At 51.5% G+C, this 69620-nt stretch overlaps 3 protein-coding genes across 8 annotated transcripts in view; 1 reads left to right on the forward strand and 2 right to left on the reverse strand.

The window, feature by feature from the left end:
- Positions 1-5334, reverse strand: part of LOC136161587 (sialic acid-binding Ig-like lectin 14) — a 6760-nt gene extending 1426 nt beyond the window's left edge. The window contains exons 1-7 of the mRNA XM_065926581.1: positions 5247-5334; positions 3739-4542; positions 3263-3643; positions 2760-3032; positions 2546-2593; positions 865-1110; positions 9-144 (exon numbers count right to left, since the gene is read on the reverse strand). Coding sequence (XP_065782653.1) covers positions 9-144; positions 865-1110; positions 2546-2593; positions 2760-3032; positions 3263-3643; positions 3739-3907 — 1253 coding nt within the window. The 5' untranslated portion in view covers positions 3908-4542; positions 5247-5334. The remainder of the gene's footprint in view (positions 1-8; positions 145-864; positions 1111-2545; positions 2594-2759; positions 3033-3262; positions 3644-3738; positions 4543-5246) is intronic.
- A 19936-nt stretch (positions 5335-25270) lies between these two features.
- SPACA6 (sperm acrosome associated 6) lies at positions 25271-35975 on the forward strand. Of its 5 annotated transcripts, XM_065926600.1 has the most exons (10): positions 25271-26111; positions 26334-26411; positions 32658-32726; positions 33423-33446; positions 34182-34259; positions 34387-34493; positions 34573-34575; positions 34937-35093; positions 35167-35377; positions 35647-35975. In XM_065926600.1, exons 1-10 carry the CDS (start codon positions 25898-25900, stop codon positions 35678-35680), a joined length of 975 nt encoding a protein of 324 aa, XP_065782672.1. In that variant the 5' UTR covers positions 25271-25897; the 3' UTR covers positions 35681-35975. The 5 variants fall into 5 exon arrangements, 4 of the variants coding, with proteins under 4 accessions (XP_065782672.1, XP_065782669.1, XP_065782670.1 ...); XM_065926597.1 differs by lacking the exons at positions 34573-34575; positions 35647-35975 and having other exon boundaries at positions 25271-26411; positions 34387-34491; positions 35167-35295; XM_065926598.1 differs by lacking the exons at positions 34573-34575; positions 35647-35975 and having other exon boundaries at positions 25271-26411; positions 34387-34491; positions 34937-35304.
- A 2343-nt stretch (positions 35976-38318) lies between these two features.
- On the reverse strand, positions 38319-49800 carry HAS1 (hyaluronan synthase 1). 2 transcript variants are annotated; one of them, XM_065926569.1, is made up of 5 exons: positions 49737-49800; positions 45228-45932; positions 43542-43767; positions 42659-42791; positions 38319-39317 (listed from the first exon to the last, which is right to left on the reverse strand). In XM_065926569.1, exons 1-5 carry the CDS (start codon positions 49743-49745, stop codon positions 38642-38644), a joined length of 1749 nt encoding a protein of 582 aa, XP_065782641.1. In that variant the 5' UTR covers positions 49746-49800; the 3' UTR covers positions 38319-38641. The 2 variants fall into 2 exon arrangements, with proteins under 2 accessions (XP_065782641.1, XP_065782642.1); XM_065926570.1 differs by having other exon boundaries at positions 45228-46068; positions 49737-49779.
- Positions 49801-69620: the final 19820 nt, after the last annotated feature.

Below are 69620 nucleotides of genomic sequence, written 5' to 3' on the forward strand. Positions count from 1 at the left end.
GAGCTCACCTGGTGTAGTAGGTCCAGGTGAGGCCATAGGTGAGGAGGAAGCCAGCCCCCATGAGGGCCCCTCTGATCAGGGTGACGGCCAGGGGCCAGGAGCCCTGTGGCTCCTCAGTCTCACAGCTGCAGGAAGGGGGGCCTTCTGGGGAAGGGAGAGGGGGTGAAGCTCAGTCCCCAGACCCAGCCCTCCCAAAGGCACACACCTGCCCCGGCTGTTCGCCTCGAGCACCTGTCCTGCAACTCACTCTGCACAGAGAGGCTGAAGGAAACTTGCTGGGAGCCCAGCGGGTTCTGGGCTTGGCAGGTGACTTCTCCTACATTTCCAACCCCTACTTGGGGTATCTCCAAGACCCCTGTGCTGGAGATGGGGGCGGCCTCCAGGGCTGGGGAGCCCTGGAACCAGCTCAGCTGTGTGGGGGATGTTGCTGTCAGCGACACACAGCAGCTGCAGTACTGGGCCCTCTGAGATGAGAATGCATGAGGTGTTCTGCAGAATCTTCAGGGCTTTGGTGGAAAGCGCAGTGGGAGAGCTGGGGGAGGCTGAGGTCTCCTCCTCCTTCCTTCCCAGGATCTCCTGGCCTCTCTTTCTCCTCCCCTAGCCGGCCAGCTGGGTTCCCTGTGGTCCCAGGGCTAAACTTCCTACCCTAAGCAGGCTGACCCAATGTGTCTGGGCCTCATATCTTCAGGGGAGGCGTGGCGTGTCAATGGGACAGGCCTGGGCTGTTTGGTGGAAGGAAAACCGAGAGCCTCAAGGCTTGAGAAGTTGCTTCAGTGAAGGCAGCAGGAGATGGGACTAAGGAGGCTTTAGTAAGCAAAACCTGGGAACAGGCTGCCCACCCCCAGCACCTGTCCTGCCACTCACTCTGCACAGAGAGGCTGAAGGAAACTTGCTGGGAGCCCAGCGGGTGCTGAGCTCGGCAGGTGACTTCTCCTCCATCTCCGACCCCCACACGGGGTATCTCCAGGACCCCGGGGGCTGAGCGCTGGGAGGGGCTCAGGGGTTTCCCCTCCCAGAGCCAGCTCAGCCTGGCAGGGGGGTTGCTGTCGGCCACACAGACCAGGCGCAGGAACTGGCCCTCCAGGATGGGCAGTGACGTGCCATTCAGATCTGGGTGAGAGATGCACACATGAGTGGGTGGAGCCAAGGGCTGTCTCCCCCTCGCTCCACCCACTTCCTGATGCAGAAAGACGGCCCTGACACAAGGACCAAGGACGAGCTCCCTGGGGCCGATGAGCCAGCAGCCTGGTGGTCCTGTCAGCCTTCCGGAGAAATGGGAGCTGATCTGAGGATGGAAGGGAGAGAAGTGGGTGGGAAGCTCACGGGAAGATGTGCCAAGAGAGAAACAGCCCGGAAGATGGGGAGAAAGACAGTGTGTCTGCATCGCCGCAGAGAGGACCCGGAGCAACAGAGACAGGATCAGAGCGGGAGAGAGAAGGGAGGGGCAGATGTGCTGGACCCGACAGCAGCCCCGAGAGCGCTGGGCTTTGCTCCAAGGTGACGGGCGAGCAGTAGGAGCCTGTGAGGAGGGGAAGCTTCGGAGTCAGGCGCCGACTCTCACAGGACCCTGCTGGGGCCGAGTGGGGCCTGGACTGGAGATGAGACTGGAGGCCGGGAGGCTGAGGGAGGAGGCTGAGCAGTGGCCCAGGGTCCAGGACAAGCCTGCAGCTGGCTCTGGGGTCCAGGGCATGGAAAGGGGGAAGCGATTTGAGCAGTGAAGCTCTGCAGAGTCCCTGAGTCATGGGTGCAGCTGGTGAGAAAGGGAGCTGGGTAGAGGGCTGTCCAACCACAGCCCGGTTAAACGGGGCACAGGGTGCAGTTGACAGGCATCAGCGAGAGGTGGCTAAACATGCAGAACGTCTCTGGATGTGCAGAGTAGGGACAGGACAGGGTGGGTCAGGATGGGGCCACGACCACAAGTGGAGACTCTGGGTGGGAGGAGTCCACCCAGGAAGGTAAAGAGAGGTTGGAATCGGGTCCAGGGTGGAGTTGTGGGCAATGGGAACATGAGTCCCTCTGAAAGATGATGACATCAGAGTTGAAGGAGGGTTCCTATCATAGAAGGTGATGACAGACAGAAACTTTTTTTTTTTTTAAAGCGGAAGCTAGAATAGTCCAAATCACAGACACTAAAAGCAGAAAGCTGGTGGCCAGGGGCTGAAGGGGGGTGGCGGGGACACTGTGTCTGATGGGATTGGCATTTCAGTCCTGCCAATCGGGAAGAGCTCTGCGGATGGGTGGCACAAGACTGTCAGTGGACCTCACCCTACTGAGAGCTACCCTTAAAAGTAGTGAAGATGGTAACTTTGATCGCCTGTGTGTTTTCTCACAGTTAAAACTAAAATTTTAAACAGAATAAAAGGAGAGGGAGCAGGTAAAAGTAATAGTCCATGGATGCGAGACATTGGGGAGTGGGAAGAGAGGATAACAGGTCCAGAGCTTGGGGGCTGAGGAGTGAGGGACCGTCTCATCTCCAAGCCCTGAGCCCTGAGCTGGCAGAGACCTGCTCCCATCACAGCCCAAGAGGGGAGACCATCCTTCCTACCTGTGAGGCTTTCCTGATATATTCTCGTGATCCCCAACCTTGGAGCATCTGGGAGGAGAATGGGAGAGGCAGGGAGGCATCAGTGCTCCACCCTAGGAGCCGCCTGAGAGGACGGGGCTTTATTGCCCCAATCTAGTCTGGAAAGGGATGCGGGGACACCACCCGCCTCCTGCCAACACCGCCCCCGGGGACCCCGCCGCCCCTCCACACTCACAGGAGACGTTGAGCCGCACGGTTGTCTCCAGGGTCACCTGCGCTCCCTGGAGTGTCACCCGACAGGTGAGGTTGGAGCCGTGGTCCTGGGGCCTCGGGGTGAGAGTGAGCTCCGAGGAGTGGAGGGTCTCTGGGTCCATCGCGTCAAGGGCGTCCCCCGCCCAGGAGAACAGGAGAGGTTGTCGCCCAGCACAGGCTACTGACAGGTTGCAGGTCAGCTTTGTGGGGCGACCAGCCTCCAGAGGCTCCACAAACTGGATGTCATGTTTCTCTGCTGAGGTTGAGGAGGAGACAGAGGGAGATGCCTGGCTCCCGGGGTGTGGGGACCCAGAGCGGGACCCTCAGAGGGACCCGTGCTAAGGGCCACAGCTCACCCTCAGTCCTGAGTCTCTCCTGAACCCTAAAACCCCAAGACCTGGAGCAGGGAGTGGTCCTACGTCCTGTTCCTGTTCTAATAGGAAGGTCCCCACGTCCCAGAGTCCTCTCCTGGGCCCCCTGCCGTACCTGTCACCAGCAAATCCAGCTTCTTATTTCTGTAAGTATATTTCACATCAGGTCCTCTCTCCATTTGCAAGTAGTAGACCCCTGAGTCGCTCAGCCTGGCCCCTTTGATGCCCAGGGAGCAGTCGTTGTTGCTGGGGTCCCCGACGAGGAGGAATCGGCCCCGGCTCTCTGGCTTGTCTCGTCTTCTTGGGTCGTTGGTGGCCACAGGATCACTGTGTGGGCCGTCCCCTTCCCGGAACCAGTAGATGAAGGGCTCCACAGAGGGATACCAGGGATGCCAGAGGTAGGAGAAGTAGCAGGACACGCGGACGTCCATGCACGCCTGCACCGTCACGGATTCCTGCACTCGCAGCTCGAACCCTGGAAGCTCCTGCAGGGACCCTGGGGGCACAGAGGCTCAGCGGCAGCTCCAGCCCCTCCCCACGCGTGCGCCCCTCCCCCAGCCGTGCCCCCTCCCCCACCCCTCCCCCACTCACCCCCCCACAGCAGAGGCAGCAGCAGCAGGGGCACCATGTCGGCATCCGCCAGCACAGAGCCGCTTCTGGTCTCTGTTGGGGAGCGAAGCGCCCCGAATGTGGGGAGGGAACGAGGAAGCCCCAACAGGAAGCCACAAGGTGACGGAGAGAGAGAGCTCTTAAGATCCATGGAAGGGGAAGTTGGGTACCACAGACGGGGGGCGGGGGCTGTCTGAGAAATCTCATTTCCCCATCTCCCTCATTTGCACCTGCAAACTGTGAGCCTAAAACATGAGGCTGGAGACTCCCAGGGCCCCGCCGCTGCCCACGCTTTCCCCGTGTCCTGCGCTTTCTACACGGGTTGGGCTGGAGGGTCACCTGGCTAGCTCCCTGGGGATCAGAGCCCCTGAGACGTCCAGAGGCAAATTCATGGTCGGTTGTGGGGAGGAGCCCAGGCTGAGCAACCAGGAGACGGAGGGCTGCCCCCGACTCAGGAGAGACGCTGAGATCTCAGGGACAAGTGTGTCTAGATCCCCTGAGATACGGTCCCCGGCGCGAGCCTGGAGCCTCCTGACCCCTTGGAGTTCACACCATGGTTCGAACCACAATGGTTCGCACCATTCCCATCAGTGCCCTAGTCCCAGGCAGGCTCAAACTCTGGTCCTGCTGTTGGCAGTTAAAGCAGACCTGAGCAGCCCGGTGTTTGGAATGCAGAAGCTGAGGGCACAGAGTGTCCTGTTGGGAACCTAGACATCTGCCACTTCACCTGCCACCTGTTCAGCTTTCCCAGAATTCCTTCGCCACTTTGTGCCTCAGTTTGCGCAACTGAAAACCAGAGGCACTAGCAGAAATGCCGATTAAATGAGTTCATGTCTGTCACATGCTTAGGACAGAACCTGGCACTGGCACTTGTTCATTCAATTAAGGCTTTGGGGATACAGAGCTTCTGCATACTCCCAGGCTCTGTCTAGGGGACAGAGACCAGAGCAGGGCCAGCCCCACACCCCACCTCGCCCACCTTCGGGGTACCCGGTCATTAGCAAGGAGGGCAGAAGCATCGCTAGGCTGGAAGGTCAAGACCCTGCCCTTGAGACAGACTGGGACCCAGGGCCCTTTATGGCAGTGCTTGTACCTGGACAAATGTCTCCCAGAGGGACAAAATACAAAGAAACTATAAGGGACTGAAAATGACTCCACGCATCTGCAGTTGGTGCTAATTATGAGCAATAAGATACAAAAAGACCGAAACCCAACTGCCCCTTCTGCAGTGTAGGGAGCAAAAACAGGGTACTGGGCCTGATCCCTTCACACAGCACCCCTGCGGGCCTGGGCAGACCACCTAAACCATGCCTCTGGCCCCACCCACTGATCCACCCACCCCCATCCCATTTAAGGGACCAGTTCACCCCACCTCGGAGTCTCAATAAAGCCTGCCCTGAATTTCTTCTCTGGCCTCTCATCAATTTCTTTTGATTAGAGAGCCCAAGGACGCAGTTCCGTAGCACCCTGTGATTACGTCATTATCTTACCCCACGCTCTGATTCATCTGTCAGAGGCGGGAACACAGATAAGATCAGTTTTTATCTGGAAGGAAGTTGCATCTAGAAGCCACAACCTGTAGAAAGAAGGACCATGATTTTGAACAGAAAAGGAAATTTTCCTGTAACCTTGTTACTGAAAACAAGTTCGCCTGTCTGAGGAGCAGTCAAGTGTCGGAGTTTGAAGGGAAAAAGAGTTTACTGCAGGGCCATGGAAGGAGATAGGTGACTTGTGCTCAAAACCCCCGTGAAATCCACAAAGGGTTTCAGCAAAGCATTTTTAAAGGCCAAGTGAAGGAAGGTTGCCCGGGGTATGTGATCAGCTCGTGCACAATTCTCTGATCGGTTGAAGGTGATCAATACTTAGGTGTCAGAAGGTCTGGGGGTTACTTGCTCCTAATCTTCAAGTAGTTAATTTCTTCCCTTTGGTGGTGATTTTTAGCATCTGAAAAAACCCGGGAAGACACCGTGGAGGGGGAAATGGCAACCCAGTCCAGTAGCACCTGGAGAATCCCATGGACAGAGGAGCCTGGCGGGCTACAGTCCATCGGGTTGCCATGAGTTGGACGCGACGGAATGACTTAGCACTCAACACACGCATGGATGAGATCCTGCTGTCTGGGTACTTCAGAGATGGGCTAGAGCAGAGGGTGTGGGCGAGGGTCTCTCCCAGGAAGGCCCCACGGGGTGCTGCTCAGTCGCCAACATCTCTAGGGAAGGAAGAGTCTGGACTGGAGGTCCTCAGAGCTGAGTATGTGGGGGAGCCTGCCTGAGAACAAGGCCAGCAAAGCTACAGGGTTAAAAACTTTTTTTTAAAAACATATTATTTATTTCCCTATGCTCTTTAGGAAAAAAAAAAGATCTGTTTATTTGTTGGCCATGGTGGGTCTTCGTTGCTGCACAAGGACTTCCTCTAGTTGTGGCGAGCGCAGGGCCTCTTCACTGCGGTGTGCGGGCTTCTCATTGCCCTGGCTGGCACACGGGCTTAGTTGCTCCTCCTCATGTGGGATCTTCCCAGACCAGAGATCGAACCTGTGTGCCTTGCATTGCAAGGTGAATTCTTAACCACTGGACCACCACGGAAGCCCACTCCCCGTTATTATTATTTTTTTAAGGAGTTTGGTGACATTGACCAAGTTCCAAAGCCCCCATTGTCTGAAGCCATGGTGTGTGTGGGTGCATTTAGTCCCTTTGGTGCATATTCGACCCTTTGGACAATAGCCCCCCAGGCTCCTCTGTGCAGGGGATTTTTTAAACAAAAAACTATATTTACACCATGGAATACTACTCAGTCATGAAAAGGAAGGCATTTGAGTCAGTTCTTATGAGGTGGATGAACCTAGAGCCTGTGATACAGAGTGAAGTAAGTCAGACAGATGAAAAAATATATATATTAGCACATATATATGGAATCTAGTAGGATGGTACTGATGAATCCGTTCACAGAGCAGCACTGGAGATGCAGAAATAGAGAACAGATTGATGGATACAGACACATTTATGGAATTGGAGAGAGTGGCATGGATGCATATACACTAACATATGTAAAACAGATTGCCAATGGAAATTTTCTGCATGACTCAGGGAGCTCAAACTGGGGCTCTGTAACAACCTAGAGGGGTGGGAAGGGGTGGGAGGTGGGAGGGAGGTTCAAAAGGAGGGGACATATGTACACCTATGGCTAACTCATGTTGATGTATGGCAGAAATGAAACCAATAATGTAAAGCAATCATCCTTTAATTAAAAATAAATAAATTTCATTTATTTTAAATAGATTTTTAAAAGGAAGAAAAGAATACTCCAATGGGTTGCCACTTCCTTCTCCAGAGGATCTTCCTGACCCAGGGGTCAAACCTGAGTCTTCTGTGTCTCCTGCATTGCAGGTGGTTATCTTTACCCGCTGAGCCCTCAAGAAGCCCAAAGCCCGTATACTTCAGAGATCTTCAGGTTAAGTGAGTCAACACTCTGCTTTGTTTTGTTTTCCCCATCAGGTCAACTGGAGCTGGAATGATCTCGGATGTGCCTAACACAACCTTGCCCCTCACCACCAGGCCCACACACCCGCACCTACTCAGTCTTAGCACCCAAAACTGCCCCACACCTCCCCACAAGACTTGCCTTCAATGTCCCAGCTCACAACCCTTCCATGGACTTCTGGGAAACCTGCTGACATATGTTCATGCTTTTTGGCAAGTCCTTCTCTGATGCCCATTAACATACAATAAAAATGACCAAAATCTGCTGTAGAAAGAAATAAGGACCAGTGTCTTAGTCAGTTCAGGCTGCCATAATGAAATACCAAAGCTGGGAGGCTTAAACAAAAGGAATGTATTTCTCACAGTCCTGGGGGCTGAAAAGTCCAAGATCAAGGGGCTGGCTGATTCAGTTCCCTGGTGAGGAGGCGCTTCCTGGCTTGCAGACAGCCACCGTCTCACTGTGTCTTCCCATAGGGGATCAAGAGAGAGCACGCACAATGTTCCTTTCATTATTTGCTGTTGTTCAGTCACTAAGTCGTGCCCCACTCTTTGCGGCCCCATGGACTGCAGCACATCAGGCCTCCCTGTTTTTCACTGTCTTCCGCAGTTTTCTCAAACCCATATCCATTGAGTCAGTGATGCCATCCAACCATCTCATCCTCTGTCGCCTCCTTCTTCTCCTGCCCTGGCTCTTTCCCAGCATCAGGGTCTTTTCCAATGAGTCGGCTCTTTATATCAGGTGGCCAAGGTATTGGAGCTTTAGCTTCAGCATCAATCCTTCCAATGAATATTCAGGGCTGATTTCCTTTAGAATTGACTGGTTTGATCTCCTTGCAGTCCAAGGGACTCTCAAGAGCCTTCTCCAGCACCACTATTGGAAAGCATCAGTTCTTCAGTGCTCACTCTTCTTTATGGTCCAACTCTCACATCCATACATGACTACTGGAAAACCTATACCTTTGACTATTGGGACCTATGTCAGCAAAGTGATGTCTCTGCTTTTTAATATGATGCCTAGGTTTGTCATTGCTTTTCTTCCAAGGAGCAAGCATCTTTTAATTTCATGAGGATAAAAGCTCCACGATGAAATTAATGTCCTTTTTATGATAAATACTAAAACCAAATCCAGGTACCATTTGTCAGAACACGTCCCCATTGTCCTTCTTGCAAATTTCTACTTCACTCATTTACCATAATGCCTTATCCGTGTAGGGGATTAAGCAGGGAGGCCCTGATACTACCAACAAAAATCTTACAAGCTGGAGTGTTTATCTCTACCTGGATTTAGCAGCAGTTGATCACACCTTGAGAAAGGGGAAGAAACTGAAGCTCAAGAGCTCCTTCTGCTGGACATAGTGAACTTAGCACTTTCAACATATTTCAAAGGTTAAGTTTACAAAGTTTCTTAGTTCCTTTTTCAAGAGGCAGTAGTCATGTGTGGATGTGAGAGGTGAATCATAAAGAAGGCTGAGCACTGAAGAATTGATGCTTTCCACCTGTGGTGTTTGATAAGACTCTTGAGAATACCTTGGGCTGCAAGAAGGTCAAACCAGTCCATCCTAAAGGCAATCAATCCTGAATATTCATTGGAAGCACTGATGCTGAAGCGGAAACTCCAATACTTTGGCCACTTGATGCAAAGAGTCAACACATTGAAAAAGACCCTGATGCTGGGAAAGATTGAAGGCAGGAGGAGAAGGGGACGACAGAGGACGATATGGTTGGATGGCATCACCAACTCGAGAGACATGAATTTGAGCAAGCTCCAGGAGGTGATGAGGGACAGGGAAGCCTGGCATGACGCAGTCCCTGGGTTTACAAAAAGTCAGACATTACTGGGTGACCAAACAACAACAAAGTTTAGGAAAACCATGTTCTCAATGTGCAGATGGGCAAGGTCTAGCTTCCAACAAAAATAAAAAATATTCCACACACACACACACACAAAGAACAAAAATAATATAGCAAGAGACTTCTGGTTTCAGTCCTAATGTTCAAATTGCTTGGAAGTTGTCACTTCTATTCTTACAATGAGAAAAATGTGGAAAAACTGGGTGATCAATTACTTTTCTTAGAGATCACAGAGCAAGGCATCATCCTAAAATCTAGACACACTGGAAAATCCAGGAAGTTACAGCTGAGATCTTTCTCTTCACTTTCTGCTCAGTTTTGCTATGAACCTAAAACTGCTCTGAAAAATTGTCCATTACAATAGCACCACTACTACAGTCTAAGGAGACAAACCAAGAATCATAACAACAAGACTCTGACACGACCCAGATGTTGGAATTATCACACAGGGGGTTTAAAATAGCCATGATTACTGCGTTAAGGGACATCACTCGTGGCTCAGTGGTAAAGAATCCGCCTGCCAATGCAAGAGACTCATCCTTGGGTAGGGAAGATCCTCGAGAGAAGCAAAGACAACACACTCTGGTATTCTTGCCTGGCAAATCCCAAGGGCAGAGGAGCCTAGCGGGCTACAATTCACAGGGTCACAGAAGAGTCGGACATGACTTAGCAACTAAACAACTATATTAAAGGTTCTAAAACAAAAAGTAGGCAACATGCAAAAACAGACGGGATTGTCGCAGAGAGATGGAAGCTCTAAGACAGAATCAAAATGAAATGCCAGAAATCAAAAACACGGTAACAGAAATGAAGAACTGACTCCTCTCCTCAACACTGAGATGGATCCAGGAGAGAAAAGTCCTCAGTACCTATGGTCTTGGCTTGAGGAAGTATTGACTTTTAAAAAATATTGAATATTCTAATTCCTGAATATGATACATCTCCTATTTAGGGCTTCTTTAATTTCTCTCTGCAATATTTTCCAGTTTTCAGTGTAGAGGTCTTGAAACTGTTTTACTAATTTTACTTTTAGAAATACTGTGGAGTTTTATGGGTTTTTTTTTCTTTTAAAGCATTGTACTTTAATTTTCTGCTATTGCTAATAACAAGTTATTTCTATATACTGATTTGGATAAGCTACTCTGTTAAATTACATACTAATTCCAATAGTTTGCTTGTATATTTCATTTTCTCTGTACACTATCTCATCATTGGAAACAATGAGGTTTTACTTCTCCCTTTCCAATCACAATGCCTTTTATTCTTTTCATGTTTCATTGCACCCTCTAGTAATTTCATTACAGTGTTGAGTAGAAGTGGTTGGGAAGGATATCTTTGTCTTTTCCTTGACCTCAGGTGAAAGTATTCAGTATTTCACTATTTAGTATAACTGAAAGCCCATGCTACATAAGGACAGTGAATCCAGGGCTGCTGCTGCTAAGTCGCTTCAGTCATGTCCAACTCTGTGCGACCCCATAAACGGCAGCCCACCAGGCTCCGCCATCCCTGGGATTCTCCAGGCAAAAACAGTGGAGTGGGTTGCCATTGCCTTCTCCAAATTCAGGGCTACTCACCAAAAAAAAAAATCTAGATCATAAATTGTATTGAGTTTACATACAGGATTTTCTTAACACTTATTTATTTGGCTGCATCAGTTGTGACACTGGGTGAGGCCATCCAACCATCTCATCCTCTGTTGCCCCCTTGTCCTGCCCTCAGTCTTTCTCAACACGAGGGTCTTTTCCAGTGATTCAGCTCTTCGCATCAGGGCGCCAAAGTATTGGAGCTTCAGCATCAGTCCTTCCAATGAATATTCAGGGTTGACATATTGTTTTTAAAACATTTGAAATTTATCTGTCACAGTTTAATATCTGGACACATCTAGGAACACTCTGAATGGCTAACTTCTCTTGAAAATCTTGACTTTCTGGCATTCCCACATGTTAGACATCAGTTGGGCTAAGAGCTGTCCGCCTTTATTCTGCCACATTCTCCCGGCAAGTGCTATGGTTTCCCCTGCACAGAGGCCAGAGTTCAGGTACCATTGGTCAGTAGGATTGCCCTGCTGTTTTTCCTATCCCAGGCCTCCTGCAGTCATTTTTATACCTGCTTTACTACCGTGGGGACTTAATTTTGCATCTCCTGGAAAAGTAGATGCACTGACTCATCTAACAAAAATCCCTCCAGCCAGAGGCTTACTTTCTAACTTCCTTTCTCAGGAGGGAATTTGCTCGCGGTGAGGCACGAAGACAAAGTCCAAGCCTGCCCCCTGCTGGACGATATGCACTCAGCAAGCTCGACTGGTAAATTCAAGGAGACCAAGATGTCCAGTTTCTTCCGACACATTAAAAAATATATATATTTATTTATTTGGCTGCTCCAGATCTTAGCTGCTGCGCTTGGGATCTTTAGTTGTGCATGTGGGATCTAGTTCCCTGACCAGGGATTGAACCTGAGCCCCTGGCACTGGGACCACGGAGTCTTAACCACTGGACCACCATGGAAATCCAACACACTTTCGAAAAATAAAATTTTACAGAAACTTATTTTATTGAAGTATAGTTGATTTACAATGTTGTGTTAATTTCTATTGTACAGCAAAGTGATTCAGATATAGATATAGATATAGATATATATTTTTATATATGTTTCCTATTCGTTTCCATTATGGTTTATCATGGGATATTGAATATTGTTCCCAGTGCTATACAGTACAACATTGTCATTCATTTATCCTATATTGAATAGCTTGCATCTGCTAATCCCAAACTCCCCATTCGTTCCTTCCCCACCCTCCCTCCATATTTTACAAATAATAAAATATAAAAGGAATGTAGAATGAAAAAAATTGTAGAGTATTTTAATTGATTAACCTTTTCAAACAAAAGATGGTAGCTTCCCATTTTTTTTGCAGCTTCCCATTTACTGGAAATTAAGGAAAGTTTTCTTTTTAGACACAAGCAATGAGGCAGCCCACTCCAGTATTCTTGCCTGGGAAATCCCATGGACAGAGAAGCCTGGCGGGGTACAGTCCATGGGGCTGCAAAGAGTCAGACATGACTTAGTGATTAAACAACAACAACAACAAAAATGATAAGACAACAAAATCAAAACAGAACTAGAAATGCTCAGGGAAAAAATAGTGACAATTAAAAATGAAATGTACGTATGAGCATAAAATACAGTCCTTGGCACACAGAAAATGAAAACCAGGGGCATAGACTCCAAGGTCTGTACAATCACGCAGAAGAAAGAACCAAGCGTGAAAGTGATAAAAGAGAAGCGGGTAGCTCTGGAGAAACCTAGTTACTCAGAGAATTCTTCGCTTAGTTCATTGCTAAAAACTAGAACGTTGGGGGTAAATGGATGATTTTTTAGGACCATGTAAATTTCAAAAATATTCTCAAGAAGAAATGAACATGTTAAACAGACGGTGCTCAGTCACTCAGTCGTGTCCAACTCCGTGCAACCCCATGGACTGTAGCCCGCCAGGCTCCTCTGTCTATGGGATTATCCAGGGAAGAATACTGGAGAGGGTGCCCATTTCCTTCTCCAGGGATTAAGTAGATTAGTAACTGTGCAATAAACTGACAGAATCATATCAAATTATTTCGAACTGTCCACAAACAGACAATGCTGATTCAATGTAAACTAAAGATAAAAATTAAAAGTTGGGGTGGGGTTGGGAGGGAGGTTCAAGAGGGAGGGGGCATACGTATACCTGTGGCTGATTCATGTTAATATTTGGCAGAAAACAACAAAATTCTGTAAAGCAATTATCCTTCAATTGAAATAAATAAATAAAATCAGAAAAAGAAAAGTTGGAGTGGGGGTGGGAGGGAGGTTCAACAGAGAGGGAACATATGTATACTTACGGCTGATTCACGTTGTTGTATGGCAGAAACCAACACAACATTCTAAAGCAATTATCCTCCAATTCAAAATACATTTTAAAAAAGAATGAAAAGTTGGGGACATCCCTTGTGGTCCAGTGGGAAGGCCCTGTGTGTCCACCACCAAACTGGGAATGAATGGTGGTTGAGACAGGGAACAAGTTACACTCAAGAGAAACTAATCAAGGAAATTTACTGGCAGTCCAGTGGTTAGAACTCCGAGCTTCCATGCTGGGGGGCTTGGGTTCAATCTCTGGTCAGGGATTAAGGGTCAGTGTGCCATGTTGTATGGCTGCTAAAAAAGGGGGGTGGGGACGAATCAAATAAGTAAACACCTGATGGATAATGGAGAACTGGTTTCCCTTTCTCAGAGAAGAGATTTACACATATGGGAAGGCAGAAAACCAGAATGACCCAACTGGTATTGGGCTGGAATTAGAAATAAAGGAGTGAACGCATGAATTTTAATATGTGTTTTACGAATAGATTAATGAATGTGTACAGACTATTTCCAACTAAGTCAGAAACTAGGCAATTAGCTCACTATCACAATGAATGGGCTTCCCTGGTAGCTCAACTGGTAAAGAATCTGCCTGCAATGTAGGAAACCCTGGTTCCATTTCTGGGTCAGGAAGATCCTCTGGAGAAGGGTTAGGTTACCCACTCCAGTATTCTTGGGCCCCCCTGGTGGCTCAGATGGTAAAGAATCTGCCTGTAACAAGGGAGACCTGGGTCTGATCCTTGAGTTGGGAAGATCCCCTGGAAGAGGGCAGGTCAACCCACCCCAGTATTTTTGCCTGGAGAATCCCATGGACAGAGGAGCCTGGTGGAGTACAGTCCATGGGGTCACAAAGAGTCAGATACGACTGAGTGACTAAGCAAGCAATCACAATTACTATTTAACATTCTCACTGTGGGATTCTTGGTTGTGAAGGAAACCAATTCGGGTTAACTTAAGCAAAAAAGGGGTTCATTCATAGGACACTGGGCAGCTGACAGAGAGGATGAGAAAGCTAAACTTCCAAGCTTAGAAAGTGGGTCAAAACCCAAGGAAACAATGGGAGGAGAAGCATAGCCAAGTTTGCCAAGGGACAGCCTGGTTCAGTGCCAAGGCCATCAGAGGGTGCACAGGGCCCTTCCTGGCATCTTTGTTGCTGTCGTTTAGTCGGTAAGTCATGTCTGACTCTTTTGCAGCTCCATGCACTGTAGCCCACCACGTTCCTCTGTCCATGGTATTTTCTAGGCAAGAATACTGGAATGGGTTGCCATTTCCTCCTCCAGGGGATCTTCCCCACCCAGGGATCAAATGCGTTTCCTGCATGGCAGGTGGGTTCTTTACCACTGAGCCACTCGGGAAACCTCCTGAGGTCTTTATAGAGTCTCAGCGCAGACACCTGAACACTAGGCCCTCAGTTTCAGGAAAAGCAAGTATCTAGCCTTTAAGTCCTTGGTGGTAGGAAGTAGAATCTTACCCACTGATGGAATTCCCAAACAGAAGTATCGTTCAGGTCCTGGGTGCATTGTTCTGAGAGTGCTCAGTTCAGTTGCTCAGTCATGTCTGATTCTTTGCGACCCCATGGACTGCAGCACACCAGGCTTCCCTGTTGGTCACCAACTCCTGTAGCTTACTCAAACTCATGTCCATCGAGTCGATGATGCCATTCAACCATCTCATCCTCCTCTGAGAGTGCTGGCTAAATGCAATTACGAAACAGAACCAAGTAAGAGGAATAAATACTGGGAGGATGTATCCTTATCATCTGCAGTTAGTATGATTCTATACCTGGGACATCCAAAAAGTAACTGGAAATCTATTAGAAGCAATCCGATAGCTCATTAAGGTGTCATGTTACACCAGTCTTTCCACTTTAACACTACCGGTATTTGGAACGGGACAATCCTCGTTCCAGGGGAGAGGGAAGATGTTCTGTGGGATATTTTGCAGCTTCTCTGTCCTCTACTCACTAGATGCCAGTGGCATCCCCCTCCCTGACTCAGCTGGGACCAAACAAAATGTCTCCAGCCTGTGCCAAGTGTCCCCTGGAGGGAGGACAAAATCAATCCCATTAGCAGCAGATTAATTCATTTGTCAAATTCAATCAGTTTCTTCCATTAAAAAATAATGGAAAATTATTTTTGTTCCACCTGGAATGGCAGTGTGTGGTGTGAGACAGGGATCTAATTTTACTTGTTGCTTCCTCATCAGATCTGAACTAGTGTGTATAACTTATAGTTTGCCAACTCAAAGAACCTGATAATGAGTTCTATTTTTCTGTAAATTCTCTTGGGCTTTCTAAGTAGGGGATCTTATCATCTGCAAATGATGACGCTTTTGTCTTTTCATTTCTCACATTTACACTGCTTGTTTCAATTTCCTGTCTAGCTGCTTTTCCTGGCACTTCAGGAGCAATTATAATCATGTTAATAGTAAAACTCTGCCTCACTATTAACAATAGCCAACATGTGGAAACAATCTAAGTGTTCATCAACAGATAAACAGATGAAGATGTGGTATATATACACAAAGGAATACTGCGGCTGCTGCTACTGCATAGGCGCTTCAGTCATGTCAGAGTCTGTGTGACCCCATGGACTGCAGCCTGCCAGGCTTGTCGGTCCATGGGATTCTCCAGGCAAGAATACTGGAGTGGGTTGCCATTTGCTCCTCCAGGGGATCTTCCCAAACCAGGGATCGAACCCAGGTCTCCGGCATTGCGGGCAGGTTCTTTACCACCAAGTCATCAGGGAAGCCCAATGGAATACTACTCAGTCATTAAAAAAAAAAAAAAAAGATGACATGCTGCCATTTGTAGCAACATGGATGGACCTAGAGATGATCATACTAAGTGAAGCCAGTCAGACAGAGAAAGACAAATATCACATGATATCTCTTATATGTGGACTCTAAAAAAGGCATACAAATGAACTTATTTACAAAGGAGAAACAGAACCACAGACAGAAAACGAACTTGTGATTACCAAAGGGGAAGGGGAGGGATAAATTAGGGGGTTGGAATTAACACATACACACTACTATGTCTAAAACAACAAACGACAGAGACCTACTACCTAGCACAGGAATTGTATTCAATATTTTGTAATAATCTATAAGGGAAAAGATATAATTGAATCTCTGTACACCTCAAACTAACAAATTGCAAATCAACATTTCAATAAAATTTTCAAAAATATTTTAAAAGATGAAAAAAATCTTAGATTCTAGTCATCTCTGTTAGGGGATCACAGCTGAATGAATGAATGTTCTGATTGGCCCATATTGGGTCACTTGTCCGGTGGGGGAAGGAGGAAGGGCATTTTATTAGAACATTCTTGTTAGAGTCACCTGGAATGGGTTTCTCATGGGAAAGGCAGATTCTATCACCAGAGGAAGGAGAAGTGGATGACTGATGGGCTTGAAGAAACGGTATCCACTCCCACTCCACTCTCCGTGAAGCTCAGAACCATCTTCTCTCCCATTTGCTGAGATGTGAAAGTGGACTAGTTGAAGGCCTTTCACCATTCAGATGACTAGAAGGCATGGCCGTAAGGGAAAGAGATAGGCCGTGGAGAGACCCTCCTTTAAAAACCACACCAACCCTCCACCCAGGAAAGAGTTAATAGTGGGAATAAGATCTGTCATCTTCTGGGTCTTCCCTGGTGGTCCAGTGTTTGAGAATCCACCTGCCAATGCAGGAGACACGGGTTTGATCCTTGGTCCAGGAAGATTCCACGTGCCACGAGGCAAGTGGACCTGCGAGCCACAACTGCTGAGCTTACACACCCAGGCTCTGCAATAAGAGAAGCCACCACAATGAGAGACCTGCACACCACAACTGGAGAAAGTCCTCATGCAGCAACAGAGACCCAGTACAGCCAAAAATAAAAAACAAATTGAAAATTTCTTGTCATCTTCTTCCCACCCACTACCAGACTACACGCACAGAAAAAGTGGCCCCCTCCCCAACTCCTAAAGTCCACTGGGGTAAACTGCCATTTGGGATTACTTAATGGCATGATGGGAGAAGGCAATGGCACCCCACTCCAATACTCTTCTTGCCTGGAAGATCCCATGGACAGAGGAGCCTGGTAGGCTGCAGTTCATGGGGTTGCTAGGAGTCAGACACGACTGAGTGACTTCACTCTCACTTTTCACTTTCATGCATTGGAGAAGGAAATGGCAACCCACTCCAGTGTTCCTGCCTGGAGAACCCCAGGGACAGCAGAGCCTGGTGGGCTGCTGTCTATGGGGTCACATAGAGTCAGACATGACTGAGGCAACTTAGCAGCAGCAGCAGCCATGTCATGATGGGAGCATCTGTTGCATTTGGATCATCTGGCATTAATATTTTGTGTGATCTGCTGTCTGAGGATTATCCCACCTGTGGGGATTAAGCGGTGCTGTGGGGCCCTGTCTTGAGTTTGGAAGCATTCTCTGATGGTGCTATAGGATTATGTCAGGTTTGGGGTTGATTCCTCCCATGGAAGGATCATCTGCTACTTGGAAGTTCTTCATAATTTCTTCATAACCTTCGTGTCCCTGTTTCTACAGCATTAATAAGTGAGTCCTTGATTCAGACCTACTTCAGGGCAGGTTGAAGTGTCTTCCTGGCTCACAGTTTCTGTTCCAGGGAATGGTGGACAGCCTTGTGAAGGGCAGGGAGTTTGTATTTTCCATTGGCATGCTGTTCTAAAGGGATATGGGCTTCCCTGGTGGCTCAGAGGTTAAGGCATCTGCCTACAATGTGGGAAACCTGGGTTCGATCCCTGGGTTGGGAAGATCCCCTGGAGAAGGAAATGGCAATCCACTCCAGTATGCTTGCCTGGAGAATCCCATGGATGGAGGAGCTTGGTAGGCTACAGTCCATGGTGTCGCAAAGAGTTGGACATGACTGAGTGACTTCACTTTTACTTTCTAAAGGGATAATAGGAAAGGTGGAACTTCTATCTCAGGAGTTGATGGGAATGGTGGTTGCCCTGTATTGTAGTAGGATAGAAATTATGGATATTGGGTATCAAGGACTGACAAGAACTGTTGTACTGTGTGTCCATATCAGATGGGAGTGGTGGACCCTGAGTCCCAGGGGCTGATGGGAACGAATGGTGGATCCCGAGTCTCAGGGGCTGATGGGAACGAATGGTGGGTTCTGAGTCTCAGGGGCTGATGGGAATGAACGGTGGATCTTGAATTTTAGAGATGTGTGGAAATGGCAATAGTTCAGTATTAGGTGTCAAGGGAGTTATGAACTCTATATATCAAAGAACGATGGAAACAGTGCTTCCTATGAGTCACTAACAAATGGTAACTGAGGTCTTATGCTTCAGCAATTAACGGAAATTAAATTCTTTTATCCCAGAACTTAGGCAAGTCTCAGCCTAACCCATCAACCACTTGTTATTCATCCATCTCTCCATTCATTTATTTGGCAAACGTTTTCCCGAGCCCTTCCTCTGAGCCACACCCTATGCTGAGTGATACTGAGGACGCCGAGATGACTCAGATCTTCATGGCCCCTTCAGTGAACTCTGAGACAGACCCAGACGGCGAGAATCACCAAACATGGGAATCAGGGCAAGGACAAGACAGCAGGGTGGTGTGGTTTTCGTCCTGATATGAACGCAGGGCATCTGAAGATGAGAAGACTGCCAGTCATTCTGGATGCCAAGTAAGGTGCAGGGGCTGACAAAAGATCCTTTAATCAAGTGAATCTACCTGCATGACAAGTCTAACCTGTGCTGGACAGCAACCCCCGGCAAGTTGGATATTTTCACAGAGGCAGCCCGTCTCCAAAGAAAGGGCATAGAACGTGGACCCAGAGAGGCCTGGGTTCAAATCCTGGCTCTGCCATTCACTTTGTAAGCATGGGCAACTCACTATTCAGAACCATAGTTCTCTTATCCTTACGTGGAGATAAAACAATCCTTAAAAATAAGTCTGCTGCTGGGAAGTCCCTGGTGGTTGAGACTCCATGCTTCCAGTGCAGGGGGCATGGACTTGATCCCTGGTGAGGGAACTAAGATCCCACAAGTAGCAGGGTGTGGCCAAAAAAACCCAAAAAAGTTGACTGAGATCATGTGTAACAAGTACTCAGCCCAGAGGCTGTCCTTAAGTAGACATTTGAGAAAGGATTGGCATTTGTTATTATTCCTATCATTAGTAATTAGTGACAAAATTTAAAGAACCTAGAAGTATTTATCAAATAGCTGGGTCCAGAGGCTTCAGAGCAGTGGAAGAAATCAGTTTTTAAAATAACAGTAATTTGCATATTCATAAGCATTAGTTTCTTTATGTGAAAAACCCCTCCTAGTTGATAACAAGTATGGATGCATAAGGGTTTCCCAAGTGACACTAGTGGTAAAGAACCCACCTGCCTTGAAAGAGACATAAGAGATGAGAGTTCGATCCCTGGGTCAGGAAGATCCCCTGGAGAAGGCCATGCCACCCATTCTAGTATTTCTGCCTGGAGAATCCCATGGACAGAAGAGCCTGGTGGGCTACAGTCCGTGGGGTCGCAAAGAGTCGGACATGACTGAAGCGACTTAGCATGCACACGTGGATGAATAAATTTATACAATGGAATACTACTGCTATTTAATCACTAACTCGTATGCAGCTCTGCACGACCACGCAGACTGTAGCCTGCCAGGCTTCTCTGTCCATGGGATTTCCCAGGCATGAATACTGGAGTGAGTTGCCATTCCCTTCTCCAGGTAATCTTCCTGACCTAGGGCTCAAACCACATCTTCTACATTGGCAGGCAGATTCTTCACTGCTGAGCCACCAGGGAAGCCATGGAATACTATACAACCACTAAAATGAATGAGGTACTTCTATAAGCTACACTGACACAGGAGGATCATCAGGATATAGTGTTTAAAAAAAAGCAAAGCATAGAATAATACGATCCCACCCAGGGACAAAACAGAGGAGGTTAATATAATATATGCGTGAAAGTGAAAGTCAGTCAGTCGTGTCCAACTCTTTGCAACCCCATGGCCTATACAGTCCATGGAATTCTCGAGGCCAGAATACTGGAGTTGATAGCCTTTCCCTTCTCCATGGGATCTTCCCAACCCAGGGATCAAACCCAGGTCTCCCGCATTGCAGGTGAATTCTTTACCAGCTGAACCATAAGGGAAGCCTGATACGCAAGTACTGCTGCTGCTGCTAAGTCGCTTCAGTCGTATCTGATTCTGTGCGACCCCATAGACGGCAGCCCACCAGGCTCCCTGGTCCCTGGGATTCTCCAGGCAAAAACACTGGAGTGGGTTGCCATTTCCTTCCCAATGCATGAAAGTGAAAAGTGAAAGTGAAGTTGCTCAGTCATGTCCGACTCTTGGCGACCCCATGGACTGCAGCCTACCAGGCTCCTCCGTCCATGGGATTTTCCAGGCAAGAGTACTGGAGTGGGGTGCCATTGCCTTCTCCATATGCAAGTACAAAAGGACATAATTCTTCTGGAAAGATACAAAAGAAACTGGTAAGCATGAGCTGTCCCCAGAGAGGAGTGGGTGGCCAGAGACAGGGCAGGAGGAGACTGCATTTTTCACTGCTGGGACCCCAGGACTTTACACTCACCACTGCCTCAATATGCCCTCAATATGTCCTCTGGCCCCTAATGTCCACTAGGTCCCAATCAGCACACAGCACCTGCCCTCTTCTGCACCCCCTTCTCCCTCTGGTTCCCCATCCAGAACAACTCCTGTCCCCCGAAGTGTCAGGGCCAGGCTTCTGATTGTTGCATTTTCCTCACTCCTTCCATCCTCATCACCCTCCTCACATTCTCTGCCCCGCCCCCTCCTCTGGGTCCCCAGGGTCCCAGCCTCGGATCAAGCAACCGCCTCACCAGCCTCCAGCAGTCTCTTAGCCCCAACTCATCACCCACAGGCCCCAGAGGGATCGCTCTGACACCCCAAATCTGACCCTGCCCCTCCCTTTGCTCCCATACACCCGCAAGGGGGAGTTCCCCCGCCCCCCGACAGCCCAGCGCAGGGCACCTGGCCCCGCCCACCACCTCAGCCTCCTCTTGCAGCCTCGGGAGTTCCCATCAGACTTGACCGCCTGCCCTTCTCCCAGAATCGTCCCCTGGTTTCCTTTGGGCCTCTGCTTCAGCTGTGCCCTCTGCCTGCAACGCCCTTACGGCCGCCTCTCTCTCACGCACAGTTCAGATCTAACTTCTCCTAGTTCTTGGAGGTCACAACCACTGCCTTGTCTGAAGGCCCTTTCGGCTGTCGCCAGCTGAAAGTATTCCTGCCCCCTACCCCGGAGCTCCCACAAGCCGCTGGTCCCTCCCTCCGTCATACCCCGATCGCCCAGGATTGGAACTGTCTGCGTCTGGGTCTGTCTCCTCCATCAGACTGTGAGCTCCGTCTGCAAGGGCAGATCTGGGTCTGATTCACCTTTCTGTCCCCCAGTGGGTGGGTGGCTGGAGAGACCGAAGCGGAGGGAGGGGAAGGAGGCTGGGAGAGCAGAAAGGGGGAGACAGAGCGGGGAGAGGAGAAGACCCTGATTGCGGGGGGCGGGGGCATGATGTGAGGAGAAAGAGAGACGCGGAGACGGAGACACGGGGGCGGGGGGTTGGGGGGAGCACAGGGCCAGGAGGAGGCAGGCAGAGTGAAGGAAAGGGAGGAGAGGTGGAGGGGACGAAAGAAAGCGGAAAGCAGAGAACCGGCCCCGGCCCAGGGAGGAGGGAGGGAGGGAGGAGCGGGAGCGCCGCCGGCTCACCCGGCCGCCTCCCGGCCCCTTTTGTCCCTTCCCTCCTCCCTGCGTCACGCTCCCCGGCCCGGCCTCTCCGCCCCACTCCCTCCCCCGCCCCGCTCCCTCCTCCCCGGGGCTGGATGGAATTTTTTCCCCTGGACCGGGGCCAGCTCCGGGGCAGGGGCGGGGCGGGGGGAGCCGGTGGTGGTGGTGGTGGAAGCCAGGCCGGACTGGGCCGGGCGGTGGGGAGGGGCCGGGGCGGGGGCCCCCTGGGTAGGGGGCTGGTCCGGCGGGGTCCCAGGCAGGGGAGCCGGGCCCGCAGAACCGGGAGGAGGCCCAGGCCAGCAGGAGTCGGGGAGGAGGCAAGGAGGATGGCGGGGACGCCGGGAGGAAGGGGAGAGGCCGTTGGGCGGCGAAGGCGGGGAGAGGATGGAGAGCTGGCGGCGGCGGCGGCGGCGGCAGCAGCGGGGCCCGGCTCGGCCCGGCCCCGGGGGGCTGCCCGCCGAGACCCTTCCCCCGACGCGGGAGCGGTGGAGCCGTGAGTCTACCGAGAGGGAGTGGCGTGGGACCCGGGGCCCGGATCCAGGGTCCCTGGATTTCTGGGTTCCTGGAGGAGGAGGAGGAGGGGGCTGGGGACCCAGAGTCCCGAATCCTTGGAGGTGGGGATTGGGGGGCCTGGATTCCGGGGTTCAGGAGGAGGAGCGGGCCAGGAGCACCGCCTGGATTCCACTGGGAGGGGAGAGATGGGGCTGGGGTAGCTAGCGAGGCTCGGAGCCGGAGGAGACTCGGGAGGGATGCCCTCCTGCGCCCTCAGGGGAGCTCGAGGGAGAGGCTGGCTCTTGAGGTGCCTCTGGCCGCGGAAGGGTTAACGTCTGGCTGGAAGGGCGGGGGAGGGGCAGGGAAGGGGCTGCGGGGCTCTGAGGGGTCAAGGGTGAGCCGTGCCAGTGGGAGGGGGCTGCCGAGGAGGGGGAGGTTGTCTGGGCTGCCAGACAGGCCAGGGTCAGCGGCGGGGGCAGGGGATGTCTGGCGCAGGAGAGGCCCAGCGTCCAGACTCCCTTGGGGACCGGGATTCCAGGCCCTGGCCCCCTCCTCCCTCAGACCGGTGCGTCCGCGACCCGGCCCCTCCCGCAGAATTCCAGCGTCCGAACCCCCAGCCCCCCTTTTTTAGCCCCGGATCCTGGAGTCTGGGCCTGCAGCCTCTTCTTCCCTCAGCCCTGGGCGGGGAGGGAGGGGCTGCGGGTCCACATTCCAGCCCCCCGATGCTCCACGAAACCCCAGAGTTCGGGCCCCCAGACCCTTCCTCCCGCGAACCCAGGCGTCCCCACCTCCTCTTCTTTGGCCCCAGCTGGAGTCCAGCCCTCTGGGGGTTAAGGGGGCGGGGCCACTGGTTGCCATGGTGCCAGACTGTTTGGGTCTGCTCTCTGACCCTTGGGGGCTCCCCAGGGTCTGCGGGAAGGGGGAGGGGGGCCCAGACCTGGGCGAAGTCCCGCGCCAGCCCTTTCCCCGGGTCGGGCCTGTGGGCCCGAGGAGTCCGCGTCTCCACCGAGGCCTGGCGCGGTGACCTCGAGCGGGTCCTGACCACCCCCCCGCCCTCCCCTCTCTGCGGGCCTCAGTTTCCCCAGGAGAGACGAGCCGAAGGCGCGGGGCGATGCTGCGGCCCCGCGAACCCTGAGGACGCTCGACTTCCCTCGGCTCGCACCCCCTCCCCAGGCCCCCGGCAGCCCCGGGGCATGCTGGGAGCCCGGGCCTGGGCTCCGGGCCAGGTTGGGGGGGCGGGGGGGCGGGGGCCGCCTCCTCCCTTCCCCTTCCTCCCCACCTTGGCCCGGCTCGCGCCCCCGCCGGAGGGTCGGGGAGGCCGGGAAGGAGGGAAGCGGGATGCGAGCGGGGTCCGCGGACCCGTCCCTGGGCCCCCCCACCTCCGCCCTTCCCCCCGGCCTCCCCCGCCCCTCCGCGCCTCCCCGCCTCCCCAGCAGGTCGCTACCCCGGCCCTGGGCCCCTGCGCGAACCACCCCCACCCCACCCCCAGCTCCAGACCTGGCTCCGAGCTGCGGCGAGGGGGAGGGAGAGAAGGAAGGAGAAGGGGGGGGGGGGAGGCGAGAGACCCGGGAGGGAGAGAAGGAGAAAGAGAGAGAGAGGCTAGGAGGGAGACGGAGGGGGAGAAGGAGGCCGGGAGATGGAGAGACGGGGGAGGGAGGCAGGCAGGGGGGAAAAGCGGGGGGAGGAGAGGAGAGTGAGACGGGGAAATCGAGGGAGACTCGAGAGAAGAGGGACAAAGACGGAGGGAGGGGTGCGGAGCAGGGGAGGGGGCGAGACCGGAGGGAAAGGGAAAGAAGCAGAAAGGAGGAGAGGAGAGAGCGCGAGGCGGGGGAGGGCGGGGAGACGCGGCCCGAGAAAGGCCCCTGCGAGCCGGGGACGGCCGCGCGCCGGGGGAGGCGCGGATGGGCAGCGCAGAGCCGGGGAGGAGCACGCGGAGGCTGCAGGAGACGGGGGCCAGGTGAGGCCGAGGGCGAGCGGGCCGGACCGGGAGAGAGGACCGGGAAGATGGAGCTGGAGCGGGAGACGGCGGGAGCGAGACCGCCGGAGCCCTGGACCGAGGCGAAGGTTCTCAGGTGCACTGTCTCAGCCCCGGGCTGGGGAGGGCGGGCGCTGGGCCCTCTTGCCTGGAAGGCCTGGCCCCTCCCACTCCTCCCCCCAACCCCGCCACCCCACCCTACGGCTGGCTGGGGCTCAGCCTTCCCACCTGCGAAATGGGGGTGCTGATGGCACCTCGCGCCCCGCCGGAGAGATGACACAGGCCTGGGGCGGCATCCGCGCGCAGGCATCCCAGCTGTCAGTGTGGTACTTGATGAGAGGCCAAAAGCAGGGGTGAGGGAGGAGCAGATACCCAGACAGGCTTTCACGCCGGTTTATAGCCCCTGGGCGGCCTCCGCCCCGCTCCTGAAATTTCCGATTATCTGACAGGTAGGGAGGGAGGGAGCTGGCCCAAGTGGCCAAACTCTGAAACTGGTGAGGTTCCCTCGGACCGGGGATCCAGGAAGCCGGGCTGCGTCTTCTCCAAAGGAGACAGGCCTGGCTGGATTCCCGGGTCTGAGGGAGGGGCCGGGGGCCTGGTCTCCTGGGTCCCCTAGGGAGAAGAGGGGCTTGAGGACTTGGACTTTCGAATCTCAGGGAGCAGTGGGAGCTAGAGGGCCTGGATTCCGGGGATCTTCAGGGAGGAAGGGGCCGAGAGACTGACTCCCGGGTTCCTTGGGGAGGAGGGGGCCGGGGGCCCGGATTCCTGGGTCCTGGCACCCACCCGTAGAACCGACCTTGCGGGGCCTTCGCCGCACACAAGCTCGTGTCTGTGGGTCCGTGTCGGGGGCTCACCATCGCGGCTGGGGCCTCCCCGACCCTCCCCGCCCTCCCTGGCCCCCGTCTGTCCGTCCATCCGTCTGTCTGTCCACCTGCCGCGCCCCCCGGGCTGAGGTAGGAGGTTGTATAGTTGAGGAGGACACCCACGGAGATCACTATACGGCCTCCTAGCTTTCCCCAGGCTGCGCCCTGCACGGGACGGCCCGGCGGGGACCCCTGGACCCCGGTCTCTTGCCCCACCCGGCCAGGCTGGGGAGGGGGGGGCTGCCGCAGGGACCCTGGGAGAGAAGCAGGCCTGTCCCTCCTGTCCTCGTCCCTGTCCTTTCTCCCCTTTCTTTCAGGGAGTTTCTCTCCCATCCGGAAATCTCTGCTTGGCTTTCTCTGCCTCTCCATCTCCACTGGACCTCTGTGCAGTGGCCTCTGAAACTGTCTGCATTAGTCTCTTATGGTGCTTTCTGGATCTCTGACCTCCTGGTGTCTCTCTGTGGCCCAGTTTCCGTCTTTCGGGCCCTCACGGCGTCTCTGTGCCATGTTCATTTCTCCGGCACCGCCCCCCCACCCAAGGGCCTGGCAGGCCACCCCCACCACAATGCACTGCCGGCCTCTGCGTCCCTGAGACCCTTTAACCTGTGAGGACGTCCAGGGTCACAGGTGAGGTTCTTGGGAGCCTGGCGTCCGGCCCAACCACCAGCCTGGGGCTTACCGGCCTGACCCCCGTCCCCTTGCTCCCTGAAAACCCCCACGGGGTGGGGGAGCCTGACATTGGATTGGTGACTGAGACCTGACCTCTGACCCCTGCATCTTGAGCCCCTCCCCCCCACCACAGTGACCTCACAAAGGTCACCAGCTTCTCCCCCAGGCCGCGACCCTCTGCCATGGCCTGGCTGGCCCCTTGGAGCGCCATCCTGCCCTCCCTGGCAGCCCTCGCGGTCTTCGATGCCTCGGCCTGGGCCTGTCTCCTCTGCTTCACGTCTTACGAGGAGCGCCTCCAGATTTGCCAGATCTTCGCCGGCCTGGACAGCCCCGACCTCGGGAAGTGTGAGGAGGCCTTCGCAGACGCCTTTAAGGGGCTGCTGGACACTGAGATCAGTGAGGAGACCGCACCCCCTCCCCAGCATCCTCCCCAGTGGGGGGGTCGGGGGTGCACGGAGGGAGGGACCCGAGAGGCCTGGAGAGACTTGAGAGGGACAGAGACGCAGAGATGGGAGAATGGAGGCGTGGGGAGCAGAGATCGGAGGCCGAGGGATGACCGCCTCAGGGCTGTGGTGCCAGGGGAAGCGGTTCCCCCCAGCCCCTGCCTCCCGCCGCCAGACTACGAGGAGAGGGGCCAGCTGCACGATGCCTTCACCCAGATGACCCACTCCCTACAGGAGATGGCCGCCGCCCAGGGTGAGTGGGGCGGGGTCCGCATTGCTGGGAGGTGGATGTCTGAGCCTTTGGCGGGCGGGGGGCAGGGGGTAGAAAGCCCAGAATGTGACAGTGATCTTGATGGTAGGACGCCAAGGGAGCTGGGTGACCGTGTCAGGGAGCAGAGACAGGCAGGGCCTGGTGGGTTCAGGGCAGAAGGAACTTGAGAGTCTGAGGCCAGTGGGGCTCGGGGAGGTGAAAGCCTGTCCTCCCTGTGTGGCTTGCCCTCTCCCTGGCTGTGAGATTCTGGACGCATCACTGCCCCCGTCCCCAACTTCGGGCCTCAACTTACCCATCTGAGAAAGGGGACAAGGGCTTTGCCTTCCTGCAAGGCATGGGAACTCAGTGAGATGGAGGGGGCTCCAGCATGGAGACAGACTTCAGGGAGGAGAGCTTCCTTTAGGATAAAACGTATTCCCTACAGTTAGCAAAGTGGTTCCACATCTTTGACCTTCGGAGGCTATCAGGGGGCCAGGGGGCCGGAAGACAGGTGGGAGCAGGGAGGGAGAGGATCACTGGGGAGACACGCACATGTGACAACCTCGAGGGAATGAGAAACACACGAGTGTGACAGCGTGAAGGGACCACAGGGCTGGGGTGACCCTCGGGGCCAAGGGCCAGTGTGAGCAGTGATCACACCAGGCCGCCGTGGTCCTATCACACAGGACTGCCCCCAACCCCCAGCCCCACATGCTGGAGACTGGAACCATGGGTGGGGGAGCATTCATGGCCGTGTCCGTGGTCTGGGGGCTGCATACATTTCTACATCTCGGTTCTCTTACTTCTTTTGCTTCCTACTCTTGCCTCTGAACTTTTTGACGAACATGATCCCCAAACATGAGGAGGTTCCCATCCATCGGGGGGCTCCCAGAGCAGGGTGGGGGGTTGTGCAGCATGGAGAAGACTTCAGCTGCAGATTCCCCCACCCACAAAGGGAGAGCTGAGGAACTCAGAGCTGGGGGGTGCGGGGAGAATTCTGGGAGATGCCCTTCTCCCCTACGTCAGAAGGTTTCAAAAAGAGCAGAAACAAGTCCTGTTCTGGGTGCAGAAGACCCCCGAGGGCAGCATGTGGGACCAACTGGAGCAGGGGAGGGAGTGGAGGCCGGGAGGCCCAGGGTGGAGGCTGTGGTGAAGGAGGCCAGACCTGCGGCGGGGAATCTGTGCAGGTGGAGAAGAGGACCAGGCCTGGGTCTGATGAGCTGTTCAGGGAGAGGGGTTTGGGACTGTGTGCCGGGGCTGGCTCTGTGCCTGAGGGGGCAGTGGTCATCTCTGGGATGCGGGAGTCTGGGAGGAAGAGCAGGAGTGGGGGTAGATAGGCAGGATGTAGTGACTGCAAGGGGCCTGGGGGACGTCCAGGGTTCAACTGGGAGTTGGGGAGATTTGAGGCTGTCCCGAAGGAACAGGGCTGTGAGCCAGGGAAGGGCAGGGTCAGCTCAGGGTGTAGAAAGACCCTCAGGGGCCATATGGAGGATGGACTGGAGGGAAAGTCTGGGGGCCGGGAGAAGCTGGGCCTTTACGTTCCATGGGTATTTATTGACTGTGCCAAGAACACCACCAGGGACACAGCTGTGACCCAAACTGCAAGCCACCTGCCCTCAGGTTGCTTGCATTGATTATTAGGCGTAATCAGTGAAATGCCATAGATGTCAGCTGGTGATCCATGCTATGGAGGGAAACAAAAGGGGGAGGAAAAAGGGGGTGACCTGTGGGGTGATCATTTTACTAAACAGGTTCATCAGGGGAGGTGCAAATGAAAAAGATCCAGTTGTGCAAAGACCAGAATGAGGGGAACAGAGAGAGCTGTGCAGGTGACCTGGGGAGAGAGCTTCCAGGCGGTGGGAAGAGCCAGTGCAAAGGCCCTGGGGCCAGTGGGGCTGGAGTGGACCATGTAGGCTAATGGTTCTCCAGCCCCACAGTGTATGTCAGAATCTCCTGGAACCTTATTAAAATGTAGGCTCCTGGGCCCCACCCTCTGTTTCTGACCCTTAGGTCTGGGGTAGGGCCCAGAAATGGACATGTCTAACAAGTTCCCAGGTGCTGCTGCTGCTGTTCTGGGAACACACTTGGGGAACCGCTAGGGTGTGTCCCCAAGCCAACTTCAGCCAGAGGACCCCCTCTTTCCAGCTCATACCCAAAGATCACTTCAGCTGTTGCTCTTGATGTGGGGAAACCCTTTGGAGGATTTTTAAGGAAGGAAGGGTTCTGACTAAGGTCGTGTGGGTCAAGGGCAGAAGCAGAAAGTCCAGGGAGGAGACAGGCAGTGGTGACTTGAACCTGTTGTGATGGTTGGTGGGGGCTGAGATGAACCAGCCCCTTGCTGTGACTGCAGAAAGTGATTTATGTTAATAATCCTCCCAAAGGATGTCCTTGTACCAGCCCTGTGAGGTGGAGTTTTATAGCCCCATTTTCCAGATGGGGAAGTTGGGGCTCCCCTGGATGGACCCAGGGGATGTCTGGACCAGACATATGTAGGATGATGAGGATGGGAAGAATCAGGATGGCTCTTGGGTCTCTCCCGAAAGGAGAGATGGACAGGTGGACTCAGAGTGGCTCCCGGTGGTGGCCGCTGACACTGTTAGAGTGGTGTTGAGGGCAGTGTGTGTACTGCAGATAGTGTCCACCCGTGGAGGCTCTGGAGTTTGACCACATGGCTTCCGATCCAGCTGTGTGACCTTGGGCCAATTTCCTAACCTCTGTGTGCTTGGGTTTCCCCATCTCAGATTAGAGGACGATAATGCCAGTAGTTGACTCTTCTGTAACACAGACATTATCCCATCATGGTCATTAAATGGTACCTGGCACATAGTTTGGGAGGAGGAGGCTTTTATGTTGTATGACATGAAATCCTCACCACCAATGCTGTGCAGTAGACACCGATGTTGTCCCCATTTTATGAACGAGGAAACCAACGATCAGGCAGGTTAAATACCCGGCCAAGGTCACATAGGGAAGGGTGCGTGTGATGGGTAGCACGGAAGTGAGATAGGTGTGCGCACAGTTGGAAGAGACAGACTCAAACTCAGGTGATCAGCAAGTTGAGGCTCCCAATGAAGCACCACTTTGGGGGAGACTTTATAACTCATGCCCCTTTGTGGTTAACACAAACCTGCCTCTTGCCCCTTTGGACATTTCGCTCCATCCCTACTTGACTCTCGTGCTTCTCCCCTGCCCCATGGCTGACGTGGTATATCCCACACACCCTCCCCCGAGAGTCATTTGGTTTGGCCCATAGATATCCCTTGGCTGCCTTCTCCAACATCATCCCGGCCTCTCATTTGAGCACGCTACTCGGACCACATCCTCCTGACCATCCTGCCATCACCAGACCACAGCTCCTGCCTGCCATGTGGCCAAGGAGAGACTGCTAAGTCCTTGACCCCTCATTGTGCACCTGCTTCCTGACTTCAGAGCCCCCCTCTCTCCAGCTTCTACCATCACTTCTATGATCATTACTTCAGCCAGATTCTTATCAGAATCCTCAATTCCCTCCCTTTATGTATGATTTGACCTAAGGTTGAAAGCTGCAATGTCTTAAGCAGGTAGAAGTTTATTTTGTCCATATAAAATTAGTCTTGAGGTAGGCACTTAAGACTAGTATGGCAGCTCCATTTTCCTGGGGACTCAATACTCTTCCAACTTTCTGCCTTACCATCCTAGGGTATACTACTTATCCTCATGGTCCTATATAACTGCCAGAGCAGCAGCCATCAAATCCAAGTTTCAGGCAACAGGATGAAAGAAGGGGAAAGAGGCCAATAAAATGGCACCATATCTCTTTTAAGGCTACTTTCTGTGACTCATACATCACACTTAAACTTACATCTCAACCATCAGAACTTGGACACATGACCACAGCTAGGTCACATGACCACAGCTAGCTGCAGTGGAGGTTGGGAAATGTAGTCTTTTAGCTGGGGCAGGGTGGGGGTGCTTTCTCTGCTGAAACGTGGTGATATGTTATTAAGGAGAAAATAGGTATTTTGAGGCAACTGGCAATCCCTATGTATTAGTTTGCTAGGGCTGCTGTAACAACAACAACAACAACAACAACAACAAAACACCAGAGACTGGGTGGCTTAACTAAAAGAAGTTTATTTGCTCACAGTTTTGGAGGCTAGAAGTCCAGGATAAAGGTGTCAGTGTCAGCAGGGTGGGTTTCTTCTGAGGCCTCTCTCCTTGGCTTGCAGAATGACTGTCTTCTCTCTGTGTCTGTGTCCAGATTTCCTTCTCTTCCAAGGAAATCAGTCATGTTGGGTTAAGGCCCACCCAAAAAAACCTCATTTTAATGTCATTACCTCCTTAAGATTCCATCTCCTAATGCAGTTGCATTCTGAAGGACTAGGGCTTAGGACTTTACCGTATGAATTTGGAAGAGATGAAATTCAGCCCATAGCACCCCCCAGTACTGGGGGCTCAGCGGTAAAGAATCTGCCTGCAGTGCAGGAGATGCAGGTTCGATCCCTGGGTGGGGAAGATCCCCTGGAGAAGGAAATGGCAACCCATTTCAGTATTCTTGCCTGAGAAATCCCATGGACAGAGGAGCACAGCAGGCCACAGTGCACGGGGTCACAGAGTCAGACCTGACCTAGCAACTAAATAACAACAACAAAACCCTGCTACATTTCTGACTTCCAAAACCACCTCCACCTGTAAATCATTGCAGCCATCCACTTTGAGAAAGTCCCCAAACTTTTTTTTTTTTAAGGTCATTACCGTGGTGAAAACTCAAACATCCATAAGAGCAGAGAACATAAAAAGAGTGAACTGCTGCTAAGTCACTTTAGTCATGTCCGACTCTGTGCGACCCCATAGACGTCAGCCCACCAGGCTCCCCCATCCCTGGGATTCTCCAGGCAAGACCACTGGAGTGGGTTGCCATTTCCTTCTCCAATGCATGAAAGTGAAAAGCGAAAGTGAAGTCAGTCGCTCAGTCGCTCAGTCGTGTCCGACTCTTAGAGTCCCTATGGACCGCAACCTACCAGGCTCCTCCATCCATGGGATTTTCCAGGCAAGAGTACTGGAGTGGGGTGCCATTGCATTCTCCAAAAAAGTGAAAGAGGGGTAGAAAAGAAGAGACTGGGAACTCTGGATAAGTGGGTGTGTGCCCTGTCTAAAGTGGGTGGCTGCTGCTAAGCTCCAGCCAACTGCTGCCTCATGGAAATACTGCCTCTGTTACAGCTCTTCCAGATTTCGTAAAGGGATGCCAAACATTTTATGTGACTTTTCCCAAACTTTATATGACAGCAACTGGGTCATTTTTTAAAAACACTTTCCAGGCCAAATATAACACATCCAGTGGATGGATTGTGGCCCCAGGCTTCCAGCTGTGGTACTCATTCCAGTTGAATCCTGGAATTCATTCTACACATACTTATTCCTAAGACTCGGGGCCCTTTCCTGGTTTCTGAGGACACAGCACTAAAGAAGGACTTGTTTGCTTACTTGAGACAGTCTTAAATGCTCACTATGTATATGTGAATATATGTATTTGCAAACTGGTGAGAGCCATAAATGGAACAGATGGGGTATTGTTAGAGACAAAAATAGGGGACTGGATTAATTTAGATTTGTGGTCAGGGAAAACCTCTAAGGAGGTGACATGAGGTATGACAGGAAGGATGAGTAGGAGTAGGGGGAGAGGTGTGCTGCAAACTGAAGACAGCATGTGCAAAGGCCCTGAGGTGGTAGAGAACATGATGCTTTCCTTATCAGGGGAAATGAACTGCAGGAGATTTAAGAGTTGCGGGTTCCATACCTGGGTCAGGAAGATCCCCTGGAGGAGGACATGGCAACCCACTCCAGTATACTTGCCTGGAGAATCTCCATGGACAGAGGAACCTGGTGGGCTACAGTCCACGGGGTTGCAAAGAACTGGACAAGACTGAAGCAACTTAGCATGCAGAGAGGATGCTGCATGCTAGGCCAGACCACACAGGGTCTCGTGGGCCATGGGAGAAATTTGACCTTTATCCTCCCTTTTCTCCTTAACAAGAGAACACAGATGCAGAGGAGTTCTGTCCGTCAGAGTGATTAGTCCGAGGCAGCAGAAGGAGATTTGGGGGTGTGCCCACCATCCAGATAGATAGAGTAGGAGGATGTGGCATATATCAGAGTCCTGGAGATAGCAGGGACTGGGGGAGGGGCACAGACATGATGACAGCCAGGCCTGTCGAGCTCCGGCAGCCTTGGGGAAGGGCCTTTACTACAATGACTCCCTCCACCCTCCAGGGTCCTTTCGGGTTGCCTTTCTTCATGCTGCGGAGAAAATGCAGACGATTATATTACAGCTTAAGGAAGGTAAAATAGACTGTCTCCTTCCCCCAGGCACAATTAGAAAACCCCGCTCCGGAGACCCCCATCCACTCCCATCAAGTCAACCCCCCGGGCCTGATTTCCGAGCCGAGCTTCCCTTGTGGGTCACTCTGGGCACAGCCTCTTACCCTGCTAGGACTACTCTGGATCCGACCCCACCTCTGATGCAAGGTTACCTGGGACCGCTTCGTAGGACAGTCCTGTTCCAGACTAGCCCTGGCCTCTTCATGGATCTGTGTCTGACCCTGGGCACTCTGTGACAGGATTCCTTTCATCTCGGGCGTCTTAGTGGGCAACATCCAGCCTGACCACACCTCTAATTGGGCCCCCTAATTAGGCTCTGTCCCCTCCGATGATCGCCCAGGATCTAGGCCCGTCCCGCTCGATGGAATACACCGGGGCTGGACCTGCCTTCTGGGTGCGTGCAGCAGGCTTGTGCCTGACGTCTTAGTGGAATGTTGCAGGGCTGGCAGGGTCCCCAGGTGAAGTACCGCAGGCCTGGCCCCGCCTACAGGTGAGAAGTTGCAGGCTTGGCCCCGCCCTTTTTGTGGAGCGCGGCATACCTGGCACTGGTCCCTTGGAGGAATGAATACATCCGGCCCGAAACGTTTCCTCTAGGGGAATTTCAGGTGAGCACCTGCCGCGATTTACAGTGTGGTAACGCTTCTTCTCTCTCCACAGTGCAGGCCTGCATTCCTCCCTGTGGTAAGCACGTCATTCAAAGCTCAGAATTGCGGGGGGGAGGGAGGTGGTAAGGGCCGAAACCTGGGACTCTTGGGTGGCCTCTAATCCGAAGGGGCCAATGCGAGCCCAGGAGAAAAGGAGTAAGTAAACCAGGCATTGTTCACAAACCTCACGAAAGGCGGGTCCGGGGGAAAAAAAAAAAAAAAACTCACGGCAAACCAATAGGGATCCTAGAGGCTGGAGAGTGGCGAGAGCCAGCCAATGAACGCGGGAAAGGCGGGGTCCAGATTCTGTCCAGCAGGTAGAACCCGGGGAAGTTAAATAGACCTTACGGGCTTTTCAACTGTGGTGTTGGAGAAGACTCTTGAGAGTCCCTTGGACTGCAAGGAGATCCAACCAGTCCATCCTAAAGGAGATCAGTCCTGGGTGTTCATTGGAAAGACTGATGCTGAAGCTGAAACTCCAGTACTTTGGCCACCTCATGCGAAGAGTTGACTCATTGCTGGGAGGGATTGGGGGCAGGAGGAGAAGGGGGCGACAGAGGATGAGATGGCTGGATGGCATCACCAATTCGATGGGCATGAGTTTGAGTAAACTCGGGGAGCTGGTGATGGACAGGGAGGCCTGGCGTGCTGCGATTCATGGGGTCGCAAAGAGTCGGACACGACTGAGCGACTGAACTGAACTGATGGTGGCCCAAGGGACCCTAGCTAGGGGAGGCAGATGGACCCCGGACCCAGCGTTCCCACCCCATAGGGCTCCAGGAGGTCACCCGGCGTTTCCGCTGCCGCGGATGCTACTCCAAGGTCTGCGATCTCCCGCTTGACTGCCCAGGTGAGGGGCGTGGCCTTGAAGGGTGAGAAACCTGAAAAACTGGAAGAGAGGGCTGAGCGAGGAAGGGGCTGGGGTTGGGGGGTCGGACGTGGGCGGGCCGAGGTGGCGACGCGAGACCTGTCTTCAGTTCAGGACCTGACGGTGACTCGGGGTCGTCAGGCCATGTTCTCTTGCACTGTGAACTTCCAGTTGCCTAAGGAAGAGATCACCTATTCCTGGAAGTTCGCAGGAGGTGTGAGTCGGGGCGGGGCCAGAGTGAAGGGCTTTAGGAGGCGGTTTATGCTTCACTAGAGGATGGAGAGTCAGGAGGCAGGGAGTGGGATTCGAGGAGGCTCGGTCTAGACTCATGCTTCGTGCAAGGGGAGGGTCCCGGCATTTGGGGGTAAGGGTCAAAGCTCCCAATGCAGTGACGGAGCCCAGGGGAGGGTTATCCGTAGGGGTTTCAGGCGGGAGAGCAAACACTAGGCCCACGAGGCGGAGTCAAGGCCTAGGGGGCGGGGCCGTGCGTGAACGCTCGGCGAATAAGAGGGTGAGGCCGGGGCTCGGGGGCGTGGCCTGGCTCAGGGCGGGGCTTCACGTAGCGGTTTGGCGAGTCAGCGGGGAGAGAATCTCTTCTGCGCTCGGGGCGGGGCCGGCCGTCCTCGGCCTCTCGCCACTTCAGCCCGGGCGTCCCGTAGCTCCGGACTCAGGACCCGACCTACTTCCGAGATATTCCGCGGGCCCAAGGTTACCTGGCGCGGATCCGGCCGGTGCAGCCCACGCACCACGGGACCTTCTCTTGCGTGATCACGCACGACCAGCGCCCCCTGGCGCGGCTCTACTTCTTTCTTAACGGTGCGGGCCGGGCGGGGCCGCGCGGCGGGACGGGGGCGGGGCTGGCGCCCGGCTGACGTGCGCGTCCCCGCAGTGACGGGCCCGCCCCCGCGCGGGGAGACCGAGCTCCAGGTCTCTTTTCGGGAAGTGTTGCGGTGGGTGCCGCAGGAGGCGGAGACGATCGAACCCTGGAGGCCCAGCCTGGGCGAGCTGCTGGCCACACCCGGGGCTCTGACGCCGGGCAATCAGTGCCTACTCGCGGCCCTTGTGGCCTTAGCATCAGCCAGTGTGACCGTGCTGGCGTGGTGAGTCCCCGGGACCCAGGAGTCCCAGCCTCCGGCTCTCTCCTTATTCAGACTGGGACGTTTGGGTTTCTCAGCCCCTCCTCCCTCAGATCCGGAACTCCGAGTCTCCAGCCTCCTCTTACTCAGGAGTCATAACCCCCCGCCCCTGGCTTCTCAGATCCAAGAGTCCAAGCCCTATCACCCGCCTTTGGAACCTAGGCTCCAGGACCCAAATTTCTGGTCCCCAACCTCTTCCCCCGCCACATACTAACATCTCCTTGTTTCCCCAGGATGTTTTTTCGATGGTACTGCAGCGGCAACTAAGAAAGTATCTCTTCTTATCCTATTTTGATCCTTAAAATAAAGAATCAATTTTGGCTCCCTAGATTATTTCATCGTTGCAAGTGATCACTGCAAACCTCTTAGGGGGAAGGGCGGCATATGCCCAGGTGCACATGCCCCCATAATGATGGTGAAAGGCACAGCTGTGGCAGCGCAGGGCCCTGTGCTGAGGGCTTTAGGTGCACGCCCAGGCCTCTCCCCAGATTTCCGGCAGTGTCCTGGACATTTATGCCTGCATCAGTCACCCTCAAATAAAGACCTTCATGTCGCCCCAAAAGCCTGTTCCTCCCTCAAAACTTTCTTGCTGTCGCAAGAGGGTCACCATCCACCCAGCTGCTCGACTGGAAACCTAAGTTGTATTTAATTTCTCCTCCATGTCTCACCTATTTCCAAGTCTCAGCCTTTTCGTATATAATTCCTAAATATCTCATGGAGTTGCTCCCTCTCTGTGGTCCACCACCATCTCTCGCTTGGGTCTCCGCAGCAGTATTCACACTGGTCTCCCTGGCTGAGAGTGGGCTCAGCCTTGTCCCAGTGCGATCCATTCTCCACAAAGCAGCCAGACTGTTCTTGTTTTGTTTTTTGTCTACTTTGGCTAAGGTTTTAATTTTTTAAATTAATTTTTATTGGAGTATAGTTGATTTACGGTGTCGGTTAGTTTCTGCTGCCCAGCGGAGTGAATCAGTTATGCATATACACATATCCACTCTGTTTTAGGTTCTTTCCCCATATATGTCATTACAGAGTATTGAGTAGAGTTCCCTGTGCTGTACAGTAGGTTCTTATGAGTTATCTCTTTTATATATAGTAGTGTGTATATGTCAGTTCCAATCTTCGGAGTGATATTCTAAAGTTTGTCAGGTCAGGTCACTCCTCTGTTCAGAACCCTTCAGTGGCTCACGATTGCCACTGGGCCAAAATCCACCTCCCCTCAAGGTCTCCAAAGCACCCCCTCTATTCACCATTATTCTTCTTGTTCTATCCAGGATCTAGGGTACATACTATTTTCTTCCGAGAATAATGTTTCTTCTCCTTTTTGTCTAGTTAACTCAGTTATGATTTCCCCTGAACAGCGTTTATGTTCATTAACCTATTTGATCCTCAGGACAACTCTGTGGGCAGGCACTATGTTGGTGTGCCTGACTTCCCTTCTCTATTACCCTCCTCTTTACTCTCTAACCCACTGGCCTTCTTTGCAGGTCCCTGGAACATACAAAGCTCGGTCCTGCCCCTGGGCCTTTACATTTGGGCCTTCCTACTTGAAATGAGATTACTCTGATCCTCACGAAGCCACCTCCTTCTCACTTCACAGGTCTCAGCTCAGATGACACTTCTGATTACTCCCCTCTTCCCACATGATACCCCCCCATTTTTTTTTTTTTTTTTTAATTTTTTGTGTGACTGGCTTGTGGGATCTTATTTCCCTGACCAGGGATTGAATCTGGGCCCTTGGCAGTGAAAGCTTGGAGTCCTAACCACTGGGTAGCCTGGAAAATCTCGACATCCCCCTATTTTAGCTTGCACACAGCATTCACTCAGACCTGATGTAAACTTAGTTTTTAATTTGGTTTTGTGGCTTCCCCACCTAAAAGGTAAGCTCCCTCATAGTGTTCTTCACCAGTATGTTCCCTTTCACTGATTCATTTAAATCAGAAAATATTTATTAAGCATTTATTATGTGTCAGGCATTTCCAAGGCACTATAAACACAACAATGAAGAAATCAGAACAGACAAAAACCTGCACCCTCAAGACAGGCGCAGGGAATTAAGAGATACAAACTATTATTTGCCTGTTAGTTGCTCAGTTGTGTTCGGCTCTTTGGGACCCCGTGGTCTGTCCATGGAATTCTCCAGACAAGAATACTGGAGTGGGTTGCCATTCCCTTCTCCCGGGGATCCTCCCAACTCAGGGATCAAATTCAGGTCTCCTGCATTGCAGGCAGATTCTTTACCATCTGAGCTACCAAGGACTAATGGATTATGTTCCTGAGAATCCTTAACTAAGGATAACACTGTCTTTGCTTAATGGAATAGGAGTTCCTGGAAAGCAGACTCAGACTCTTAATAGCTTCTTAATACTTTGCAAATAGTATTTGCAAACCTGACAATGCGTGTGGAATTGAATAGGAACTTGGTAAATGTGTTTTGTGGTTGACTGACTGAATCAAAGAATGATTTAAGTGAAATGACAGTGTCCAGCACATAGTAGGTGCTCCATAGTACCTGAATGAGGAGTTAAGAAATTCCATCTTCAAAACAACCTCATCCCACGGCATTCCTATCCCTGTTTTCCAAAGAGGGCGTCCAGGCTAAAAGGAAGGAGGGTATCCTGTCTAGTTTCAAACAGGCTCCTCTGCCCATGGAATTTTCCAGGCAAGAACACTGGAGCAGGTTGCCCTTTCCTTCTGCAAGGGACCTTCCAAACCCAGGGATTGAACCTGTCTGCTGAGTCGCCTGCATTGACAGGCAGATTCTTTATCACTGTGCCACCTGGGAAGCCCCAAGACCCAGCCAGGAGCCCTCAGTTCTCAACCATGCAGCCCCCCCCCCCCCCCCCCCCCGGCTTAGTTCTTGAAAAGGAAAAAAAAAAAAAAAAATGGAGGAGAGTAGGCTGAGAAGAAAATAAATAAAATTCTTTATTATATTCTAATACACAGTACAAATAAGGTTAAATAAGAACAGAGAAATCAGGGGCCCCAGGACAGCCTGTGAGGACCCCTTTCGCCCTGCACCTAAAAGTCCACACCCTGATCAATAAATACCCCTCCCAAGAAACCCAGAAATCCCAGCCCGCCCCCCGAAAAGAGTCCAGGCTGAGAAGTCTTGGGTCGAGCCCCTCACTTCACAGAGGAGGGCCACTGAGGCCCAGGGGGTCACCCAGTAAGTGCGTGGCTCCGGGAACCCCGCTCCGTCCCCGGAGCCAGCGTCCCGTGCACCCAGCCTCACACCTGGACGCGGTAGCCCCCCGCCCGCCGCCGGCAGAGCCTCCGCACGCCCACCCAGTAGAGGGTCAGCATGACGGCCCAGTAGCCCACGTAAGCGCCGGCGCCCGCGGCCAGGTGCCGGGCCTCGGCCGCCCGGGAGGGCCCGCTCCAGTCGGCCCGGGCCTCGTGGACCACGCTGCGGACCAGGCCCCCCAGCAGCAGCAGCGCCCAGAGGGCCAGGGGCAGCACGGGCACGTAGTTGGCGGCCAGCTTGCGGCGGCCCGACGTGCCCCAGCCGCTCTGGTTCATGGTGGCCAGCGCCAGGAACTTGGCCGGCAGGAGGCCGCCCATGTAGAGCGGCGCGTAGAGCGAGAGCAGCAGCATGCGCAGGCAGCCGCGCAGCCAGGCCGCGAAGGCCGCCTTGGCCAGCGCCACGCCCTGCACGCACAGCAGCACCCAGAGCAGCGCCCAGGGGCGGCCCGCGTAGAAGAGCCGCAGCACCGTGGCCGCCACGAAGAAGGGGAAGAGCCCCGAGACCACCGCCTCGTAGGTCATCCAGGCGTGGTGCCGGTGCCACCAGAGCGCGTTGTACAGCCACTCGCGGAAGTACGACTTGGACCAGCGCGTCTGCTGGCTCAGCCAGCGCAGGAAGGACGCCGGCGTCTCCGAGTAGCAGCGCGACCGCGAGGTGTACCTGGGAGGGAGGGAAGGGACGGGGGCTGTTTGCGCGGCTCCCCTTGGAGCCCGCGGGGACAGATTGGCGCCAGGAATGGCCCCTGGGGCACGTGTGCTCAGCCTCTCTTGGAGAAGGAAAGGGCAACCCACTCCAGTATTCTTGCCCGGAGAATCCCATGGACGGAGGAGCCTGGTGGGCTACAGTCCATGGGGTCGCAAAGAATCAGATAGGACTGAGCGACTCTCTTTCTTTCTTCTCTTCCTGGACCTCAGGGGTTTTGATAACCACCTGGGTCCCTGGACTTTTTATCCAAATGTGTGTGCTCTTTGGGACCCCATGCACGGTAGCCCGCCAGACTCCTCTGTCCATGAATGAGATCCTCCAGGCAAGAATACTGGAGTGGGTTGCCATTTCCTTCTCCACGGGATCTTTCCGACCCAGGGATCAACCCCACGTCTCTCGTGTCTGCTGTACTGGCAGGTGGATTCTTTACCACTGTGCCACCTGGGAAGCCGCTCTTTATGCAACAGGAATTGATTAAAAGGCCGGTGGAGGAATTCAGGGAAGCCTTTACTGGGACTCCTGCTGCAAGTAACAGGTTCCCTTGCTTGCAACAGGAATTGATTAAAAGGCCGGTGGAGGAATTCAGGGAAGCCTTTACTGGGACTCCTGCTGCAAGTAACAGGTTCCCTTGCTTGCTCCCTCCCCTATGGGGCTGGGGAGGCGCTGGTCCCTTAAATGGGATGAGGGTAGGAACCGATCAGTAGATCAGGTGGAGGGGTAGTTTCGGTGGTCTGCCCACCCTCTTGGTGGTGCACTGTGCAGGGATCAGGCCCCATACCCCTGTTTTGCTCCTTACACCTCAGAAATGGCAGTTGAGTTTTGGCTGTTTTGCATCTCATTGTTCGTAAGTCTCCCCAGCTGCACATGCGTGTGGGTTACTTTTAGTCCCTTATAGTTTCTTTGTATTTTGTTGCTGGAGGAGGCATTTGTTGAGGTGCAGGCACTGCAGTAAAGGTCCCAGGTCCCAGCCTGTCTCACTCTCATATGTAAAATGGGATCAACAATGTTTCCTACCTAATAGATGAGGGTTGAAGGAGGATTAAACACCAAGTGCCTAAGACCAGTATATTGTACTTGCTCAACTGATGGTGGCTATTACGACTATTTTTACTATGACTAATGTAACTCAGCATTACTAATATCATTGCGATGGATGACACTATTACTAATACTATCACTAATCTATTACGAATACTGTTATTGGCAGACCTCAGGGTGAGGAAGGAGCCAGGCATTGTTCCTATTCGGGGTAGCCCGTGCCTTAGAGCTTCTCAAGGGAACCATTAAGCTCCCTTCCTGTGGCCCTGGCAGACATTACTAATCAATCCCTCCCAGGTTTCCAGCCAAGTCCCCACAAAGCTAGAATCACTTATGTGAGACGTCATCGAGGTGGCCTCCAGCAGTCAGCTTGTTAGGAGGGAGTAAACCATTCTGTCCCCAGGGGCATTATTTGACAGTGTCCAGTCTCCTTCCCCTGTGCCAGCTGGCATCCTCAGTGACCCCCGTGGTAATCCTCTTCCTCCCTCAGTCCATACTCAAAACAGCTGGGAGGGATCCTGTTACAACAGCATGCTACCCTTCTGCTCAAAACCACCAGTGGCCCCCTCTCCTTAGCTCCCGATTCTTGACCACGGAGGCTTTCCTGAGTGGATCCTCCACCCCGTGAACTCTCTGTCCTCTCCGGATGCTCTCTCCCTTGCTATTGGTCAAGCTGCTCTATTTTCAGTCCGCATTCCTATCTTACCCTAATTTATCGTTTCACTCCCTGCCTGGAAACTTCTATCCGCCTTCCTGGCTTTATATGTTACCTTACCATGTGCTGTTGTGCAGTTGCTAGACGTGTCCGACACTCTGCAACCCCATGGATTGCAGCATGTCAGGCTTCCCTGCCCTCCACTATCTGCTGGAGTTTTCTCAAACTCATATCCATTGAGTCGGTGATGCCATCCAACCATCTTATCCTCTGTTATCCCCCTCTTCTCCTGCCTTCGATCCTTCCCAACCCCAGGGTCTTTTCCAATGAGTTGGCTCTTCACAGCAAGTGTCCACAAAGTATTGGAGCTTCAGCTTCAGCATCAGTCCTTCCAGTGAATATTCAGGACCAATTTCCTTTAGGATGGACTGGTTTGATATCCTTGCAGACCAAGGGACTGTCAAGAGCCGTCACCATCATGTATCATTCTCTAATATGCTATGTCTCCTACTTCTATATTTTACTTATTGTCTATCTCCACAATCAGTGTAAGCATGAATTTGCAGTTCTTTTGTTTGCTGCTGCATCCCCAGAGCTGAAAACATGGGAGGCACTTGAAGAATATTTGTCAAGTGCATAAAGGTATTGGGTTCCCTTGGTATACCCCAAGTTCTCTCTGGCACTGTCACTGGCCTAACTTTGTAGAAATATCTTTCCCCTGTATGAAACCTGGTTTAGCCATACTCCCCCGAATCTCCTTCAGTTACATCCCTTCTTCCTGAAGCATTTATTGGGGTTTAGGAGCTCCCCTCCTCTCTCACGTGAATCTTCTCACTCTCTAACTAGTTGATCCCGCTCTGTTGATGTCTTTCTCTTCCCACAGATTGAGAAGTCTGTGCTCTCAGTGATGGACCCATCTTGCCCAATTTCATGTTGTATCTTATAGGTGGAATTCCCTCCCTCACTTCACCCTATTTGGTAGAGCCCACTGGGTCACGTGGTTCCCTGTAAAGGCCACCCCTGCCTCTATGGTATCTTCCACTCTCCTCTAGTGTCTCATTTGGTGCATTGGATTGGCCAAAAAGTTCACTGGTAACATGTTATGAAAAACCCAGATGAACTTTTTGTCCAACACTATAGCTCATGATTCAATGCAAGTGACCCTTCTGTTTCTCATGATTTCTTTCTGTCTCCTCTGAAATCTTGCTAGAGAGACCCCAAGGTCCTATGATTTACTTTAAGTTTGGAGTATCCCCAACACACACACTGGAGAAGGCAATGGCAACCCACTCCAGTATTCTTGCCTAGAGAATCCCATGGACAGAGGAGCCTGGTGGGCTGCTATCCATCGAGCCGCACAGAGTCTGACATGACTGAAGCGACTTAGCATGCATGCATGCATTGGAGAAGGAAATGGCAACCCACTCCAGTATTCTTGCCTAGAGAATCCCAGGGACAGAGGAGCCTGGTGGGCTGCTGTCCATGGGGTCGCACAGAGTCGGACACGACTGAAGTGACTTAGCAGCAGCAGCAGCACACACCCATCTGCTGAGATACTCATCGGCCCCTGCACACACCCAAGCACCCAGTGCCCTCAGCTTACTTGGTGGCATAGCCCATGCTGAGCATGCGGTTGGTGAGGTGACGGTCATCCCCAAAGGTGCAGTGGGTGCCCAGGAACTTCTGGTTGTACCAGGCCTCGAGGAACTGCTGCAGAAGGTTGTTCCTGTATAGGCCTGGGTGGGGGAAGGGCACACAGGAGCCTCAGTCGCTGCTGTTGCCAGCACCATCCCCAGCCCAACTCATCTCCAATTCCAACCCCATCCTTTCTCTAAATATTTATTTTTATTTGTTTATTCAGCTTCTCTAGGACTTTGTTGCGGCATGTGGGATCTAGTTCCCCAACCAGGGATGGAAGCTGGGCCCCCTGCCTTGGGATGATGGAGTCTTAGCCACTGGACCATCATGGAAAGCCCTCCAGCCCATCTTTAACCATCTCAATCCCATTCTTAACCCCGTCTCCAATGACAACTCCAGCCGCAATCCTGTTCTCATCTCACCTCCTTCCTCAACCCCACACTCATCCCAAACTTGCCCCAGTCCCATCCCTGACCCATAGCCACTCTGACTGCAAACCAATCCCCAATCAGGTATCATTCTTAGCTCCACCATCTACTCATCCGCATCCAAAAAACCCATCTCCAGCCTCAAGCCTAGCACAGTGTTCTTAAGTTCCAAACCCATCTCATCCCCTTCCCCAATCTTCACCCAGCCACAGTCCAATCACCATCCACATGCTCTCTGCAGACCATTCCTACCACCAGACACCATCCCCACCTCCAGCTTCCAATCTTACCCCTGTCCCCAATTCCTGCTCCAGTCCCATCTTTGTCTCCAGTCTCAATCCCATCTTCAAGCCATCTGCCTCCTCTTCTGCCTTCCTTCTCCACCCCATCCACGACCCTCCCAGCCCTGCCCCTGCTCACCTAGGGGCCCACTGATGCAGGACACACAGTGGAAGTAGCTCTGACAAGCCCGCTCCACATTGAAGGCCACCCAGTACCGCAGGCTGCTTAGGAAACTGACCCAGGAGTCCAGAGGGTTCAGGATCCGTACATCGCCCCCAACAGCCCCTACTCGGGGGTCCTCGTCTAGCACCCGCACCAGCTCCAGCAGTGCCATGGGGTCCAGCCTTGTGTCTGAGTCACAGACCTGAAAAATGGAAGGGGCCAAGGTTCAGGTGAGATCCTTGCACAGGGCTGGCAATTGAGGGACCATCCTTGATCCCCAAGGGACGAGAACCAGCTTGGACACTCTGCAGCCAATCTGAACATAGCTTGAGTTTTTTAGTCATGTTCAATGTCTTATCACATTTTAAGATGACCACCCACCCCCCACACACACCCATGCTCTTGTAAAATACCCTCTGGTGTGTGGGCAAGATCTACAACTTGCTTTTAACCTATAGAATATGGCCAATAGCCAAAGTGATGATACAGAACTCCCATAACTGTATTCCCTTATTTGGAAATGGTGAAGGGGTTTTGCAGTGTAATTAAGGTTCCTAATCTGTTGGCTTTAAGTTAATCAAAGGGAGAGTATCCTGGGTGGGCCTGACCTAATCATGCGAGCCCTTTAAAAGAGGGTCTAGAAGTCAGATTATTGCTGGTTGTGACAAGGCAAGCTGCTATGAGTTCTACGGTTGCAAAAGAACAAATTCTGCCAACAAACACGAGCTTGAAATGGGCCCCATAGCCTTTGATAAGACCCAGTTCCAACTGACACCATGACTTCAGTCTGATGACACCCTGAACAGGGGATCCAGTTAAGCTTTGCCCAGACTCCTAACCCATGGAAACTATGAGATAATAATAAATGTATTTTGTTTCAAGCTGCCAAATGTGTGGAAATGTGTTATGCAGTGGTAAAAAAGACAACGACAAAAACTATTGCAATGCATTAGTGAATGAATTACTGCATTGAATGGATGAATGAATGACGAAGTAAATAAATCTCTATACTGATAAGTAAATGGATGGATAAACTAAAGAATCTCAACACTGAATGAATGAAGAAACAGAATGAACCAATCTCTACATTTAATTACTTAATTTAAGTGAATGAGTAAATGAGTGAGTGATCTTCATACTGGATGGACAGATGGATGCATGAAAGAATGAGTGAAAGAAAGAATTTCTACCTTGGATGAAGAAAAGATGAAACCTCTACAGAGAATGGATGAATAAATAAAGGAATGAATGATCTCTGTAGTGGATGATGAGATGAATGGATGAAGAAAAGATACAATGAAAGAAGGAAGAGAAAGAAGGACAGAGATATTCTGTATTGAATGGGTAAATGAATATGTTGAATGGATTGATACATGGATGGATGAGTGGGTTAATGAGAGGTTCTGCATCAAATGGATGAATGAATGAAAAAGGAAGGAAAGGAGGAAGAAATCTCTTCACTGAATGGATAAATGAATGAGTAATCTCCCTAATGGTTGGATGGATAAACGGGAATATGAATGGTGGAAGGAAGGAAAGACACTATGAATGAATAAAGGAAGCAGAGAGGTTCACTCCAATCTGTAGGTTGAATGAAGGATCCGAGGGAAGTGGGATGGGGGTGTTCGGGTCACAGACGCGGCGGGGGCGCCTCCCACTCACCTGCACGTAGTCCACCGAGTCGCCGAGCGCCTTGAAGGCCGTGTACATGACCTCGCGCTTGCCGCCCCAGCGCTGCGCCACGCACACGCACCGGCGCGTCTTCACCAGCGCCTCCACCGCCAGGCGCCCGGGGTCCTCGGCCTCCACCTCGCGGTAGGCGCCCTCGCCCGCTGCGCCCGCCGCCGCCGGCTCCCAGGGCTGGTGATAGTTACCGTCCCACACGTAGGTGGCGGGGTCCTCGTCGGCGAAGACCTCGCGGAACATGTCGACCATGTACAGGTCCTCGGCGCGGTTGCCGTCCACCACCATGAGGACGCGCAAGCGCGCGCGCGGGTACACTAGGGCTCGGGCCGACACCAGGCACTGGCGCAGATACGCGGGGTCCTCCTGGTACGCCGAGATGGTGAGCGCCACGCTGCGCGCCGTGGCCGCCTCCGGGGGCCCCCGCGCCGCCGCGCGCCGCGCCGCCGCCGCCACCCGCCGGTGCTCCAGGTAGGCGAAGAGGCTCTGCGCCACCAGGTGCGCCGAGAGGAAGGCCCCGTAGAGGCCGAAGGCCAGGAGGCCGTAGCGATCGGAGGCCAGCGGCACGCCGGCGGCGTAGGCCCAGGTCATGAGGCCCAGGATGAGCAGCGCGAAGGCGATGGTCAGCACCCGGCGGACCAGCCCGGAGCAGTGGCGGGCTGCCTGGCTGGGCTTGGGCACGTCCTTCGGGAAGAGAAAGGGGGGAATAAAAGAGTCCTGAGATGCTCTCCGGGAAGGGAAGCCCCTCCTGGCTTTTGTTTCCAGGCCAAAGGTCACATCCCCTTTTCAGAAAGAGAATCCCCTGGGTACTGCAAAGTTACTTTCATTCATGAAAGTAAACGTGGCAAACAGTTATCAAGGCTGAATACCTGCTTACCCTGCTTCTGATGCTATTCCCCTCCGCCCACGTTTTTAACGGCTTTAAAATCCACCAGGATTACACTCAGTGGAGTGTCCCAGTTGAATTAACAGGGGTTCCCTGCCTCCTTCTTAGTGACAGGGAAAATGATTCATCTCACAAAGCTTTCTTAGTGTTAAGATGATACTAGTGATGAAAATATACATCTCAGAGAAGAATGCAATGCGCTTTAAAGGTTTTACAGAAACTAACTTATTTGAATCCTCGAAACAGCCCTCTCAGATGGGTACTATTATTGTGTGTGTGTGTGTGTGTGTCTGTGTGTGTGCGTGCGTGTGTGCTAAGTCGCTTCAGTTGTGTTCAACTCTTTGTGACCCCATGGACTCTGGCCCTTCAGTCTCCTCTGTCCATGGGATTTCCCAGTCAAGAATACTGGCGAAGGTTGCCATTTCCTTCTTCAGGGCATCTTCCCAACCCAGGGACTGAACTTGTGTCTCCTGGGTTGGCTGGTGGATTCTTTGCCACTGAGCCACCTGGGAAGTCCCATCCCCATTTTACAGGTGAGGCAACTGAGTCACATAGAGGTGCAGCGACCTGCCCAAGGTCTGCCTGGAAAGCAGAGAAGTCAAGCCTTTGTGTGTTTTCTTTGCGGGGGGGGGGGGGTGTTGCATTAAAAATTATTTTTATTGACGTTTAGTTGATTTACAATGCTGTGTTAATTTCTCCTGTAGAGCGGTGATTCAGTTAAACATATATATTCTTTTCCATTATAATTTATCACAGGATATTGAACACAGTGTCCTCAACTATACCTTGTGGTTTATTCTATATATGACAGTTTGCAGCCGCTAATCCCAAATTGTCAACTCTTCCCTCCGCCACCTCTCTTCCCCTTTGGCCACCACAAATGTGTCAGAGAAGCCAAGATTTGAACCCTAAGAATCCAGTCACTCAGCCAAAACCTTACTTACTGGCTTTACTCCTCAGCAGCACCCCAGGGGGTGGGGGTGGGGGGACAGATAATCTTTCCTGCCACCGCTATAGAGATAGCAAAGCCAAGGACTGATTAGCCAGGAGGAGTGGCTGGCAGGGCCAGATGCCCAGTACCCGTGACTGGCAGAGCTCATAATCGAAGGGAAGGAGGTGCTTCTGTTTGCGTGTCTGTAAAGTGGGGGTTTAGCCCCTTCCACGTGCCAAGCCCTGGTGAGGTGAATACTGTTAATGCTTCCTGTTACAGATGAGGAAACTGAGACCCAGGGGGCTATGTTCTCTCATCCAGGGTCACTCAGGCTCCAGCCTCTGGCTCCACCGTCCTCTATGCTCAACTGCCTTCTCCCTCTGTCACCAGTTCACACCTCTTGGGCTTATTATGAGTTAAATGAATCACTAAAGCTATAGATCTGCACGGTCCAATTCGTGACCAATGGGCCACCTGTGGCTACAGACCACTTGAACTGCAGCGGGTACCACTGAAGAACTGAATTTTTAATTGTATTCAATTTAAATGTTTGGATTCGGAAACTGGGACTTCCCCAGTGGACCAGTGATTAAGAATCCACCTTCCAATTCAGAGGACATGGGTTTGATCCCTGGTCGGGGAACTAAACCTGCGTGCGCTGACTGTGCCACAACTTGGGAGAAGCCCGTGTGCTTCAACTCAGACCTGACACAACCAAAAATAAATAGATAAGTATTTTTAAAAACAAAAATAAATTTAAAAACAGATCCTTAATTCAGTTATTGGAAGGCTTTTACACATGTTTGGAACAAGTAGGATCTGTGAAGCTTCTTTTTCAACTAAATGTTATGAAATCTAAAAATGCAGATCAAGCATCTCCAGTGAAAATATAGCATCTGCGTGAGATGTGTTACACATCTCGACTGGGAAGCCTGAGTGCGGAAAAAAGAAAGTAAAACATCTCATTCATGTGTTTGTACTGAAATGATAATTTTTTGATATATATAGCAGGGAGTAGGCCCCCTACAGCCTCTTGGACCAAATGCCTGCCTCCTTCTTCACTACAGCCTGGCAAGCTAAGATTAGTTTTTACATTTTTAGAAGGTTGAAAAAAGTCAAAACAAGAATAATATTTTGTGGGACATGAAAATTATATGAATACACACACTACTACATATAAAATAGATAAACAACAAGGAACTACTGTATAGCACAGGGAACTATACAATATTTTATAATAACCTACATGGGAAAAGAATCTGAAAAAGCCTATATATATATATATACATATACATGTAATTGAGTCACTTTGCTGAACACCTGAAACTAACATGACATTGTAAATCAACTTCTTGTTGTTTAGTCACTAAGTCGTGTCTGACTCTTTTGTGACCCCTGTGGACTGTAGCCAGGCTCTTCTGTCCGTGGGATTTCCCAGACCAGAATACTGGAGTAGGTCATCATTTCCCTCTCCAGGGGATCTTCCCGACCCAGGGATGGAACCTGCGTCTCCTGCATTGGGAAGCAGATTCTTTACCACTGAGCCACCTGGGAAGCCCTGTAAATCAATTATACTTCATTCAATGAAAATAAAGGAATAAAGAAGATTATATGAAATTCAAATGTTATCGTTCTTAACATCGTTTCCTTGGCACACCACACACAGCTGGTTACATATTGTCTACAGCTGCTTCCTCATTATGCCAAAGTTGTGTAGTTACAGTGGAGACCATATGGTCCTCAAAACCCCAAATATTGACTGTCTGGCCTGGTACAGAAAAAGTTTGCCGACTCCTGATACCATGGGTTAAAGAAAATTTTATTATTAAAATTAATCACACCTGTTTCGTTTTCCTTTTTAATGTGGCTACTAGAAAATTTTAAATGATGTCTGTGGCTTGTTTAATGTTTCTCTAGGGCAGAGTTAAGTTACAGCTTTTAGCCTGGTGCTAGTAATTGCTCAGTATTAACCACTGTTATTATTTCTTCTGGAATCTTCCTTCTGAAACCATTTGCCCCAAACCTAACTGTGCCTGAGTTCCTGGGGATGGACCAGTTCATGGTGGGGATCCCAGGGACAGGTGGGCGTCCGGAGAATCCTAACCCCAACAACAGTCACAGTCACACGTCACCATGGACACACAACCCAGACAAGATGACCCCAAACACCTGCCCGTAGAATTTAGTGATCCGGAGACCCCCTCCACTGACAGCCACACAGGTGAACTCAGGGACATGTGCCCTTCAGATAAGAACACCACCACCAGCAAACACACACAAACGCACGCACACACACACACAGACACCCGTGGCAAGGTCAGAAAAAAAACAAGGTTAACAGCTGAGACTGAACCATAGGAAATTGCCATTTTCACCAGTGAAAAGTGACCAGAGATGGGCGATTTCATTTGGTCCACCTTAATATTTGCTGAACACAAGAAAATAGAAATCTAGACCACGTGTGGCGCAAAGACTGCTCTTCTCTGCTGCTCCGGGGCCCACGGACCCACACGGACTTACAGGCAGGTTGGATCTGACATGCATTCAGGCCAGACGGCACACAACTCACAGGGCCGCTGTCACGCACAGGAGCACCCGTGCTCACAAACGCGCGGGGAGGCCTCCCGCCCGCCGCAGCCTCACGCGTGCCCACGCACACTCCGGCACGCACCTGTGTCATCGCTGCGGCTCCCGCGGCCTCTCTGCTCGCCTGCTGGCTGCTCCCGAGTCTCCCTGCTGCCCCCTGAGCTCGGGGGAGATTTGAAGAGCCGGGCGGGCGGGGGCGGGAGGAGGGGCTGACGTCAGGGCTGAGCTGGGCCAGGGGCTCTGAGGTCACGGCCCAGAGTCCGGCAGCCACACCCGCTTCCCGCCATCACCCCGCCCCCCTGTGCCAGATGGGCCTCCCCGTCCAGCCCCCCCATCCTCGCTCCCCTTCCCTCTCCCCGCGAAGCCCCCCATCACCCCCATCACTCCCACTCTTGGCCCCGTCTCTCGCCTCCATTTCTCCTGCGCTCTCTCTGCCCTCATCTCTTCCCTCTATTTCTGGACTTCTCACCCATCCCTTTCGTTCTCCCCACTCCCTCTGTCTCTCCTCACACTCTTTCCCCCTCTCTCCCCCATTTCTCTCTCTTCCCCCCACCCCCAGCCCCCCTCGCGTGCCCCTTTATGCCCCCACCCCCAACATACAATGCCCGCCCGTCCCCTCGAATCCTTGGAATCTCTCCCATGTTGGCGCCCCCGGCGACTGGTCCCGGCCACTGGCAGACGGCATGAGATGCACACACGTGCGTGCTGGTGGGTGTGACTGTGCAGTGCGCTGGTCTGGGAGGTCGCTGTCTGGAACTGGAGCTGTGAGTGAACGTCTGAACGTTCGTGCCTGGTTGATTCCGATCCACATCCACGTGCGTGTGCATGTCTGTGTGTGTGTGTGTGTGTGTGTGTGTGTGTGTGTGTGTGTGCGCGCGCGCGCTTGCTTCCTTGCTTATGTGCCAGGGTCTGGGGAGGCGGCTGGGGCACTGGGATTTGTCTCCCCAGCGTCTCCAGGCTGAACTCTTGAGTTGTGGGTCAGTTGCCTTAGGGAGACTGGGCAACTGAGTCAGAGCACAGGCGGAAGTGGAATGGGGATTACTGGGGAGTCTGAATCCCCGATTTCTAAGAACCAGAGGACTCATACATGTCCTTGTTTCCATGCCCTTGTTTTCATGATATTAAAAAAAAAAAAAATCTCTGGAGGTGATGGAATTCCAGTTAAGCTATTTCAAATCCTAAAAGATGATGCTGTGAAATTGCTGCACTCAATATGTCAGCAAACTTGGAAAACTCAGCAGTGGCCACAGGACTGGAAAAGATCAGTTATCATTCCAGTCCCAAAGAAAGGCAATGCTAAAGAATGCTCAAACTACTGCACAATTGCACTCATCTCACACGCTAGTAAAGTAATGCACAAAATTCTCCAAGGCAGGCTTCAGCAATACGTGAACCGTGAACTTCCAGATGTTCGAGCTGGTTTTAGAAAAGGCAGAGGAACCAGAGATCAAATTTTCAACATCTGATGGATCATCAAAAAAGCAAGAGTGTTCCAGAAAAACACGTTTTTCTGCTTTATTGACTACGCTAAAGCCTTTGACTGCGTGGATCACAATAAACTATGGAAAATTCTGAAAGAGATGGGAATACCAGACCACCTGACCTGCCTCTTGAAAAACCTGTATGTAGGTCAGGAAGCAACAGTTAGAACTGGATATGGAACAACAGACTGGTTCCAAATAGGAAAAGGAGTACGTCAAGGCTGTATATTGTCACCCTGCTTATTTAACTTATATACAGAGTACATCATGAGAAACGCTGGGCTGGATGAAGCACAAGCTGGAATCAAGATTGCTGGGGGAACTATCAATAACCTCAGATATGTAGATGACACCACCCTTATGGCAGAAAGTGAAGAAGAACTAAAGAGCCTCTTGATGAAAGTGAAAGAGAAGAGCGAAAAATTTGGCTTAAAGCTCAACATTCAGAAAACTAAGATCATGGCATCCAGTCCCATCACTTCATGGCAAATAGTTGGGGAAACAGTGGAAACAGTGCGAGACTTTATTTTTGGGGGCTCCAAAATCACTGCAGATGGTGATTTCAGCCATGAAATTAAAAGACGCTTGCTCCTTGGAAGAAAAGTTATGACCAACCTAGACAGCATATTAAAAAGCAGAGACATTATTTTGTCAACAAAGGTCCGTCTAGTCAAGGCTATGGTTTTTCCAGTAGTCAAGTATGGATGTGACAGTTGGACTATAAAGAAAATTGAGCACTAAAGAATTGATGCTTTTGAATTGTGGTGTTGGAGAAGACTCCTGAGAGTCCCTTGGACTGCAAGGAGATCCAACCAGTCCATCCTAAAGGAGATCAGTTCTGGGTGTTCATTGGAAGGACTGATGTTGAAGCTGAAACTCCAATACTTTGACTACCTCATGCGAAGAGTTGACTCATTTGAAAAGACCCTGATGCTGGGGAAGATTGAGGGCAGGAGGAGAAGGCGACAACAGAGGATGAGATGATTGGATGGCATCACCTACTCGATGGACATGGGTTTGAGTAAACTCCGGCAGTTGGTGATGGACAGGGAGGCCTGGCATGCTGTGGTCCATGAGCTCGCAAAGTCGGACAGGACTGAGTGACTGAACTGAGCTGAATTCTCTCTGCTCTTCTTAGAATGAACTGCTAACTTCTCTCTGTGACTCTGATTATGTTTCTGTGTGCCTGACCGTCTCCTGTCTCTTTATATCTGTCTTTCTCGAAATCTCACACTTTGTCTCTCTCTCCCTGGCTTTGTTTCTCTGTCCACCTGTTTTTTTCTCTCTGTTTTCCAGTCTCTCCCTATGACTCCCTCTGTGTGTGTGTGGGTGTCCATTTCTACCTGCTTTCCTCTGGGTTTGCGTCTTTCTGTCTCTTAATTTCTAACTCTGCACCTCCTGACTTCCTTATTCTATTGTCTCCCTTTCTTTCTATCTCTTTCTTATCCTTTTTCTCTCTTTCTCTGTTCCTCGTTCTCTGTGGGTTTCTCTCTGCCGCTGTCTGTCTTTGCGTACATCTGTCTCCTTCTCTCTGATTCTGTCTGGATCTTTAACTCTTTCTTTTTTCCTGTCTCCCAGGTTTTGTTTCTCTTTCTCCCGGATCCTCTCAGTGGCTGCCTGTTTCTCCTTTCTCTCTGTCCGTGCGTCTGTCTGTCTGTTTGTGCATCTGGGTGTGTGTGTGTCTGCTCGCTAAGTCGCTCTGCATCTCTGTATCTCCGAGGCTCTGAGTCTGTCTCTCTGTCTGACTCACGCTCTCTTTCTCACACTGTTTGTCTCTGTTTTTCTGTCTCCAGGTCCTCCTATCTCCCTGCTGCTTCCTGCCTGTTCTGGCGCTTTCCCCTGCAAGGTGCCAAGTTCTCATTCACTGAGTTTCCCAGGACAGGCAGGGTGTGGGGGAGCCCCGGCCAGGTTGGGCCTCTGTCTGAGCCTGGCTGTCAGGGAGAAGAAGGCTACTTCAGGCCCCTAGTCAGGGGTACCCCGCCCCTCACCAGGGCAGGGCATCTCTGACGCGGTTGCCGGGAGCCCGGCCGCCGCCAGACACCAGGGTGATGGGTCCTCCGGTGGGAGCCCAGCCCAGAGCACGAGGGAGGCTGGGGGGAGCCCGGGCTCCACTCAGAAGCCGGGCATTTGGCTGCCCAGCCCCCACCCCGCCCTGCCCGGGTGGAGCAGCTGTATAAAACCAGATGTTTCTAAAACCAGAGTGCGGACGAGGAAGGAGGGACCAGGACTTTAAACTCAATGGTGTCTTTCTCCAGGACGCAGGATTCGGGGCCCCCAGCCCCCAGCCCCTCCTCCCTCAGACCCAGAGGTCCAGACCCTCAGCCCATTCTCCCTCAGACTCAGGGGTCCAGGACCCCAGCCTTCTCCTCCCTCGGGATCCAAGAGTTCAGGACCCTAATGCCCTCCTCCTGCAGACCTAAATGGCCAGTCTCCCAGAATTCCTTGCAGGGAGACATGACCAAGGCTGGAAACAGCCAAGACAAGAGCTAAAAGACAAGGGCAGATAAAACGGGCGCTTGCAGAGGAGCTGGGGGTGGTAGTGGCAGGACCACCCCCTGCTCCCCTCACTAAGAGCCATCTCTCCCAGAATCCTCCACTCCAGTGGTGGCCCTCAGGTCCCTGCCCTGGGTCCACAGTGACCCTCCCAAGATTTCCATCATCATCGAAAAACTCAGGGTGTGGTTTACAGAATGCAGGATGGAAAGAACGAAAGCGGGGAGACCATAAGGCCGCAGCGGAGAAAAGGCAGCGGGAAGGACATGTGCTCACTGAAGGGACGTCTCCTGTGCCCCCAGCTCCCGGTGCCGCTGGGCTCTCAGCTGGGCGATGCCTGGCACACAGAAATGACTCAGACCTGGGCCCTGCCCTTGAGGAGATGCCAATCTGGTGGAGGAGACAGCTGTGTAAACAGAGGATCACAGACCAGTGCAAGCAAGGATGCACGAACCCAGCAGGAGAGTCAGGGAGGGGTTCCTGGAGGAGGTGTTATCCTGGAGGAGCCGAGTTCTTGAGTGTGGAGGAGTTAGTCAGGGTAAGGGCGGCTAGGGGTTGAAAGATGGAACAAGAAGGGCATCCGAGGCAAGGAATTTCCTTGACAGTACTTGGGAGTTGATGTTGTGGAAGCTGAAAGGGTGAAGCACAGGGGTGGGTGCATAACACAGTCCACCCCGGGCAGGGTTTTGAATGCCAGCTTCAGAGGCTGGGACTTTGTCCCGGATGCTGGGGAGCCAGGGGAAGGCTAGGAGCAGGGGAGAGACATGGCCTGCTCCGGGTGCCTGAGAGGGACACAGGCAATGGAGAGACTAGGGGCATTTGGCCAGGGTGTGTGCACGGCCAGTTCACATCAGCATCTTCTCTGGGAGGAAAAGAGCATGGAATATGAGCTGGGATGCAGGCAGCAGCCGCGGGTCTGGGGGAGCATCCGGGACCTGTGGAGCTGGAGGAGCAGAGGCCAGAGGGGAAGCCCTGAGGGTGGATGAGAGAAGGAGGCAGACAGTAGGTGTGGGGGGCGGACACACTGACCCTTTTTGTCTGTGTGCCTTCTTTGTTTTTGGCATATTTTTTAATTAAAAATCTAGCATTCTATTCATACAAAGTCAAACAAGTGGAATCAAAATGTCATAAATTTTTTAGTTAGGTAAAAATTCATAAGTTTTCTAAAATACATATATTATACATATTATTTATATATATGGACACAAAAACTTTTCTACTGCATAAAGGCTTGAGAAACAACATCAAAAAAAAAAAAAGGGAAGAGATGGAGAAGTTGGAAAATATTAAATGAGATGGGAGCACTGAATAAGAAATAGAAAAAGTGAAACAAACTAGTTAAAAGTAAATGATCATCATCTAGTCCAGTTGTTTTTAAACAAGACTGCTCATTAGAAATATATTTCGTGAGCTCCTTCTTTTAAACTTTTTCTTAAATGTTAATAGTTTGGTCACACTGCAGGGCATGTGGGATTTTAGTGGATCTTCGTTCCCCTGTGCCCCCCGCATTGGCAGCTCAGAGTCTTAACCACTGAACCACCAGGGAAGTCCTCCTTCTGAGCTCCTTCTGACTACATTTGCCTCCTTTCAGAACTAGGGAGGGTGCCGGGCCTAGGGAGGCAGCTTGAAGAAGTGTGTTTTGTTAAATGCTTGAGTCCAGGCAAATGACTTCTCTGCAAGGAGTCCTGGGTGGGAGCGAAGTGCTTTGGGAGAATTTAGACTCTGAGAGTCAGAGAAAGGAAGAGAGGGAGGGGGAGGGGAGGGGGAGGACCAGAGGGAGGAGGAGGCAGGAGGAGGGGAGGGAGGAGGGAGGAGGGGAGGGAGGCTGGTTAGCCTGACCACCCTATTTAATACGGAAAGCTGTCCCACTCTGGAACTCCTGAATCTCACTGCCCTCTAACTCTCTTTTTTCCCACAGCATATACTTCTATAAAAAGCATAACCTGTCCATGGAGTCTCTTTCCTGTATAACCTGCATCTCGCTTGTCAGGATGCCAGCTGCTCACAGACGGCCGTCTTTGCATCATTGCTGACTCCGTTTCCTCAGGTCTGGACTGCTACCTGTTGCGTAGCAGGTGTTGGATAGATAAATACGGGGTGAATGAGTGAGTGAGACTGGGATGGAGAGTCAGAATGGTGGGTGGAGGCAGGAAAGAGGAAGAAGACAGAATTCCCTGGTGGCCCAGTGGTTAGGCCTTCCTGCTTTCACGGCCAAGGGCTGGAGTTCCACCCCTGGTTGGGCAACTAAGATGCTGCATCGCACAAGCCTCTGGGTGCTGTCAAAGAAATAAAAATTAAAAAGGAAAGAGAAAGAAGAGGAGGAAAGGGGGGAGGAGGACAGGAGGGAAGGAGAGGAGGGAAAAGGGAGGGGACGGAGGGGGAGGGGGTAAGGAGGAGGAGGAGGAGGGAGAGGGAGGGAGATGGGAAAGTGGGGAGCTGTGGGGGAGAAAGCCCAGAGCTGAGGACCCCCAACTACCCACAGCTCTGGAGGGACGGGAAGTGTTCCCAGGAAGGTGGGACCCTGGACGAGCCTTCCCAGGATGAGTGAGGATCCAAATCCGGAAGCTGATGGCCTTCCAGGAATTCCAGGGCTGGATACCAGCGCTCTGAGCTGAGCCCTGGACAGGCTGCAGCTGATTCAATGGCCATTCCTCCCGCTCAGCCACATTCTGGGAAACACCTAAGCCTCCAGATTCTGCTGAAATCAATGCCTAGGCCTCCAGATTCTGCAGAAATCCTGGGAGCGGGGAGGGGAGGGCAGGGTTGAGGGAAGGGGGTGATGGCTGCAGCCTTGGGAGAAGCTGGGGGGCCTCTGAGGCCGGAGGAGAGGGCCGCCCAGTCAGGCTGTAACCCTTCCTCCAGCTGCAGACAGCTTGTCTCTGCTCCTACCCTTCTCCTGGAGGGAGACAGACAGACAGGGCCAGGCTTCCCAGGTCAGCAGCGCTCTCCTCTTCCAGGAAAACAAGAGAGGAGTCTCATCTTGAGAGACGGGAGACTGAGGCCTGGGAGGAGCTGTTTCCTGGTCAGAGGGATGCAGCCTGGGGACAGCAGAGACCAGTGGACAGGCCACCCGGAGGGAGGACTGGAGGGAGGAGGGGTGGGGGGAGGAGGACTCCAGGTCTGAGGGAGGAGGGGCCGGGGGAGGAGGACTCCTGGGTCTGAGGGAGGAGGGGCCGGGGGAGGAGGACTCCGGGTCTGAGGGAGGAGAGGCTGGGGGCCTGGGCTCCTGGGTCTGAGGGAGGAGAGGCTGGGGGCCTGGGCTCCTGGGTCTGAGGGAGGAGGGGCTGGGGAGGAGGACTCCGGGTCTGAGGGAGGAGGGGCTGAGGGAGGAGGATTCCTGGTCTGAGGGAGGAGGGGCTGGGGGAGGAGGACTCCTGGGTCTGAGGGAGGAGGGGCTGGGGGAGGAGGACTCCGGGTCTGAGGGAGGAGGGGCTGGGGGCTGGGCTCCTGGGTCTGAGGGACGAGGCAGTGAGGAGCGGCACTCCTGCATGCTGAAGAGGAGGCCCGGACCCTGGCCCTTCGAGTCCACCACCTTCTGAGCTCTGACAGCACTGTTGGAGCCCCAGGTCACTCTGCACATATGACTTTGGTTCTGTGCCTTCCCGGCTCCCTTCCCAAGCAAAGTTCTCGTTGTCCACGTTGAGTCCTGGCTGTGCCTCCACACAGACCAGGGCCTGAAGAGCCTCCCAGGAGAGAAACACAATGACTGGAGTCAGAAGACAGGCTGATGGGGACCAGGAGGGACTGCCTGGGCCCCCCAGGTGGGAGCCGGCCACTTGTGTGTTCTTGAGTCCCTGAGCCTCTCTTTCTGCCTCTGTAAAATGGAACCATCTCAAGTTGTCCCTTGTGCTTCCCTCATGGCTCACGGGTAAAGAATCTGCCTGCAACACAGGAGACGAAAGAGACGTGGGTTCCATCCAACCCTGGAGAAGGAACTGGCAACCCACTCCAGTATTCTTGCCTGGAGAACCCCATGGACAGAGGAGCCTGGCAGGCTACAGTCTATGGGGTTGCAAACAAGTTGTCCCTCATGGGCAGTGCTACAGGTTAGGAGAGAGCATATGCACCTCCCACTGGAATTGGAGGTGAGTTTTAGTTGTTCCTGAGCCAGTTGCAGCTAAGGGTCTCCATGACTACCTCAGCCTGCAACAGGCGGGCCCCTGACCTTCCCCCGGCAACCCTGACACAGACCTGGGGACCACACCAGCTGATGGAAGGCACCCAAAGCTCAGAACCAGAAACCTGCTCTAACGTCTGCTCTTATCATCCATCCAAGGGTCCTGGAGAGTGGTCTAAGGGCCTCAGAGCGTCCGCTGTGTGCATTTGTGAAAAATACAGATTTCTGGGTCCTGCTCCAGAAATCTGACTCAGTGAGCTCAGGACCCCGCAAATGACTCAAACATATGCCCCATAGAGTCCCTAGGATTGCAAGGAGATCCAACCAGTCCATCCTAAAGGAAATCAACCCTGAATATTCATTGGAAGGACTGATGCTGAAGCTGAAACTCCAATACTTTGGCCACCTCTGATGGTAAGAGCCAACTCATTGGAAAAGACCCTGATGCTGGGAAGAGAATGCAGGAGGAGAAGGGGCCGACAGAGGACGAGATGGTTGGATGGCATCACCGACTCAATGGGCTTGAGTTTGAGCAAAGACAATGAAGGACAGGGAAGCCTGGCGTGCTGTAGTCCGTGGGGTTGTAACGAGTCTGATGTGACTTAGTGACTGAGCAACAAAACATCAGGCTGTTCCCTGGTGACCTAACAGTTAGGATTCCAGGCTCTCACTGCTGTGACCTGGGTTCAATCCCTGGTTGGGGAACTGAGAGCCTGTAAACTGTGCAGCGTGGCCAAAACAAAAAACAAAACCTCCTACTTGGTTCTTAGACACTGTGAAGTTTGAGAACCATCTGATGGGGGAAAAAGTGACTTCTGAAGTGGCATTACCTCTGCACCCTCCCCAGGCTCCTGTTTCATGCTTAGCACTGATCTATGTGCTTGTCCTCATTTAACTCCTTTGAAAGCCTTTTGAAGCAAGTATTATAATCCTCATTTTACTAATAAAGAAACTAAGGTCTTGATACACTCAATGTTCCGCAGAGAGCTGGAGGTCCCAAGCCCAGAAACCGCCTTAAATGAACTCCCAAACTCATGGATAATTTGTTATTTATAGGAAATATTTGCACAAGATTGCTTTCTGTGCCTGTGACTAATTTGCCTCATTCTGGCTCGAATGATAAAGAATCTGCCTGCGGTGAGGGAGATATGGGTTCGATCCCTGGATTGGGAAGATCCCCTGGAGTAGGAAGTGGCTACCCACTCCAGTATCTTTGCCTGGAGAATCCCACGGACAGAGGAGTCCATGGGGTCACAAAGAGTCAGACACGACTGAGCGACTAAGCCACAGCACATTCACTGACTCATCAAACACTGTCACCGGGGCCTCCTGTGGGGCAGAGCCTGGACGAGCAGTAGGTTGGAGGGAACTGTATTCTTTTTTTAGAAAAAATTATTTTTTGGGGCTGTGCTGGGTCTTCACTGTTGCCAGAGCTTTTCCCTAGTTGCAGTGAGCCAGGACTACTCCTCACTGTGGTCCTCAGGCTTCTCACTGCCGTCACCCTCTTAGTGCGGAGCGCAGGCTCTAGGCCCACAGGTTCGGTAGTTGTGGCTCACGGGTTTCGCTGCCTGGAGGCCTGTGGAATCTTCCCAGATCGGGAATCAAACCTGTGTCCCTTGCGTTGGCAGGCGGACTCAACCACTAGACCACCAGGGAAGTCCGTCTTTTTAAGAAAAAAATTAAAAAGGGAAGGAAAATCTTTGTTTTAAATTAATGAATTAGTTTCTGGTTGCGCTGGGTCTTTGTTGCTGCGCGCGGCTTTTCTCTAGTTGGGGCGAGCAGGGGGGCTGTGCCCTAGTTGGGGTCCTCGTCTTCTCACTACAGGGGCGTCTCTTGTTGCGGAGGGTGGACTCTAGGCGAACCGGCTTCAGAACTTGCAGTGTGCTGGAGGGACCTGTATTCTAAGCGCACCTCTGACCGAGGCGTGTGGGTTTGGAAAAGTGATTTGTTCGCCCATAGCCTCAGTTTCCCACCTCTGACATCATATTTTTGGAGCGTGGTTTCATGAGAGGGTTGAGTGTCCAGGTATCCTGGGGTGACTGGTGTCCCCCTCCACCCGAGTCCTCACCCCCTATACCTGTGAGTGTGACCTCAGGTGGGAAAAGTCTCTGCAGGTGTGATGAACTTAAGGATTTTGATGTGAGATCACCCCTACCTAAGTCCAATGCCGGAATCCTTACAAGAGCGAGGCACATACGTTAACACGTGTATATGAAATCTAGAAAACTGGCAGAGATGAACCTGTTTCCAAGGCAGGAATAGAGAAGCAGACATAGAGAAAGGACACATGGACATGGGGGGAGGGGAGGGTGGGACAAACTGGGAGAGTAGCATGGAGATATAGACACTGCCACGTGTGAAACGGAGAGCTGGAGGGAAGCTGCTGTTATAACATGGGGAACTCAGCCGGGGGCTCTGAGGGGTGGGATGGGGGAGGTGGAGGGAGGCTCAAGAGGGAGCGGATATATGTATTCATACAGCCGATTCACGTTGTTGTAGAGCAGGAACTGACACAACATTGTAAAGCAACTATATTCCAGGAATAAAATTAAAAAAAAAATGAGTGACCAAATTAAAAAAAAAAAAAAGAGGCTGAGGGAGATTAGTAAACAGTAGACACAAGGGAGAAGGTGATGTGAAGAGAGAGGTAGAAATTGGAGGGGTGTGTCTGTCAGCCACGTGTCTTCATTTTCCGGGACTTCTGTATAGCTTACCGCAGTCTTTTGGCTAAAAACAACACAAAGTTGCTGCCCCATAGATCTGGAGGCTGGAAGGCTGACTTCAAGGTTTTGGTCAGGTTGTGACTCTGAACTGTGAACTGTGGTGTTGGAGAAGACTCTTGAGAGTCCCTTGGACTGCAAGGAGATCCAACCAGTTCATCCTAAAGGAGATCAGTCCTGAATATTCATTGGAAGGACTGAGGCTGGAGCTGAAGCTTCAGCCACCTGAATGCAAATACTTCGTCCACCTGATGCAAAGAGCTGACTCATTGGAAAAGACTCTGATGCTGGGAAAGACTGAAGGCAGGACAAGGGGGCAGTAGAGGATGAGATGGTTGAATGGCGTCACCAACTCGATGGACATGAGTTTGGGCAAGCTCCGGGAGATGGTGATGGACAGGGAGGGCTGGCGTGCTGCAGTCCATGGGGTTGCAGAGTCAGACATGACTGAGCGACTGAACTGAACTGTAACTCTGAAGACTCTGAATCTTTTCTGGCCTTCTTCTTGAGTTTCTGGTGGTTTGCTGGAAACCTCTGTCTCCCTCGTTTTGTAGAAGCATCATCGGAATCTCATCTTCACATGATGTCCACCCTGTGTGCACGTCTGTGTCCTTTTTCCTAAGGACATCTGGTCATATCAGGGGCTGACCAGACTTCAGGATGACCTCATCTTAACTGAAATGACTATAAAGGCAACAACCTCATATCCAAATAAGGTCACATTCAGAGGTGCTGGAGGGTTAGAACTTCAACTTAAGAATTGGGGGGGGGGGGTGGTTTGCAATTTAATTCATCGCATCAAGGATTGCTGGGAACCACAAGAAAGGAGGAGGAAGTCTAGAACGGACCTCCCTGAGAACCATCAGAAAGAACCCCCACCCCCCACACACACACACACCTTGATTTCAGACTTCTAGGCTCCAGAGCTGTGAGAGAATACATTTCTGTGGTTTGAACCCACCCGGTTTGTGGTCATGAGTTACAACAGTCCTAGCAGACCAATACATCAGCCTGGTGCCTGGCCTGCGGTAAACCAGGAACCGGTCTTTGCCCTGGAGAAGCTCACGGGGACCCTCCTCTTCGCAGGCAGCAGGGACCAGAATGGGTTACAGGGAAGGTGTCCCCTTGCCTCCCTCCCCAGGTCCAAGGAGTCAGAGTAAATTCTGCTGAAGGATTTGCCCGTGTGTTGATTGCTGAAGGGTGGAGCCAGAGGAAGGAGGTTGTGGGGAGGAGGGGGAAGGGCCACGTCATTGTGGTCTGGATCTCAGAGGGCTGAAAGGCAAGAGGGAGAACAGGCTTGTCTCCAGCAAGTCGACATCGCCATACCGTGGAGGGTGGCCATGATACCAGCCGGTCCGGGGCTACCCACTTCGTATTCAACATTGTTATTCTTCATTCAGTTGTTCGTGTCTGACTCTTTGTGACCCCGGGGACTGCAGCACGCCAGGCTTTCCCGTCCTTCACCATCTCCCTGAGTTTGCTCAAACTCATGTTTACTGAGTCGATGATGCCATCCAAGTATCTCATCCTCTGCCACCCCCTTCGCCTCTTGCCCTTAATCTTTCCCAACATCAGGGTCTTTTCCAATGAGTCAGCTCTTTACATTAGGTGGCTGAAGTACTGGAGCTTCAGCTTCAGCATCAGTCCTTCCAATGAAGATTCAGGGTTGATTTCCTTTAGGATTGACTGGTTTGATCTCCTTGCAGCCCAAGGGACTCTCAAGAGTCTTCTCCAGTACCACCGTTTGAAGGCATCAATTCTTCAGCACTCAGCCTTCTTTATGGTCCATCTCTCACATCCATATGTGACATTAGCTCCAGCAAACCATCAACGTCAGTTACTATAGCTTCCATATTAAAGAGGAGAAAAACTGAAGTTCAAAAAGGGGGGATGAGGTCTCTAAGGTCATATGAGTACTAACAGAGCCAGGGTTTGAACACAGCTCTTCCAGAATCCCAAGCACAGGTGCTGTCTGCACTGTGGTATGTTGGTAAACATTAACAGCCAGCTCTCAAGGGAAAAAAGTAGGTCTGTAAATAAATATGTATGTTTATGACAAATTTTACTGATTATAAATGATACATAGCAGATGCTTTTGGGCTTCCCTGGTGGCTCAGTGGTGAAGAATCCGCCTGTCAGTGCAGGAGACTCAGGTTCGATCCCTGGGCTGGGAAGATCCCTTGGAGGAGGGCACAGCAACCCACTCCAGTATTCTTGCCTGGAGAATCCCATGGACAGAGGAGCATGGTGAGCTAACAGTCCATGGGGTCACAAAAGAGTCGGATATGACTTAGCAACTAAACAATGACAACAACAAAGCAGACAGCCTACAAATCAGACTTCAACACACAACACTCTATTGTAAATTCCATACCATGGCGGTTTCTGGGCAACTTGCTACTTCTTACAACCGATGATGTGAGTGTCTGTTGGTATCTTTGTTTATGTTAATGAGAGGCAAAGGTAAAACACAGAATATGGATGTTGAAACTTCAAACGTTCATCAAAATATAACAAAGTAATTAGGAAGGGCTGAATCTGAGAATTTGTTATCTTTGTTTTGACTATCACTTATTCATTGTAATTTTTAGGACTGATTTCTTTTTTAAAAAATATTTATTTAATTTTTAAAAATTATTGGTTGCACTGGGTCTTAGTTGCAGCACACAGGATCTCCAATCTTCCTGGAGGCATGCGTGCAGGATGTGCTGCATACTTAGTTGCTGCATGTGGGATCTAGTTCCCCGACCAGGGGTTGAACCCCAGGCCCCTGGCATTGGGAGCGAGGAGTCTTAGCCCCTGGACCACTAGAGACGTCTCTACAGGATTGATTTCTAATAGTGGCTCATAAAATTCCTGAAATGTTAACGGCTGTCTGGAAGCCATCATGAGCCATCTCAACACACGGCTGGTTTTGCCGCCTCTGATATATGAGTGGGTGGGTGGGAGGGGGACAGACACGGGTGCCCGTCATGTCAGAGTCCCAGGAGTCAGACGTCCTGGCTCCTCTGAGGCTCGGGAGACGGAGGCCAGCTCCAGCGCCTGGAAATAGTCTTGACAACAGAGGGCCCTTGTCCACAGTGCCTCTCTGCCTCGGGTGCTGTCCAGCTGCCCCAGGTCACTGGCGATTGTGCTCGGAATTCGGCTATTTCTGTCTGTGATGCTGGTGTTTCTCCCAGCCTCCAGGTGTGTGGATGGAGCGGGGTGGGGAAGGATAAAAAACTATTTTCACGGACTCTACTGAATGCCTGTATCCACTCACCCCGTGTCATCCGCTCGGCTGCGGAAGATGCTAAAACTCACTGCCCTTTACATTTGCTGTTCCAGGAAATAGCTTCCTCCACCCCTTCCTCCCTTCTCCATCCCTCTGTCCCTCCCTATCTTTTTCTCTCTCCCTTTCTCTTTCCTCCATCTCCTCTTCCTCACTCCTTCACTTCTTTCTCCATCTCTCACCTCTCTCCCATATCCCTTCTTTTTCCTCTCTCAGTAAAATTTTCGCAGAAATGTAATATACACACAGGCCATTACTCATGTCATAAATGTCCCACTTATTCAATATGCACAATGTCAACACATCTGAAGAATCAGCACCCAGAGAAGTGGAATGTCTTCACTGCCCCCTTCCAGACATCCTACACACACACACACACACACACACACACACACACACACATCGTGGTCCCCTTTGCCTGGCAAAGCAATAAAGCTACTCTTTTCTACTTCACCCCAAACTCTGTCTTCAACATTTGATTCAGCACCCGTTCGCAGAGGTCCATCACTACAGTTCAGTTCTGACGCGGTCTAGATTCCACATCAGATTCCACCAGGTTAAGAAGGGCTCAGTCCCCTCAAGACTGCTCTCTCCCCTACTTCACACACTGATCCCACGTCCAGGTTGTCACCTATGCTTCTGACTGATCGACTATAAACTGGAGTTTCCTGTGGCATCTCCTCTCTGGGTTTATTAATTTGCTAGAGCAGCTCAAAAAACTCTGGACACCCATTTATTCACGACATTACTGGGTTATTACAGAGGATATGAATCAACAGCTAGAGACACATAGGGTGAGGTCTGAACAAAAGGTCTTCTGTGTTGTTAAACAACACAAATCCAACTGAGTGATTTAAAGATCAAATTGGCTTGCTCGAACGACTCATGAATCAGATGGCATCCCGTCTTGCAAATGGAAAGGAACTTCACTGAGCCACAGAAAAGGAAAGGTTTTTAAAGGTGGAGGCAGCGGGTGAGGAGGTGGGGATTATTAGTAAAGAATGCATTGTTTCAGGCAAGGTCAACCCCTGCCAGGCAAAGTATCCTGCCTAACTTGTCGCCTGATCACTTTGTTTTGAAATAAATCAATCTGCAAAAGGACTTGGTCTTTATGCACTGGTAAAAGAAAGAACTCAGAATGAGTATCACCTGGTCCTGTTATCAAAAGCCCTTCACCCACTCCACTGTTTTTCCTCCGTCATCTTCTCCCCCTTCATGTCACCCCTAAAGTTTTTGCATTTTCAGTGCAAAGAAGTTTACCCATCTCATCTGCACTCTTGACTCCTAGAAAAGCATTGTAATTCCCAAGAAATGTATACTCTTCAATGCCCAACTAAGATATGGCTATAGAAAATAAGGAACAACTAATAAAGACAAGAGGCTTCCCTGGCGGCTCAGTGGTAAAGAATCTACCTGCCAGTGCTGGAGACGAGGGTTCCATCCCTGGGTCAGGAAGATCCCCTGGAGAAAGGAAATGGCAACCCGCTCCAGTATTCTTGTCTGGGAAATCCCATGGACAGAGAAGCCTGGCAGGCTACAGCCCATGGGGTCACAAAAGAGTCAGACATGGCTTAGCGACTAAATGACAATAAAGACGAGAGGGCAAACCAGGAGGCCTGGACGATGGTGAGTACATCCTCTACGTAGGCGAATAAGTGCTTCCAAAGTGGCCGCCAGGGCAGGGAACTCTTACCATTCCTGCCCACTGGCCTAGGTTGCAATCCAATAGCACTTGTTGAATATCCTCTCCATTATTCTTTTAATTGGAGTATAATTGCTTTATAATGTTGTGCTAATTTCTGCTGTACAACATGAACTAGCTATTGTTGTTCAGTCGCTAAGTTGCGTCTGACTCTTTGCAACCCCATGGACTGCAGCACGCCAAGCTTCCCTGTCCCTCACTATCTCCCCGAGTTTGCTCAAACACATGTCCATTGAGCTGGTGATGCCATCCACCCATCTCATCCTCTGCCTCCCCTTTTTCTCCTCCTGCCCTCATTCTTTTCCAGCAGTGGGATCTTTCCCAATGAGTTGGCTTTTTGCATCAGGTGGGCAAAGTATTGGAGCTTCCGCTTCAGCATCAGTCCTTCCAATGAATATTCAGGGATAATTTCCTTTAGGATTGACTGGTTTGATCTCCTTGCTGTCCAAGGAACTCTCAAGAATCTTCTCCAGCACTGCAATTTGGAAGCATCAATTCTTTGGCACTCAGCCTTCCTTATGGTCCAACTCTCACACCTGTACATGACTACTGGAAAAACCACAGCTTTGACTATATGAACCTCTGTCATCAAAGTGATTATAGAATACTCACCACAAAGTTGGCTCAGCTGATAAAGAATATACCTGCAATGTGGGAGACCTGGGTTTGATCCCTGGGTTGAGAAGATCCCCTGGAGAAGGGAACTGCTACCACTCCAGTATTCTGGCCTGGAGAATTGCATGGGCTGTAGAGTCCATGGGGTTGCAAAGACTTGGACAGGACTGAGTAACTTCTAGACCTGATTGAGTCTAAAACCCCAAAATAAAACTTTGGCGCTGTCCCCCTTAGGAAGGATGGGTCTACTTCTATTTGAGGAGAACAGTATATAGGGATGCTGGGTAGACAAAAGGGTAGGATGCAGTAAAGACTGGCAGCTTCCTGCTCAATATTCATGCCTCTTCCTCGTGGCCAGACGTGGGTGGAAATTCATCTGCCTAAAACAATAGGTTTCTCAGCCACCCCTCCAGTTAGATGCCAGTAAATTCCAAGCAATGAGATGCAACTGTTGTATCACATCAGTTCATAATTAGGACGGGGAGAGCTGAGGGGTCAGACGGCAGCAGCAGTAAACAATCCTGGCATGTCTTGGTTTGGTGCGGGGTCACTCGGTTTGTCGCAACGGGTAATGAAAACCAACTCGTTAGAAACCGAGCGCCACCTGGTGGCTGCTAAGACCCAAAGTAAGGAAATATGAGTCGCCTCACCCTCAGTTGTCTGAAGCTGAAGCTCCAAAACTTTGGCCACCTGATGTGAAGAGCCCACTCATTGGAAAAGACCCTAATGCTGGGAAAGATTGAAGGCAAAAGGAGAAGGAGGTGACAGAGGATGAGATGGTTAGATAACATCACTGACTCAGTGGATATGAATCTGAGCCAAGTCTGGGAGATAGTGAAGGACAGAGGAGCCTGGCATGCTGCAGTCCATGGGGTCGCAAAGAGTCAGACCCGACTTGGTGGCTGAACAAAAAGAAGAGCTCTCTGACCTCATTGGGAGAGAAAGTTTAGGAGAGTTAAATTATTTTCCGTGGGAGCTTCTAGAGTGAATCTCTAAGTGCATCTAAACGAGAAACTTTTTTTTTTCTTATTTCCCTTTATGGTTTATCACAGAATAGTGCAATACAATAAGACCTTTTTTATCCAAGGAATTTTTTTTTTAAGTAATCTAGGAAGTCCCCTTCATTCCAGAATGTACATTCCAGAGACTGGAGATCTCTTAAGCATCTCATCCCACCCTAAGAGTTACCATGGCTACAAGTTGAGAGGGAACCTAGGTAAATGTTTCATAACCTTGGGATGCTGTGGATTGTTCAACTGTGCTTTTCCCCCTCACATTCCCATCTCATGCCTCTCCAGGTGGTAAATATCATCCAGGTAACTGTTTCCCAAAAGTTGATTTACAGCCGATGCTGTTCTGTCAAAATCGCCTGAGGGTGGGTATTTTTTTTTAACTGATTAATTATGTTATTTATTTTTGGCTGTGCTGGAACTTCCTGTGACGGCTTTCCTCTAGTTGTGGAGAGTGGGGGCTGCTCTCCAGGTGTGGCAGCAGGCTTCTCATTGCTTTGGCTTCTCTTGTTGAGGAACACAGGCTCTAGGACCCGTGTGCTCAGGAGTTGCAGCTCCCGGGCTCTGGAGCACAGGCTCAGTAGTTGTGGCCCACAGGCTTAGCTGCTCCCGGCCTGTGGACTCTCCCCGGATCAGGGACTGAACCCCTGTCTCCTATGTTGTCAGGTGAATCCCTTACCACCAGGGAAAGCCGGGAAGGTACTTTTTAAAAATATAGGTTAGGGACTTCCCTGGCAGTCCAGTGATTAAGACCCTGCAGTTCCACTACAGAGGGCATGGGTTGAACCCTGGTCAGGGAACTAAGATCCCACATGACTCGTGTCATGACCAAAAAATAAAAATAAATAAACTAGACTAATTAGAAACCCAGAGGATCAAAAGACAGCAAAAGTAAAACAGCTCTGGTGTGACCTGATGATGGCACTCATGTCACCTTTCTTTGTCCCAAGAGCGGATGAAAACTCAGATTAGAACTCAGTTTCCACCTAGGCTTCCCCGGTGGCTCAGCTGGTAAAGAATCTGCCTGCAATGTGTGAGACCTGGGTTTGATCCCTGGGTTGGGAAGATCCCCTGGAGAAGGGCAAGGCTACCCACTCCAGTATTCTGGCCTGGAGAATCCCATGGACTGTATGCCCATGGGGTCGCAAAGAGTCGGACATAACTAAGCGAACTTCACTCACTTCCACCTAGTGGTTGCTTGGAGCTAGGACACATGATTAAAGAAGTTTTGCTAAATGTCACTGAGAGAGCCTCAGGAGAAATTTACAGTCCCCGTCAGTTTCTCCAGAGTGAGTTTTCAGGGACCTCCAGGATAAATAACCTTCCAAGAAATCCAAATATCCTTACCTGGAATGTATTTCAGGAGACTGGCCCTTGCCTCACCCGAAAACTTACTGTTACTAGACAGATGAAAATTATCATTATAAACGTTATGGCAATCTGTGACTTTTTTTCCTTCTGTCCGTGCTGTGTGGTATGTAGGATCTCAGGTCCCCGACCAAGGATCGAACCCTCACCCCCTGCAGTGGAAGTGTGAAGTCTTAACCACTGGACTGCCAGGGAAGTCTTTGTGATCAGTCATCTTTGATGTTGCTATTAAAAAAAAATTATGACTTGCTGAAGTCTCAGGTGATGGTTAGTATTTTTTTTAGTAAAAAAACCACTTTTAATTGAAGTATAGTTGATTTACAATATTGTTTCAGGTATGCAGCAAAGTGATTTAATTATATTTATGCATAATTTTTTCAGATAAGCAAAAAACATATTTTAATCTCAAGGTATATAAATTGTTTTTTAAGGTATAATACCATTGCACACTTAACCCACTACAATATAATGTAAACATAACTTTTTTTTTTTTGCCATGATAGCAGGATCTTAGTTCCCTGACCAGGGATTAAAACCAGGGCCATGGCAATGAGAGCGCCTAGTTCTAACTAACCACTGGACCACCAAATAACTCACCAAGCATAACTTTATATGCACTGGGAAGCCAAAACTTTTGTGTGACTCACTTTATTGCAATATTTTCTTTGTTGTTGTGATCTGGAGCAAAACCTGCACTATCTGTGAGGTATTCCCTCTACTCTGCTTATTAGCCTTTCTTTGGGCTCACAATATTTTTTTAGTCATTCTATTTTTGCTCTTTCTTTTTGCCCTTGACTGGTTTGAAAGACACACATCCTGCTTCTATTGTTAATGATTAAAGATGCATTAAAATTTTTTTTTTTACTGAAGTAGAACTGATTTGCAATGTTGCATTAATTTCTGCTGTACACAAAGTGATTCAGTTATACATACAGGTGCATTCTTTTTCATATTTTCCACTATGGTTTATCACAGCATATTGAATAGAGTTCCCCGTGCTATACAGTAGGCCCTTGTTTATCCATTCTGTATATAATAGTTTCTGAGTAGTAGTCAGTTATCTAATAATGAGATAGCAAGGACTGTGAGATGTTTTTATGTCATCACCATTATCATTGCCTAAGTATTTATCATGCAGAATATCACGTATAAGACTGGAGGTGGACAGCCTATCCTTACATAGGCCTAAGGT

This window comes from Muntiacus reevesi, chromosome 2, assembly GCF_963930625.1.
Source record: "Muntiacus reevesi chromosome 2, mMunRee1.1, whole genome shotgun sequence".
Taxonomy (NCBI): Eukaryota; Metazoa; Chordata; class Mammalia; order Artiodactyla; family Cervidae; genus Muntiacus; species Muntiacus reevesi.

Excerpts from the sequence above, each read along its gene's own strand:
- SPACA6 (XM_065926600.1), top strand. The coding sequence starts at position 25,898 with ATGGCCTGGCTGGCCCCTTGGAGCGCCATCCTGCCCTCCCTGGCAGCC. Across the intron at positions 33,447-34,181 it reads GGCCTGCATTCCTCCCTGTG|GGCTCCAGGAGGTCACCCGG; the intron begins GTAAGCACGTCA and ends CCCACCCCATAG. Across the intron at positions 35,094-35,166 it reads GCTCTACTTCTTTCTTAACG|TGACGGGCCCGCCCCCGCGC; the intron begins GTGCGGGCCGGG and ends GCGTCCCCGCAG.
- HAS1 (XM_065926569.1), bottom strand. Across the intron at positions 42,792-43,541 it reads CTGCATCAGTGGGCCCCTAG|GCCTATACAGGAACAACCTT; the intron begins GTGAGCAGGGGC and ends TCCCCCACCCAG. Across the intron at positions 39,318-42,658 it reads AGCATGGGCTATGCCACCAA|GTACACCTCGCGGTCGCGCT; the intron begins GTAAGCTGAGGG and ends CCTCCCTCCCAG.